The sequence below is a fragment of the Canis lupus genome, chromosome 14 (assembly GCF_011100685.1).
Source record: "Canis lupus familiaris isolate Mischka breed German Shepherd chromosome 14, alternate assembly UU_Cfam_GSD_1.0, whole genome shotgun sequence".
In the NCBI taxonomy this organism is placed as follows: Eukaryota; Metazoa; Chordata; class Mammalia; order Carnivora; family Canidae; genus Canis; species Canis lupus.
The window spans coordinates 21,714,069-21,786,157 of NC_049235.1; the positions used below are offsets into that span (position 1 = coordinate 21,714,069).

Below are 72,089 nucleotides of genomic sequence, written 5' to 3' on the forward strand. Positions count from 1 at the left end.
TGGCCTTCCTAAACACAAAAAATTAAGTGTCTGGACAATGTTATTTAAAAGCTTTAAATTCACAGGGTAAACTGTAACTGGAAAACTGATTGCTATTATATGATGCCCATATCAGGATGAAGACTTTGGTCCTAGAAATTCTATAAAAGTTTATTTATTTTTAGAAAACCAAAATGCTCCTTTGTCTCTTAGTTGGTGACATGGCTCATGCCTGCTCTCAGGTCAGTGCCCTCATGGGTGAAAGCTTACTGTAAAAAAAAAAAAAAAAAGAAAGCTTACTGTAATGCCAGGTAAGACAAATAGAAACTCAATGTCTTTTCAAGTGTAAGTCCCTGAAAGTTGTTGAGGATTTTTGCATCTGTGTTCATCAATAGTTCTCTTTTTTTGGAGTGTCTTTATCTGATTTTGGTATCAGGGTAATGCTGGACTCAGAGAATGAATTAGAAAGCTTACCTGCCTCTTCTATTTTTTGGAATAGTTTGAGAAGAATAGGTATTCACTTTTCTTTAAATGTTTGGTAGAATTCACCTGTGAAGCTGTCTGGTTCTGGACTTTTGTTTGTTGAGAGTTTTTTAATTACTTAATTAAATTTCATTGCTGGTAATTGGTCTGTCAAATTTTCTGTCTATTTCTTCCTGATTCAGGCTGGGAAGGTTATATGTTTCCATGATTTATCCATTTCTTCTAACTTGTTCAATTTTTTGGTGTGTAATTTTTCATAATATTCTATTATAATCATATATATTTCTGTAGTGTTGGTTGTTATTTCTCCTCTTTCATTTCTGATTTTGTTTTTTTGGCTTTCTTTTTTTTTTCTTCAAAGATTTTACTTATTTATTAATGAGAGACAGAGAGAGAGAGAGACAGACAGACAGACATACAGAGACAGAGACAGAGACATAGAGGGAGAAGCAGGCTCCACGCAGGGAGCCGGGCGTGGGACTCCATCCCAGGTCTCCAGGATCATGCCCTGAGCCAAAGGCAGATGCTCAACTGCTGAGCCACCCAGGTGTCCCTCATTTCTGACTTTAAGTCCTCTCCCTGTTTTTGTTTTGTTTTTATTTTGTTTTTGTAAGTCTGACTAAAGGTTTATAAATTTTGTTGATCTTCTCAAAAAACCAGCTCCTGGTTTCATTGATCTTTTCTTCTCTTTTTAAAAAGATTTTATTTATTTATTTATGAGAGACACACAGAGAGAGGCAGAGACACAGAGAGAGGGAGAAGCAGCCTCACTGTGGGGAGCCTGATATGTGACTTGATGTCAGGACCCCGGGATCACAACCTGAGCCGAAGGCAGAGGCTCAACCACTGAGTCACCCAGGTGCCCCTCATTGATCTTTTCTATTGTGTTTTTTGGTATCTATTTCATTTATTTCTGCTCTAATCTCTGATTTCCTGCCTTTCCCTAGTTTTGGATTTAGTCACTCTTTTTCTAACTCCTTCAGGTGTAAGATCAGGTTGTTTATTTGAAATTTTTCTTGCTTCTTGAGGTAGAGCTGTATTGCTATAAACTTCCCTCTTAGAACAGCATTTGCTATATCCCAAAATTTTGGACCATTGTGCTTTCATTTTAATTTGTCGCCGTGTACTTTTGATTTCCTCTTTAATTTCTTGGTTGACCATTGTTTAGTATAATGTTGTTTAACTTCTGTATATTTGTGTTTTCTCCAGATTTTTTCTTGTGGTTGATTTCTAATTTCATAGCATTGTGATCGGAAAAGATACATGGTATGGTTTCAGTATTTTTCAATTCGTTTTGTGGCCTAATATGTGATCTATTTTAGAGAATGTTCCATGGGCACTTTAAAAGAATACATATTGTGTTGTTTTAGGATGAAATGTTCTGAATATATCTGTTAAATCCATCTGGTCTAATGTATCATTCAAAGTCACTGTTTCCTTCTTGATTTTCTGGTTGGATGATCTATCCATTGATGTAAGTGGGGTATTAAAGTTGCCTGCTATTATTGTATTATTATGCATTAGTTCCTTTATGTTTGTTAACAGTTTTATGTTTTTGCGTGCTCTCATATCGGGTGCATAAGTATTTTCAATTGTTAGAACATCTTTTGGATTGTTCCCTTTATGATTATATAGTGTCCTTCTTTGTCTCTTATTATAGTCTTTCTTTTAAAGTCTATTTTGGGGGCAGCCCAAGTGGCTTAGTGGTTTAGCGCCGCCTCCAGCCCAGGGCCTGATCCTGGGGACCCGAAATCTAGTCCCACGTTGGGCTCCCTGCAGGGAGCCTGCTTCTCCCTCTGCCTGTGTCTCTGCCTCTCTCTCTGTGTCTCTTGTGAATAAATAAAAAATAAATAAATAAAGTCTATTTTGTATGATGTAAGTATTGCTGCCCCAGGTTTCTTTTCACTTCTACTTGCATGATAAGTGCTTTTCCATCCCTTCACCTTCAATCTGCATGAGTCTTTAGGTTGGAAATTAGTCTCTTATAGGCAGCATATAGATAGATTTTGCTTCATTCTCTTTTGATTGAGCATTTAGTCCATTACATTCATTCAAAGTAATTATTGATGAGTACGTATTTATTGCCATTTTGTTACTTGCTGTATGGTTGTTTTTGTAGTTCTTCTCTCTTCCTATCTTCTCTTGTTCTCCTTTCATAGTTTTTGGCTTTATTTAGTGACTTAGATTCCTTTCTCTTTATTTTTTCATTTCTTTTCCACTTTTTTTGGTTTGTGGTTACCATTCATTTTTTATATAACATCTTATGGATATAGCACTCTATATTAAGTTGATGGTCACTTAAGTTTGAACCTATTATAAAAGCACTACATTTTTACTTCTTTGCCCCCTGAACATTTTCAATATCTCGTATTATACTTTATACCCTTATATTTTGTGAACTCCCTCACTGATTGTTATAGACATACTTCATTTTACTGCTTTTGCGCTTCCTTTCCTTTCCTACTTTTCTTACTCCTGCTTATGATCTTTCATTTCCACTCAGAGTCCCTTTTAACATTTCTTGTGAGACTGGTTTAGTGGTGAATTCCTTTAACTTTGAGAAACAATTTATCTCACCTATTCTGAATGATAGACTTGCTAAATAGAGTATTCTTGGTTGCAGGATTTTTTTTTTTCTTTTAGCATTTTGAATATATCATGCCACTCTCTCCTGGCCTGCAAAATTTCTGTGAAAAATCAGTTGATAACCTTAAGGGGTTTCCTTTGTATATAATTGCTTTCTTTTCTATTGCTACTTTTAAAATTCTTTATCACTACCTTTTGCTATTTTATTTACTGTGTGTCTTGGTGTAGACCTCCTTGGGTTAATTTTGTTGGGGGCTCTCTGTGCCTACTAAGTCTAGATCTCTGTTTCCTTCCCCAGATTAGGAAAGTTTTCAGCTATTATTTCTTCAAATAAATTTCTGTCCCCTTTTATCTCTCTTCTCCTGGGATCCCTATAATGCAAATATTGTTATGCTTGAATTCCCTTAATCTATTTTCATTTTAAAAATTTCTTTCTCCTGTTCAACTTGTTTGCTTTCCATTACTCTATCTTCCTAGGTTGCTGATCCATTTTTCGGCATTGTCTACTATTTATTCCATTAGGGGTATTTTTTTTTTAAATTTCAGTTATTGATTCTTCATCTCTGGTTCTTTTTTATGTTTTATATATCTCTTTGTTGAGGGTCTTACTGAGATCTTTCACTCTTTTCTCAAGTCCAATGAGTATATTTATGACCACTACTTGAAATTCTCTATCAAGCATATTACTATCTCCATTTCATTTAACTCTCTTGTGATTTTTGTCCTGTTCTTTGATTTGGGACATATTCTTCTGTCTCCTGATTTTGTCTAACTTTCTGGGTCTATCTCTATGTGTTAGGTAAGTTAGCTATGTCTCTTGCTCTTGAAGGTACTGGTTTTATGAAATAGAAGTCCTATAGTGCCCTGCAGTGCAATCTCCCCTGTTCACCAGAATTTTGCACTTCATGGGTATCTCCTGTGTGTGTTGCATGTGCCCTACTGCTGCAGCTGAGCTGTTTCCCTTCAATTCAGTACCATCTGCAATGGCTCTTTACCTATTGTGAGCATTGTTTGATTGCTGTGCTGTTAATGGGCCAGTCCGGGGCTGCCTTGGGATTGAGTTGAGTCAGACCAAGCATTTCACAGAACTGCAGTTGCACTGGGGGCACCTGGGTGACTCAGCAGTTGAGCATCTGCCTTTGGTTCAGGTCATGATCACAGGGTCCTATGATTGAGTCCCACATCAGGCTCCCTATGGGGAGCCTGCTTCTCCCTCTGCCTATGTCTCTGCCTCTCTCTGTGTGTCTCACATGAATAAATAAATCTTAAAAAAAAAAAAAAAAAAAGAACTGCAGATGTGCTGAACTGTAGGGACTGTGTTGTCCCCTGAGAAGATTTTGTAAGTGGGCAGGGCCTGGAGTCAGACCAGACACCTGCCCCAGCCTACTGTTGAAATTGCAGTCAAAGTGGTATCTTCTCTCCCCAGTAAAGGAGTCACTTTGGATTGGTGCTGGTCCCCGTCATGACTGCTTGCACACTGCCAGGCTTGTGGAACCACTTTGGATTGGCTTCTGCCAAGAGTGTATTGGAGGGTATGAGTCCACAAGAGAACACAGGGGTGTGATGCCCTGTGTTAGCAAGATTTGAGCAGGGCTGCTGTAGGAGGGGACCTATAACCATTTTGGAGAACACTTTCTGAGGTTGAATTGGAGGGGGTGGGTCTATAGAACAGTAAGGGGCAGGGCATGCTGTTAGCAAGCTAGGTTGAGAGTTTTGGCACTGTGTCAGTTCCCACAGGTGTTCATATATCTAGGCTGGGAGGTTGGGGAGGGAAATGGTGCCCTCCAGCTTTTTTTTTTCTTGAAGAGGTCTCTCAGTATTCCTGCCTTTCCAACACAGAGTCTGGGAATAGTAAACGAATCTCCCTTCCATATACCCCAGGTGTTTTTCAAACTGCTGCTTCCTTTATGCTGTATCTCAGCATGCTGTTTGATATACTCTCTCTTTAAGGGCAGGAATTCAGTTTACTATCATCTTCAGGCTCTCCCAGAGCCAAATCTGCTGATTTTTAAAGTTGTAGGTGTTAAGCCCCACTGATCGTTAGAATTCTTGATGTTAAGTCTGTTTTTTAATCCTTCAAACATTATGGAGATTCATCTTCCCAGTACAGGTCTCCCTGGCATGGGGTGCCTGGTGTGGGATCTACTCATCTTCCTTCTCTGTGCCTGTGGTGTCCCTCCCTCCCATAGATATTCTCACAAATCAGCTTGCTTTCCAACCATGTCTCTGCCCTTTCTACTCTTCCTGATATGGCTTCTTCTCTAATTTAGCCGTGGAGAGTCTATTCTGCCAGTTTTCAAGTCATTTTCTGGGTTATTTACACTGATGTGGGCATCATCTAAGTGTATCTGTGGGGCAAGGTGAGTTTAGGATCCTCCTACTCTGTTATCTTCCTCAGAAGTCCTAGAATCCATAGTTTTGTATAAAAGACATGATTTTTCACTGAATTCTAGTAACTGGAACAATTATTCAGGTGTCATTCTTCAAGTGTGCACCTTCAAGTGTGTGGTACCCAACAGTACTGCAGTATGCTAATCATAATCCTATTTCCAGATCTTCCTCCTATGCTTTTCTCTCTGCCTAGAATACTAGTCCCCTTCTACTCCTACACTCTTTGAGGAAGGCATAACTAGTGCCACACAGTACACAGTTCTACAGTCCTCCCTCAGCATCCCAGCTTACTGAAGTTAGATAGGGCTGTGAACTCATTCAGATCAATGGTCTGTTAACAGTGGAGGAAAACATTGCATAACCTTCCCCCTTGCTCTTCCATTTTGGTGGAGAACATGACAGCCATGTGTAGAGATGGGGGGATGGGGGGTCCATGTGATGGACCTCAATCACCAAGAGTATAGTCGTCCCTGAGAAAAGACTTTGTATAAGCAAGGAATAAACTTATAAGTGTTACAACACTATGATTTGGGGGCTACTTGCTACCACAGCTTAAGCCTTGCCCATACTGAATAATATACACCACTTATACCCCAATTCCATCCTAATCTTACTCTGTACATCCTTGGCCTCTACCTCCCCACCCACCTGCCTGAGAGGTTTCTTGTCAATCTTTAGTTCATGACTCATCTGTTCCTTAGAGAAGCCTAATGACCACCCTTTCTTAAGGTCTCACCCTTGTTATCCTCTATTATTGAGCCCTGTTTTTTCTTTAAAATTATTCCCCTCATAATTTGTACTTACATATTTACATTAACATGTCCACTTATTTTTTTTCTTGTCTCCACCACTAGACTATAACACACAAGGAATCTATAAGATTATCTAGATTTTACTTACAAAATAATTTAAACAGGATTTAGAACATCACTAGATCTTAGAAGTGTATTTTTAAAAAATAAATGAACACCATTCCATCACAAGAACTACATATAAGTTTGTTGTTTCATAATATGGACAATAGCATTAGAAAGACAAATTCCACTGGACTAGGTGCTAGGCTAGAAGTTTGTACAGAGACTTGACTACAAAATTTTATACACAGCAGAAACTCAAGGGCATAAAAATTTTTTTCAAAAAGATTTTATTTATTTATTCACGAGAAACACAGATAGAAAGGGGCGGGGGGTTGGGAGCAGAGACACAGGCAGAGGGAGAAACAAGCTCCATGCAGGAAGCCTGATGTGGGACTTGATCCCCAGACTCCAGGATCACGCTCTGGGCCAAAGGCAGGCGCCAAAATGCTGAGCCACCCAGGTGTCCTGGCATAAAAAATTCACATCTAAGATAGGCAATGTCTTGGACAAGTACTGAAAACCTGAATTGCTGTTATACTCTCCTACTCTGGTAATCCTGCCCACAAGCCCTAGTGGTCTTTCACAGTAGGAGGGAGTGGGGACAGGGTCATTTGGAAGGCTCTGAATCTGATAGGAGCTAGGACCTTATTTAAGCAAAAATAGCAAATATAAATACCTAAGTCCTATAGCAATTTACCATTCTGTATTTATCCAGCACCCAACTGTCTCCACACATACCCACCTTCCTAATAGCATTTCCCCTTGGGATAATTCAAGTAGTGTGTAGACTTAGTGGGAGGGCACCAAGTGCCACTTCTCACTACCATTTTCCATTTCAATAGAGGGAGTCTGTTTCCTCCTTCATTCCTTGCTTCATTAGCTCCCTGGTACACTCTAGGACCAGGCAATCAAACACCACTCCTAGGACTGTAAATCTCAGTGAGTGAGCAATGCAAAGGAAGAGGGCCCAGATGGAGGCCAAATCCATTGTGGTGGCACTCTAGGCCCAGGAACCAGGCAGTTCCTGAGTTGTAACTTTGGTTAAATAAGGTCCTGATGCCAGAGATGCCTTAGCTCTTGTCAATTTCTCATAGTCCTACAGCCTCAAATATCCTGCCAGTGAATTCTCCTTCAAGATATTTGGGGTTGACCTTTTTGCAGGCAACCAAGAACTCAGACCAAGGCTATCTAAATTGTACTTTTGCAAGAGAATCAAGCAAAAGAAAGTGTGGTGACTGAAATCCAGCCTGTGCTCCAATTGCCAAGCTTGTGGGGCTACATTCTGAAGGGGTGGCATTTTCCAATTTCCTTAGAGGCATTTATAGGTGGGCAGTGGCCCTGCCCCTAACTGATACATCCCATTTTTCAGTTGTAAAACAGAGGCCTACAGATTGAGTCATTGACATATAAACTATTACATTCATGCAATGATACCACATTGGGCTATTCTGCTGCCTCTCTACCTATATATTGAACACCTATTTGTTCCTGCAGGGAAAATGTGAAAGGACAAGGAAATATTTATACAGTTCATCCTTCTGTAATTGGGCCTACCATAGTCCCAGGTACCTGTAATTTGCATTCAAGTATTAATTGGCTTGGAATTTTAATTTAAAATGTATTTACAAATATCTAACATTCTCTGCTATACTAGCTTTTAAATTAATCTTTCATATTCATTACCACTGGCAGAAAAACAACTCAAAGAACTCCAGAACTTTCCAAGTATCTTTAGTTTCCTATAAACTAAATTTTTCCGATTTTATAGAAGTACTGTGGAAAGATCTCAAATTACATTGTCCAAAGCTCTTATTCTGATCTCTTCAACTTTCCCATGATAGTTTTTACATTTCCCATATGTCACTTCCCCCCAACTTAGTTCACAAATTTATCTGGAGAATTTTGGGGCTAGTATGTATAACATGCCTGGTATGCAAATGGCATTTATTGTTAACATGGAAATTAAAGCACTCATCAGTTCTTCCATTAGAAATCTGACAGTTATGCTTTTCCTTTTACCATATTAAATCCTCTAGCCTTCTTTTCATGTTACTTTAAAATGATCAAAATCTTGTTCCTACTTCTCCTTCCCATAAAAGAAAATTAGATTTGTTTTCAGGCTTTAATACTGATAAGATAAAGTGAACCAGCTGTTTTCATTACTGTCCAGTCATCCCATCAGTCACTGAAAAGAATCACTAAAAGCAATCAGTGAACAAGGTCAACAGCACTTCACAGAGGGTCAGTGCAGCGGTACTTCAGATCAAAATGAAGCCTGGGAAAAAGATGGCAGTGCTTCACGTCCTAAGAGGCCCAGTATGGCTTCTTAGGAAGTTGCCTCTAAGCAGGAAGGGAAAAGGTGATAGAGTGAAGAGAATTATATTTATTATATAACAGGTCTCCTGGTACCAAGCTTGTTCATGTAACAAAGAGCTAAAAGTTTCATTTTGGGGTTAGGGTCATCATCTCTCAGTACAGTGACTCAGATTTTGGCCTTTGAGACAAAGAGCCTAAACTTTCATAGGTCCTGTTCTTCTCTAGCAGTTTATCACATCCAAAAAAGAATTGCAGAATTTTTCACAAACATAGGTAACAACTGGTTAACTGGTTTTAAGTGACAGAAACCAACTTTGCCTAACATAAAAGAGATGTTAATGGAAGTAAGAGTTAAGAGAATCAAAGACAATGTTGAAGTGCCAAGTTTGAAGAAAAAGGAATCCAAGATGCCCTGGTGGGGAGAGAAGAGCCTCAGAAGGAATGAATCCTGACAGTTTTTCCCATTTTTTAATCTCTCTGCTTCAGATAGAAAGTCTGAGAGAAGAGTTTAATTAGCCTAGAATTGGCCATATGCTTTCATCCTTTTCACCTGGGCTAAATTTTTGGCTTCATGAAGATTGGAGGGTGGGTGATGGGGAGATGGTGGTGTTAACTACCCATAAGGAAATCTGGGTATTGTTATCAACATAAGGGGCAATGTACTGTGGGTGGCCAAGTGAAACCAATGTCCACTATGGTGTTAAAACAAACTGTTTTAGCCCAAAGGCCAGCAACCATCTATTCAACTTATAACACTGCATAGAGCATATGTAGATTTTCTATGTAAGCTAACAGTAAATACACAGTGCCTGATGTATGGTAGCTACTCACTAAACTTTTTTTGGAATTTCTTCTTCAGTGTATTCTCATCCCTTCCTTTATAACATTTATATTTGCTAATATTTAATAATTATTCTTTATTCCAGATTGATGAAGTAGAACCCCCAAAAGATAAAGTTCAATGCAGTAGAAAGAGTACTGGAGTAGAAGCTTTTCTTGCTTCTGCCCAATGTGACCTTGGGGACAGGTCATAACAGCTTTGGGTTTATTTCTTCAATTGCAAACTAAAGTGGTAGAGGCTCTTTAAGAATCTGTCCAATTCTGTAAGTCTAACATCATGATCACAAATACATAGATGACAAAGACTCAGCAAATTTAGAAAAAAAAATGTTTATAATTTTCACAGTATGTAGTGGCTCTACCCTGAATCTGGACAGAAAGCAAAACCTAACTTACTTGGTAGTACTTAGGACAAATTGCCAATATCATAGAAAATCTAGATCACTGTTATCAAACTTTAAAAGAAAGGCAGCAAAATCGATTTTTCAAATGAAATCCTACATTGAATCCCAATGTCTAACACAAGTAAAGGTCAGAAAGCTCCAAATGAAACAAAGAGGGGTATGTGGGCCCCCATTATCACACCTTCATCCACAGCTTCTAGGAACACTATTAGACATCAAATTCCTGACTGGATATCCTAGACAGTTCTAAAATGAGATTACCAATATCATTCATGCAAGAGAAATTAAGAAAAAAGCTTTCCAAGGAAGAGGAAAAGTATATATGCTCTCTTTCAATGGCATCAAAAAAGAAACAACTGTTAGTCTATCAACAATTTTAATTTGAAAACCAAAATCTAACAGCAGTTAATCGCCTATGCCACTGTCAACTAGCAATATATAGACTGAGACTATTGTATCAGTGAAAACTTAGCTTCCAAAATGTTTTACTAGACTTAACAAGCTAAGTTATAAAATATGAAGAATTTTAATTCTCCAATGTATAGATCAATAGCATTTAAAACTTCGCTTATAATTTTTATACATTGTAGCAAGACATCTTTATCCTATGTTTTTCCTACAGTCCTGCTTCAGTGGAAAGATATATGTCTCCAAAGCCAAAGTTAACCTAGCATCTGCCTATCTATATATCTGTTTATATCTCTATATAGATATAAATACACTGTTCTTAATCACCAAAGGGGAAATTACTGAAAAACATTCAATGACATAAACACATATTTTCATCTTTTTGATTAATAACAGTGACCTTCATAGCCTTAGCAAAGAAAAGCAACTGCTCGTCTCATAAAATCTGTTCCTCTACTTGGAAATATCATCAAAATCACTAAGAGTGTCCTATCAACTTAGACCACAAATTTCTTCCTCTTTTTTTAAAAGATTTTATTTATTCATAGAGACACACAGAGAATGAGAAGGCAGAGACACAGGCAGAGGGAGAAGCAGGCTCCATGCAGGGAGCCTGACGTGGGACTAGATCCAGGGTCTCCAGGATCACGCCCTGGGCTGCAGGCGGTGCTAAACCGCTGCGCCACCAGGGCTGCCCAGACCACAAGTTTCTATACATACAATGCAATGAGTCTTTGAGTATGAGATCAAAGTTTAAACATCCTTATTAAAGTTATCTTTAGGGGAAGCCCGGGTGGCTTGGCGGTTTAGCTCTGCCTTTGGCCCAGGGCCTGATCCTGGAGACCCAGGATCGAGTCCCACGTCAGGCTCCCTGCATGGAGCCTGCTTCTCCCTCTGCCTGTATCTCTGCCTCTCTCTCTTTCTGTGTCTCTCATGAATAAAGAAATTAAAAAATAATAATAATTATATAAAAATAATAAAGTTATATTTATTTACTTAACACTAATGTAGATTAGAGCACATCATTTTACCTTGAGTAAAGGATTACTCTTGAAAACATAAACAAGATTCATATGATTAATGTACTGAAGTTATTGACCAATGAGGTTATATTTTGGTCAAAACAAAAAGTTATGAAGATTTTTCTGCAAGATATTCGCTGCAGATAAGAACAAAAATATATTTCAGTCATTGGTGATCCTACTGACGTCTCCTGGCAGGATACAAAGTTTGAATTGTCTAGGTACAACCAATGAGATGACATGTCCTATTACATGGATTTGTGTCTTACAACCAAGAAGGGAGGCAAAAGTCATCTCTCACTGTTAAAAAAAAAAAAAAAAAAAAAGGGATCCCTGGGTGGCGCAGCGGTTTGGCGCCTGCCTTTGGCCCAGGGCGCGATCCTGGAGACCCGGGATCGAATCCCACGTCAGGCTCCCGGTGCATGGGGCCTGCTTCTCCCTCTGCCTGTGTCTCTGCCTCTCTCTCTCTCTCTGACTATCATAAATTTAAAAAAAAAAAAAAAAAATTAAAAAAAAAAAAAAAAAAGTCCTTCCTGTTTCCTGGTCTATGCTGATTCTGCCAACCCTCCCAAAGGCCTGACTTGTGAGGATGAGGAGGCAGCAAGCCTTCTAGGTACCAAACTGGTGGAAAAGCCCCTGATGCATTCAAAAAATTGAGTATAACTTTCTGCTTAGTGAATTATCTTTCATTTACTTTTCAGAAGTGACCAAAATAAGACATTACTGAAAATCAAGTGATGTAAGCTGAGATAGGCAGAAGCCGATCATATTGGACTTTATGAGTTTAGTTTTATGCTGTTTTAAGAAGCCCTTGATGGCATTTAAAGAAAGGGATGACACGGTCTAAAATTTAACAAGATCTCTGTTTTTTAAAGGAAAGATTATAGGGCAGAAAAAGTAAAAGTAGGGAGACTAGTTAGGTGATTATTGCAGTAAATCCTAGTAAATGATGATGGTTTAGATTAAGATACTAGTAAGTGGGAGTAGATAGATTCTGAATTTATCAGCGGTTTCTGGATATAAGTAACCAAATACTGAACCTAAGATGTCTAAAATAAAACAATTTACATGCTTATTTTACAGGAAGCTTAGTGTCAGAGCAGTCTCAATGATATATATTATCAAAGAATCATATTCTCCCAGACTAATAATCTTTGCTTTATGTGGCTATTTCAAAAGCTCGTATTCTTCGTCTGATGCCCCTAGCCAATTGTTTCCTGGCCCATATTTATTTAAGCCTGCCCAACCATCATCCATTCATTTGTATGATAGATGCAGTTATGATTGACTAAAGACTAAGAAAAGTCCACCCTGAACTGGGAATGGGTTTGACTTGCCTTGAGTTATATAGCTTATGTGAAAAGAGGATGGATACCTGAGGGGGAGAAAAATGATGATTTGTTAGAAAAGAGTAAGGGGGAAATAGATGCTGGGTAGCAAGCAGTGATATCAACTACATGGGGTATGCTTTGAAGGTGGAGTTGACAAGACTGGTCAATAGATCAAATACTAGGAGAGAGGATTCCAAGAATAGGTCTTATTATAGTGTTGGCTTCAGCAATCAGAAAGAAGGTGAAGTATTTACTGAGATGGGAAAGACTGGATGAAAGATCAGTCTAAGAATAATTATCAAGTCTTCTGTTTCTACTCAGTTAACTTTAAGATACCCATTAGATATTGGAGAGGTGATCAAGCTGTTAGTGGATATGAAAGTTTAGAATTTCAAGGAGAGGCCAAGACTGAAAACAGAGCATGAAATCATACATATGGAGGGTTTTTTGTTTTTTAAGCAACTGAGACTGGATGAAATTACTACAGAGAATGTAGTATGGATAGAGCAAGAAGTGGATGCAGGACAGAATCTAGACCCATGACAAGATTTAGAGGTGGAATACAACCAGAGCCATTAAAGCAGCTATAAAACTCAAGTCTAACTCCCCAGCGTCATATGTGTGGGTAGATGGAAAGTAGTGCAAATGTTAGCTCTCTGCCAAAAGTATGGAAGATGTTCCCTCTCTCAACTTGGTAGGAACAGAAAGGATATGGCTATCTTTTAAAAGTACAGAGCAGATCATAATATGTCATAAACACGCATTACTCATACACCATACAATCTTTCAAAAGAGTGTTGGCTCATTATCATAGTTCTCTAAACATTTAGTGGAAATAGGAAGAAGAGACTTAGCACCCAGTGGCAACAATTCTAATCCAAGGCCTACGATTTGAATTCAACACTATTTCAAATGGAATTAAGTGATTATGGAAAATGACAAAGAAAAAAAGAACCACCCTGGATTCTAGTCTTTATCTGACACCTGTTAGCTATGCAACCTTGGCCTCTTTCACCTCCTCATTTTCTGAGGTGGTTTTCTGTTTATGATAGGCCCTTCCAGCCTGCTTTGGCAGGGCTGTCGTGAAAATCAAAATTTAAAGAAATCTATTAACTGTAAAATCCCATAAAAATAATTTTCTTCAGCTGCTTACTAGTCTCACTTTCTACCACTGATGGCTTCATCATCCTAATACCAAATACCAGTTTTCAGGTACTCAATCCTTAACAGAAAAGAACACCAAAACTAAAGTTTGAAATTTCATTAAGAACAAAACACTAGATAACTAGTGAAAACCCAGGAAAGCCTCTGCCCAATTCTGATAAGGTTTTAAGATTATACCCTGCACCAATTTAAAGTCCTATGAGGGGGATCCCTGGGTGGCACAGTGGTTTAGCGCCTGCCTTTGGCCCAGGGCACGATCCTGGAGACCTGGGATCGAATCCCATATCGGGCTCCTGGTGCATGGAGCCTGCTTCTCCCTCTGCCTATGTCTCTGCGCCTCTCTCTTCTCTCTCTCTATCATAAATAAATAAAAATTAAAAGAAAAAAATAAAAAATAAAAATAAAGTCCTATGAGGTAGCCATCCTTCTGGGTAATGATCTGACACTGTACAAGTGACCACTGATACAACATCTAAAGATAATCACTGACCAGAGTAAGGAGAACATATACGTCAAAATATTTCTTCACATGCCACAACAGTAGCAGGCCTGCTTGTGCTGCACTACAGGATCATAAAAATAGGAGCTGCTTTTACACTTTCCAGAGATCTTTGTTATTTCTTAGTCTATCTGCTTATCCAGCAGTTCTGTCATGTAGGCAAGGCAGATTTATGCTTGGTCTAAGGAAAAAACTTACTTATGTTCAAAATCATTTTGAGGCATAACTGAAATTATATTTTAGGCACCTAACTTTATTTTGGTGTCAATATATGTCACATAAATTTTACACTTTGTTCAACAGTTCTAATTCTCCTAAATAACACATTCAATTTTGAAAATATTTCTAATAAAAGCTATACATTAGCTTCATTCTAAGTCTTATCAGGAAGAATCCTTTACCAACTAAATTATATCTCACTCACAAAAGTAGGTGTGGCAACAATAATCACTTTGCAGAATATTAATTATACTAAATGCATCTGTTACGTAGTACCTGAGAATATGCCTATGTTAACAAGTATCTTGATCCTACCTCACCAATTCTGACAGAAGACATATTCTTAGAACTGTGATCAAACCACTTGATTTTAAGTACTAGTACTACTCTGTCAACTATTAATACTATTATTAATGGCTAGGAACTAATTACAGCAATTGAAAATGATTAATATTTTAAAACACAGGTTTTTAAAGGGTCATCTTAGAGATGTCAGCAAGTGTTTCCTGAGCTTTCAAAAATACAGATGAAATTAAGGTTAAATGTAACTTAGGAGAAGTAACCTTATAAATAAGTTCAGCATTAAATTGATGTGGTTAAACAAAAGTACTGAATTGGGGATCAGATGAATTTACTATCTCTATATACTAAAGTCCGAGAAAATCACAAATAGTCTGAGAAAATTAATGACAGGCAGCAAAAGATCAAGACTTCTGATCCAAACCAAGATTAGATCAAAACATTTATTTTTTTTGTTACAAAAACAAAAATAAATCCAAACAGGTAATGAAATAAACATTTTTTAAGTGTTCCATCCTGGGTTCTCTGTCCTAGAATTTAATAAACAGTTCAAGTTTAGATTGCTTCAACACTTCTTCTGGATGCTATGAGGTCTCCATCTTATAACCATGTTTCTCTAGTTCAGCTCTATAATAAAACACAAAAGAACAACATCACTGGACATTCTTTATGATAAATTAAAGAAACAGAGTGTTTTTTATAAATAATACAATAAATAATACAATGAGCTAAGCCTAGGCACCCATTTAAAATACTATCAGGTAGCTTTACTTTACTCCCTTAAAAGAAAATCTGTATAAGAAAAAAACTGAATGTGAATCAACATAATGCTAATAAAATTCTGCTTTCCCATAAGTTAACTTACATTTCATACTCCTTAATTTTCTGATAAATCTATTTAACAAAGAAATACGAGAGATTTACTACTATCTTCCAAATATCTTTGAAATACATACAAATGTCCTGTTCATAATAAATATTTATTTTTTTCATAATAAATATTTAAGCAAATTTTAAGAATTACCAACCACACGGCCAAGAACACAAGATATTTGATATCAAGCTTTTTAGGAATTTTAAAATCATCATAATAGGTATTATTGCTATTTACACAAAGAATAGAAGACTGCTTTATACTGACATATATCTATTGCTCTAACCAAGACAAAAATTATTAACCAAATGTAAAGGTGCATGGGAATTATTTTGCATTAACTATATGTAGACAAAAGAAATGTTATAAAATACTAAAAATTTTACTTTAAAAATTGTAAATATGGATAAAAAACTCAAAAATTTAAAAATACACACACTTTAAAAGATATTTTTATAATTTTATTTATTCAACCTAAAGTTTCAATCATACTCTAGCATATTAATTGTTGATCTGCTTTGTATAAAACAGATGCACAAAAAAAGTTAGCCTTGTAATCAATTTCAGCTACTTACACTACCACTCCAAGTATCATCAGTAACTTCTTTGCCACAATTCAATTTTATAGAAGTTCACAACAAAATTATTTCAGGGCCAAAATATGATAAAACACTGTATAAATGTAAAGTAGGATTAATGTGCCCTACACCATTACATCCCGTAAGATAAACTGACATTTGTTCTCAAGTATAATTTAGCTTGGACATTATCACACTATTCAATGTAAACACAACACAAAAAACACATGTAGGTGGGACGCCTGGGTGGCTCAGCAGTTGAGCGTCTGCCTTTGGCTCAGGTCATGATCCCGGGATCTGGGATTGAGTCCCACATCCGGTTCCTGCGAAGAGCCTGCTTCTCTCTCTGCCTATGTCTCTGCCTCTCTCTCTCTCTCATGAATAAATAAACCTTTAAACAAACAAACAAAAAACACATGTAGGAATACTGTATATTTATTATTCACTTAACCAAATGTCTCTAAAATTTTTATAGTTCTTTATAATACAAATACTGATCCAAGATCCATAAATAACATTAAAGTCAGAGATTATTCATATAAAATATTTTTTCTTCTGGTCAAGTGTAGAGGACAGTATAGACTGTTGGTAAATCATCCATTTAGGAGTCAAAAGATCAGCACAAATTTCTGATACTACTCCTTTTGCTAAATTTAACCAAAATGCTTCCTTTACCCACTCCCCTACCCCCTGCCCTTTGCCCAGGGATTAAAAATTATGTCTGTCCTTCATGTTTTCTACTTAAAATGGAAATAATTTTAAAAGTTTCTTTTTTTTAAAGATTTTATTTATTTATTTGTTTGTTTATTTATTTATTTGAGACAGAGAGACAGGCAGGGGGACCCCAGGATCACACCCTGAGCTGAAGGCAAAGGCTCAACCACTGAGCCATCCCGGCATCCCAAAAGTTTCTTAAATAATAATTTTCTGTTGCCTTTAACAGAACCAATGTTCTGTTATTCACTTTCTCTTATTTTACAACAACAACAAATCCCCAAAATTCAGCCTACAATTTAGTTAACAAGTATACCAAATCAGTCCAGGTTTGCACCTGCCTTACTGAGAGGAGGTGGTGACTAACTACATTTACACATTGTTAACAAACTCAAAGGAGATTATGATATGCTTTCCTATTAGCTAAATTTTTAGAGAAGATGAAAAGTTTTTTGCTAGAATTTAGTATAAAAATCAATCAAAAGGACAATAAATTGAGGCCACTAAGTACAAAACACAAAACAATACAAATACCCTAGTGTCATCAGCTTGTTGAATGAAAAAAATCTAACAAAGAGATGTGAGAAGAAAAGAAATCCAGCACTATTGGAACAGTAGCATAGGACATACAGAGCAAATGTACACTGCTTGAACAAAACAGCAGCTTTCCTTTTTCAACAAAAGAAGAATATGACAAATAGCCACTGGTAGGTTTGAGAACCCCTCTTATCCAAGAAAGTACTCTGCTATAGGACAGTGGCTAAATTTAACACAGTAAATCAAGAACAATATTGGCTTCTTGGATTTTTTAATGTAACATGTGAAGTAAGGTCAGCAGAATTAATTCCTATTGAACATGTCAACATGTCCAAAACTCCAAGAAGAATTAAGTTACTCTGTTTTTGCTGCTTCTGATATATTTCTCTATAATGACTTGTAGTTACTTGGGAGACACAGGTGGCCTTTTTCTTTCTACTTCTACTTTTTAGGAGTAATTACACTGAAAGAGAAAAACACTGGAGAGTGGAAGGCTAAGTCCTTGCTAAGACATGTAGCTGTTCACAGGCAGTCCGGAGTTGGAACCCAGGGAATCAGTGATTCTAGAAAATGTACTGCTTCTCCAAAGTGAGATGTATTAGGACTCATATACAATATCAGAACACAGTGAAACATGTTCTTTATTTACCGTGGTTTATAATATCATATTAGGGACCTCTATATGTTTTCCAAAACTAGAAAGAACATCTTTGCAAGAGACTTGTTAATCATAATTTTTTTAAAGCAAAGATAAAAAATATTATCTGAGGCTGAAATGTCCAATATAGAAGTTGCATGTAGCTATTTATTAAAATAAAATAAAATAAAATTCCATTCACCAGCTGCACTAGCTACATTTCATGTGCTCAAGAGCCATATGCGGCTAGGGGCTTCTGTACTGGATAGGGTAGTTTATAGAACATTTCCACTAATACAGTAAGTTCTATTTTATAGCACTGGTGATATATCAACCCACATGCGGAAAAACAACTCATGATTCACACAGGGAAATAAAAAGAAAAATCTTATTCACTAATAAAAGTATCAAAATTTATATTCTTATGGAAATCCACAAGCCTAAAGGCAGAACACAAGAGAGAACATAAGAACATCATGTAGGTGTATTATAAAAACAATAAGCCACAAATAACATGCTCTACTTTCAAGCCAGAATAAGGGCAAGATGCAGTAGCGGCAAAAAATCCAATTATCAATGTATTTACTACTAAAAGTCCCCTGGTTAGATCACTGTATTTAATAATGTCTTAATGTAATTTTTAAGAGAAAAGTGCTATTTTCTGATTTTGAAAGACAAAAAAGAAAAATATTTTGGAGAAATTTGACTTTTGTGAATAGCAAAGGAAGAAAACTCATTTAGCTTCAACTTGAAAAATTTCAAGGTAAGAGAAAAAAAAAACTGACAGATGATTAAGAAGTCAGAATGGGTATCAGCAGAGGCAGAAGACCTGAAAATACTCTAACAACATAATATGAGCCTAGTGAGGGAAGCAAGGGGGGGATGCCTACTTAAAAACAAGGTAGCAAAGTGTTCTCTGATGTTCAGTTTTAAAAGAACATAAATCAAAAATAAATGCAAAAAGAAAAGTGGCAAGAATTTATACACACAGAATTTAATCACAGAATGGACTGAGAAAGAAAAGAACAAAAAAGGTTCTGAGAGCCATACATGAATAAAGAAGAATGAGAACAGATTCAATGCTTAGAAGAGATGTAGTATTAACAGATTTAGAGAAAAAGCAGAATTGTTGTTTAACAGCCTTGGTTCCTATCTTGTTCATTAAAGTGCAACAGGAAAAACATCGTTAATACAAAATTGAAAACTAAGACAGGTGAGATAACTCTAAACTGTATTAAAGTAGTTTAAAATCTCTAGGTTCTGAATAATTACATCTCAGAGAACTGAAAGAATGAAAGATACAGTCAAAAAACAGAGTCAGCCATTTTGAGAAATCATGGAGAACTGTAAAAATACCAGAATAACAGTGAAAGGTAAATTGTGCCATTTTCAAAAAGGGGAGAAAGGTGATAGATAAAATTGTTATTAGTCTCCAGCAAAATACTAAAATGTCTTTAGAATGTAGGGTTTTTGAGCCTGTGAAAAATGCAGTGTAGAACAAAAGGTACTGCATCATCATTAAATTTATTATAAATCATCTTTTTTAAACAAATGTACTAGACCAGAAAGTGAGAACTGCAGTAGAACCACTAGGTCTTGATTTGAGCAAAGTATGACAGTTTACTTAGATAACTCCGGAGCCAAGACAGATATATATGGGTTGAATCAAAATAAAATTAGGGAGGAAAGAATTGTCTCTTTAACAAATGGTACTGGTATAACTGGATATCCATTTGCAAAAGAATGAAGTTAGACTCTTATCGCAAACCATGTACAAAAATTAATTCAAAATGGATCTTAGACCTAAATGTCGGGAACTAAAATTCCAAAATTGTTAGATAAAAACATAGGGATAAATTTTCTTTGAATCTGGCAGTAATTTCTTTAAAAAGTAGATAAACTTGACTTCATCTGAATTAAAAACTTATGTGCAAGGATACCCAGCTGGCTCAATGGTTGAGCATCTTCCTTCAACTCAGGGCGTGATATGGGGGTCCAGGGATGGAGTACGGCATCAGGCTCCCTGTAGGGAGCCTGCTTCTCCCTCTATGTCTCTGCCTCTCTATGTCTCTCATGAGTAAATAGTTAAAAAAAAAAAAAAGAAAAGAAAGAAAAAGAAACACCAAAAAACTTATGTGCAAAAACACTGTGACCAAAATGAAAAGACAGTGAACAGAATGGGAGAAAATATCTGTACACAATAGGTCTGCTGAGGGATTAGTACTTAGAATATATAAAGAATTCTGACAACTCAACAACAAAAAGACAATCAACCCAACTTAAAAATGGGCAAAGGACTTGACTAGATTATTTCTCCAAAGAAGATATACAAATTGTCAACAAATATATGAAAAAAAGGCTCATCATTAGTCATAAGGGAAATGAAAATCAAAACCACACTGAGATATCAGTCCACATCCCTTAGGATTATACTAAAAAAAAAAAAGTTTTGATGAGAATGTAGACAACTTAGAACCTTCATACACGATTGGTAGTAATGTAAAACTGTAAAGCTGCCGTGGAAAAAGAGTATGGCAGTTCCTCAAAAAGTTAAACAGAATTATATGATCCACAAATTCCACTCCTGGGATTACATTCCTCCAAACTGGAAATAAGTATTCAAACAAAAACTTGTACATAAATGCTCACAGTAATAACACAGTTCACAGTATCCAAAAACAACCCAAAGCCCATCTACTGATGAATGGATATACAAACTGTAGCATATCATACAATGTTATTCAGCCATTAAGAGGAATGAAGTACTGATACATGCTATGGCATGGATGGAAGGTGAGAACATTATACTAACTATATGAAGCTAGACATACAAGATCACTTATTGTATGATTCCATTTTTATGACATATCTAAAACAGGCGAATCTATAGACAGAAAGCAGGGACTAGAAAAAGAGGAATGCAGAGTGATTGCTCAATAGATATGCTGTTTCCTTTTGGGGTGATGGAAATGCTTTGGAATTACATAGACATGATGGCTGCACAACACTATGAATATACAAACTGCCACTGAATTGAACACTTTAAAATGATTAATTTTATGATACATGAATTTTACTTCAATCAACCATATTAGGTAAATTTGTACAGGAATATGAAAAGGTACTCCCATCACCCCAATCTCCATTCCAGTTTAAGAATCACCAATCTTTTGGATGCTAGCACTCTGGTTCTAATTTCTGCTGAGATATTCAACATTGGTGGAAAATTAATGTTGACAGAATTAAACCCACATAAATAAAAAATTGCAAATATGCTTCTATTTAACTACCTTTGTAAAGAAACTAGAAAGAATAAAAGTCCTATGCAATTACACAAAGCATTCATGTTTAGAAACATAGATGAACGTAATAGTTTTTCTTTTCCATAATTCAAAAACATATTTTAAAGATTAATTATCTTTTAAAGAGGTCAATTATCATATGTAAGTTACATATTCCGTCCTTACAATTAATACTAAGCTATATAAAATCTGACGTAAAGCTTACCGTAACTGATTGGAGAAGTCATCCTCTACATTGTCATCATCCCAATTATCCTCCCAGACATGTGCATCTTCATCTTCATCTAAACCAGCCCAGTCTAAAAACAGAAACAGATGCTATCTAAATACTTCTCACATGTTATTTCCATAAATACAGAAACTTCAGAAAGTTTGCCATTCAAGACTCACAATTCAAAACATTTAATACTGTATCTGTAAGAAATGGTAACCTTCCTTTTTAAATTTCAATTTATGCTGTCTTGTTCTCTCAATTCTTGAATTTGCAGATAATCTAAAACAGAAGTTAGTTTTAAAAATTCTATTTGTCATGAAAATTTATTATAATTTCTGGAGGATATTTACTTTCCTGATTTTTCCTTGGGCTAATTTTTATAAGGTGTATTTCACAATCTTCCAAAACAGCACCAACAACACAAAAGTAAATTGAAGAGCAGGAAGATACCAGCCTGGAATTCAAAACTGCTAAACATATAAAAGGGTAACTCATACATAAATAAAAAAATGGACCAAATTATTAGCCATTACTAACAATTGCCTATTATCAATGTAAAATTTTTATTTTTAAAGGACAAATATAAATATGTACAAAGAGGAATGCTGTAGTGTTTAGTTTTCTCAATTTCCTTTTTTCTTCTTTCCCTTTTGGTGGTGGGGGAGGGGTTAGATTTTAGCTTTTGTTTACAATATTTAGAAAACATATGTAAACTAACATCTCCTTCCCTATTACCTCAAACATTCACATTACCATTTCTTACCTATATAATGGCAATATTCTTCTATCAAGTTCTTCTTGCTTCTACTTTCTGGATCCTGATAAAAATCTAGCCTCTAGGGTGAGAATGTCACCCTATGTATTCTTTTTTTCAAATAACATCAAAGCATCCCAGAAGAGAGTTTATGCATACTCTGCTGTCCTACTTAAGATGGACCACCTGCTGTAATTTTGACATAGCTTTGTTTTCTTACAAAAAATCTGTATGATTTTGCGTAATGTATTTGTTTTAAGACAAATATTTTTAATTATTTAAATTTAAATCCACTGGGATGATGACTCACTCATGTTAGTCATGTGGCTTAAAGTACTCTCTCATACACATTTCCTCCTTGAAAAAAAAACCGTGACAAGCAATCCACAAGATCTTCATTTTCATTCAGCCCTAACTTCACTTCATGTTTTGAAATTTCCTAAAATTTTCTAGTCATCAAACATGCTGTTTCTCATCTTTTTGTCTTTCTGCCTTCTTTTGAACCTACTACTGGACCTGATGCCTACTTAGTTAAAATACCATTCCTCATTAAAAGGAACTATGGCTCACTGAAGAAACAACTGATCTCAGATCTAGAATAAGAAAGTTAATAGGTAAATGTGGGATTCCTTTTTATAATGCCCGAAAACATGTCAAAAATACAAAAACTAGCCTAAAAGTGTTTCCATTGGCCAAATCTGGAACAATTTAAGAATCACAAAGAATGACAGATTGAATTAAATGAAAAAAATCCATGAGTCCATAGCAATATGTTGGGGGAGAGGACGCTGGGGAGGGGATGCTCTTTACAATTCCCACGGAAATAAATGCAAAAGAATGACAGAATTAGAAAATCACCATTTTGCAATCCTCAGTGCAATTTAGGCAAGGATCAATGGATACTAAAACTAGTGAGTGAAAAATAGCTGGGACTACAGAGTAGATTACATACTTATTACAACAGGGAAAAAAATGGAGAGATCTGATAATCACAATCTTAACCAAAGATTAAATTTAACATCACCAAAAAATTGTGACAAATTGTAATATGTCTCTTGATGTAATGCAATGAGAAATAAACATCACCTATCTAGTACTCTCATTAAAAATGCTAACCCTTAATCTAACCATGAGAGAACTATCAGGCAAATCCAGAATGTGAAACTCTTTATAACTAATATCTTCAAGTAAGTTAATGTCATGAAAAACAAACAAAAAAAAGGGACTGTTTTACATTTTTAAAGCCAAGAGTGATAAAACAACCAATATAATGTGTAGGTAAACTAATGGTATGTATGCCAATGGATTGCGGAGAAAAACTGACGAGATATTTTTCTGGAACAGTCAGTAATGTCTGTGGTTATGGACTGTATATCTGGATATCATATTAATATTAATTTTCTGAAACATGATTGTAAAATTGTTTTAGAGAACCACGCCCCCCTTTAAGACATGCATGCTAAAATATTTAAGAATTGTGTTACTTTGTCAACAGTTTACTTGCAGGTGGTTTTCAAATAGATTTGATATATATCGTATATACTTCTGTCATATACGATAGAAATAAAATAAACATGACAAAATGTTAGCAACTGAAAAACCTTAGATATTTGTCTTTTTTTAATTGAAGTACAAGTGACACAGAACGTTAGTTTCAGATATACAATATGATTCATTAATTGTATATTTTTCAAAATGATAACCACGATAAGTTTAGATAACATCCATTACCATATAGTCACTAAATTTTTTCTTGTGATGAGTACTTTTAAGATTTACTCTCTTAGCAACTTTTAAATATGCAATACAGTATTACTAACTATAGTTGCCATGCTATATGCATTACATTTCTATGACTTATTTTGTAACTGGAAGTTGTACTTTTTGACCCATCATCCATTTTGTTCACTCCGGACCTTGTCCTCTTTTTTTTTTTTTTTTTTTTTTTTGTCCTCTTTTTAAAAACTTTTCTATAGGGCTGAAAGTTTCAAAATTAAAAGGTGGGAAAAGTAGTTTAAAAAAATCATTTTGTAAATCATCTCTGGAAGCCTTCCCTATGCCCATCTCCCCCTCTTTACCTTCAGAGATTTTGTGTCTAAATTATAGCACTTACAACCATAATTATCAATTTATATGTCTATGTCCATCACTTATGTCTGAGCTCCTTAAAAGTAACAACTCTGATTTACCTTTTTATTCTTAAACCACAAACAGGACCTAGCATCATGCACACCAAATGGCTACGAATGATGAAACAGAACTCTAAATCAGACCTTGTATATTGTTGAATGACCTCTTTCCCTCCCAAAACAGTAAAGTTATACTCTCTCTTATGTCCTAGCCATAAGCGTCACCTTAGTAATTACTTATTAGAATCGTGGCTAAGAACATTTCAACTTGAAAAATAACAAAAGGTGTGATATTAGGTTTCCCTTATAATGTACATATAAATTAAAACTATTCAACAATCTTTCATAACATGGGTATATTATTCATTACGTTATGTACCTAACAAAATTTTTAAATGCAGTACATGTCATCATCATGATTTAAGAACAGAATAAAGTACATCTATTTATCTGGTCGCCCAAGACAGAAACTTAGGAGGAATCTTAGCTACGCTTTCTCCTTTAACTACCACAATCACTCATTATGTCCCTTCCATTCCAAGTGCCAATTATCTCCAGAATAAGTCTCCACTCCTCTATTCTTACTGTCACATATTAATTTAGGATTATTCCCTTCATAAATATTACTGTAGTCTTTCTGTTCCCCCACCCCAGTCTTATACAGTTTATATCCATCCTCCACTGATGTCTAAAATATCACCACCATTCCTACCCATTACTTTTCAAAACCTTCAGGTAGGAACCAGATTTTACTAAATCTTCAAGTCTGATACCCAGAGCTGAGTGCTGGGAACACAGTTGACACTCAATAAAACACTGGGTAAATGGAACTATACTTTCTATTAATACTATTAGATAGTTCCAGAGTTATAGGTTACATTCCCTCCAGTCTTATTGTAACCTATAGCTCTGGAGCTACCTAATAGTATTAACAGACAGCTTAGGATTTTATGATTCTTATGTTGCGCTAATTACACTAAGCCTTCCAGTATAAAAAATTGGCATAAAACTATATAATTACACTACAATGTAGCAAGACATGGCTTTAATACTTTAAGTTTTTATAAAATGGCTAAGATGAAATACTGTTTAAAGTTACAAAATTTCAGAAAAAGCTTTGGAGATCACTAACATTATACCCTTGTTTGAAAACCAGCTCCATTATCACTACTATACAACAAAGAAGGTGCAAATATTTGCACTGAGCCTAGAAACAGGAATTGTCAAGTATTAGTTTTACTGTGCTTTAAGCAGTCTTCATAAAGGTATCTAATAGAGTATAATGTTCCAACAAAATAATCTGAATACATTAAGACTAGATAATATGCTCTTGAGTAAAGGGGTGTGACATAACTCAAGTCACAACTAAACTGTTTTAAAAGTTCTAAGACATAAAGCCTCCTATCATCAGCCTGCAACGGTTCTAACTAACCAGCTTCCTGAACTGTTAACTAGGTTGTTTCTACCTACACTACTCCCTAGTAAACAATACTGTGTCTAGAACTATAAAATAAAATACTTCACATTTCTCTGATAATCTTGTAGGCCTACCCTTTCAAGAAGAGCAAACCACCCTCCACCAGGAACTTTTAATCTTACTATGATCTGAATCAAAATGCTGATTTCAATACTGTATTACTTGTTATCATTCAAATGTCTTCAAGCTGGCTTGTAACTGAAGAATTTTTAACTTAATGGACTAAAAAACAAAAACAAAAAACAAAAAGAAATCCACACCTGCTAATTTGTATCCAACAGCCTCAGAGACTCACCAAAAAGAAAGTAACAAACTCAGTAACTTGTTTTGTAGGAGCTCCCAATTCCTAACTCTAAGTAGGATCGAAAAAATCAAAATTCTTAACATGAAAAATACTAGTTTATCCTGTATGTTGGCAAATCAAACTCCAATAAAAAAAATATACAAAAAATACTAGTTTAAACAGTGTCTTTTAAAAATTTTAAGAATGGTACAAGTTTTGGTTTATCAAGTTGAATTCTGATGATCATTTAGCATACAGATTAAGTGTCTCTCTCTCCTTTTAAAACTGTCTCATGGGGATCCCTGGGTGGTGCAGCGGTTTAGTGCCTGCCTTTGGCCCAGGGCGCGATCCTGGAGATCCGGGATCGAATCCCACGTCAGGCTCCCGGTGCATGGAGCCTGCTTCTCCCTCTGCCTGTGTCTCTGCCTCTCTCTCTCTCACTGTGTGCCTATCATAAATAAATAAAAATTAAAAAAAAATAAAAAAAAATAAAACTGTCTCATGCTATTTTAATGGCAAGGAAAGGAAAATGAAGAAGTAAAAATAAAGTTGAAAGTAAAGACTGGCTCATGAGAGTGGGGCAGGACCATACTGAGAGCAAAATTTTAGGTAGAACACACAAAAAGATTCATCATGATAGTTCTGTATTTCTTTAAAAGTATTAGAGGGTACTTCATAATTACAACACTATTGAGTAGACAAAGATACAAAAATGGAAAAGTTGGTTAAATTCTTCATAAATAATCATATGAATTTCAGTATATTACTCTTTAACCTTAACGCCTTATTTTAGGAGAAAGATCCACTGAAGAACTCTGTATGACATACTATCCTTCCAATTATCACAGGTGAAGAATCTAAGACAATATATAACCTTTTGAATTACAACTTATTAAGCATCTTAAATTATTTAACAAGAACACCAATGAAAAAACATGTGTTCATTCACACTGACAAATGGGAATCCATAATCTATTTTTGGTAGAAACTTTAAAGATTTATTTTTACATTTGATTTATTTATTTGAGAGAGAGAGACAGATGGCAGGGGCAGAGGGAGAGGGAGATGTAGACTCCCTGTGAGCAGGGAGCCCAATATGGGGCTTGATCCCAGGACCCTGAGATCATGATCTAAGCTGAAGGCAGACAGACACTCAGCTAACTAAGCCACCCAGACGCCCCTAGACTTATTAATAAAGAATGTACTGAACATAGTATATTAGTAAAAGTTTAAGTGATAAGGTATAATACACCTAAGTATTATTTGCCAACACTTATAAATCCTCCATACTGTACATGTTACAATACATGCAAATTACAATGTATGTATACTCATAATAAATGGATGTGAAAATTAAAAAGCCATGATTGTTATAATCGCTGATATCTGGCATTTCTTGTAATATATCCCTGATTTGTGTTTTAATTTTCAATTATAACTCTATACTGATAACTATGCAATTTTATTTAATCACCCCTTTTTAAAGCTTTAAACCCAAAATTAGTTTTTGAAAAGGGCAAAATAAAAAAATCAAAGGATACCTGATTCACGTCTAATGCTTTTCTTCAATACATAGATGACTTTATAAAAGTATACACGTTATCTTCAACACTAAATGCACTGCCAGGATTGTGATTAATCATTTAAATAACCACAGCTGTGTTTACTTCAGTGTGCAGGCCTCCAGATGTGTACTGGTAAAAAAAATTACCATATTTTAAGAAGTCAGTATTGGAAATAACCAATAACAGATGCCTAATACATAAGTTTCTAGGAATTCTAAATTATTTAAGACTTGGCCCCCAAATTTGGATTTGCCCACATATGCCAGAGAATTACATCTGTAACTGGCCTTAAATTTCACAAATCTGAACTATCAAAGATCCCACATACTTTAAGTAGCACCTTGATACTTAAGGATGGAAAGGGGTTTCCTCTCAACTTATTATCTGTGAAATTACTTATTCTCCCCACTCTCCAATACACATTCCAAAATTTCTTAAATGTATGATGTACACTACTTTGAAGAAAAATAAAGAAAAAATTCCACTTATACCATATAAGGTTGCAAATGCCCTATTTTATACCAATGTGGAGCATCAAATTTTCATTCATTCCTTAATAGTAAAGCAAATCCGCATATAAAAAAAATAATCTTCAACAAAGTTTCTTCAAATAAAAAATGTGCCTCTATATGCAGAACATTATATGAAGAAAAGTATTTTAAAGAAAAGATTAAAGTTTGAAAATTTTTTAATTGTACATGTCCCATCACAGTTAAGTGTAAAATAAAACAGTAATGGTTGCAATCATCATCATTATGCTCATGAATATGATAATAAAGCCACACCAGATCTAGCCATTTTGAGATATATATGTGTTCCTGCTTCAACTATATAAAGTAGATTAAACCTTTTAAAAATGTAATTTCTATAGGTTACCATGATACAAAAACAACTAGACCCTACAGATCTCATATCTATTCAGTGGCTAAAAATCAGCTCCTAGCATAGCATCATATTACCATATTTTCTCCAACAAGGCCCAAAAATTTCATCAAGGAACTTCAGACCAAACAACCAAAAGCAAGTCATAAATGATGTTACCATACTACTGGAGAGCTTTCAGATATTTATGCTCAGCAGTCTGAAACAAAGGCTCAAAAACACTTACATAACCATTTATAATTGTTCTTATATTTTAAAAGAAGAAAATTCAAACATGATTCCTTTCATCAATAATTTAAGAATACAAGCCTCTAGGAGAATGGTTCCACAATAAAGTCATGCTGACTTTCTCTTTGTTAGTGCCAAGCGTTTTTCTCTATACTTTTAGAAAATTCCCAAAAGCCATTAATCTCATCATTTGTAAGCCCTCATGCCCTACACTTGTCTCAATTCCCTCATTCTGATCCTCCAAATGACTGAGTTAAGATGGGAACCCCACCAACCTGTCTTCCACTAGACATTCAAGTGCAAAATCACAACCTATTTCTTCTTATTCCCAACAGTCCTTATCAAACTAGCTGCCAAAGTTTTGTTATTTTTGCATCACTCTCTTCACTTCTTTCCTAATAACAACCTTCCTCAGGCCCTTAGTCCGCAGCTAAGCTATTTCAACAATTTGCTAATCGGCTTCCCTGACTGTCTCTTTTCTACCTTTCCAAATTAATTCTGCTGGGTTGGTTTTTCCTAAACTGCCTACTGCTTAAAGGAAGCTCACACCTACCAAACCAAAAAACTCCACTGCTTATGTATCAAAGGATAGAGTCCAAACTGGACATTTGGCTTAAAGCTTTCCGATATTAAGCCCAAACTACCTGCACTTATAAACACTATTTCACAGCCAAATAAAAACACATTATTTTGAAATGTGTTTCTTTCTTTTGAAAACCCTTTTCTACGTTTCTATCTTTTTAAGGCTCTGTTCAAATGTTACTATCTCAGTTGTATACAACTGGAAATAATATCCCCTTTTTTTTTCTTCTTTTTTTTCCCTTTCTTTTCAACTGCTGTTACACCTTATTACCATTTGTCTAATTCCCAACCCTCCTTACCCCCGCCCACCACTGGAAAGAAACTCAATGAAATCTTACCCAGATGCCCAAAAGATAAGCAAAAACAAAGTTGCTCTGGTTTAATGGAGTGAAGAAGGAAGGGCTTGGAGCTCCACCTCCACAAGATAAACACCTTCAAAATACTAAAAAGCTCAAACTTACTGCGAAAATCACTATGCCCTGCCTCTCTGGTATTTCTAAATTCAAAGACAAGTATCTACCTAAGGAGTAAAATCTGTCTCAGTGCAGCCTCTACTTAACTGTGACCTAGTGAATTACTGAAATTTTTGGAGTCCCAAGCATAAAATCTTCATAAGGCTACTATATGGATGAGACTATGTATCTAAAGCACTTACAGCTGATAAATGGCAGCTTACATCATTCTCTCTCCACCATTCAGTGCCAGATTTATAGGAAGCACTCAACAAATATATACTGAATGAATAAATAATTTATTATGCACTAATCACTTCACAGGAACTCGAGGGGGTAAAGAAAGTAAGAAGAAAAACATGTCCCAGAAAAAAGACAATACTATTTCTACCAAACATTACATACACAACACAGGAAAAAAAATATACTTGGTGAATTTTTAATATTTCAGAAGGGTATAAACATAGTTTTTGAAACTTTGAAACTTTTATTTTCCTCTCAATGTTTTCAACAATTTATCACATCTTTCAATGAGTAATGTTTAACAACAAACCAGTATTAATATTACATACTGAAGTCATAATTACTTACTGCTTGTTTATTCTATAGAATCAGTGAAACAGCTAATCCAAATAGTTTTTCAAAGTAATTTTTACTGTTTAATATCCTGGACTACACCTCTCACTATCCCCTCCCAAGCACCAGTATCCTGATTTAGGGCTTTTTCACTCCACTGTATTTCTTTATACTTCTTGTACATCTATCTCTGTGCATCCTTAAATAATATGTGCTGTTGTTTTGTGTATCTTTATATTTTATGTGAATAATACATTATTTTTAAAGCACTTTTGGAAAAAAAGTGACAGTATTATTTAAAAGTTTTTAATACTAGAAAAAAATCAATTTTTAAATAATCAACAAACTTAACAACCTTAATTTTGGATATACCTAAAATTACAAATAAAATACTTGCCAGAAACTGAAATTCTAAGTATATACCAAATAACCAAAATCCAGTTCCCTAAGAAGTTTAGAAAGAAGAAACTGGACTAATGTTTATTGAATACCACTTACTGCCAAACTCTGTGCTATGCATTTTACATGTACTACTGGTATGAACTGAATGTGTCCCTCCCTCCACCACAAAATACTTATGATGAAGCTCTAACCCCCAATGTAATGGTATTTGGAGCTGGGGTCTTTGGAAGGTAATTAGAGTTGTATAAGGTCATGAGGGTAGAGTCCTCATGATGTGATTAGTGCCATTACAGGAAAAGACACCAAAGAGCTCACTCATTCTCTCTATACCTTATCGGGACATAATGAGAAGGCAGCAGTCTGCAAACCAGAGTTCTCACCAATAACTGAAGCAGCCAACACCTTGATCTTGGACTTCCCAGCCTCCAACTGTGAGAAAACAAATTTCCATTGTTTAAGCCACTCACAGTCTACAGTATTCTGCTATGGCAATTCAAATATCTCAACACATTCATGTAAAACTTACATGACTCTATTCAAATTACATATGAAGAAACTGAGGATTTAGCCTAAGATGGTAACAGTTCAAGGAAAAACATAATGGTCAATCTCACTCAAATCAATCCCAAAATCATAATGATGACATTCCGTTCTTCATCCATCAGTTTCACAATGACTAAAAAGCTTAATATGAAGTATAGGCAACCTTATGAGGGAAGAGGTAAACTACAGATAGAAATTTTAATTGGTTTAACCCTTCTCGAAGGCAATTTAAAGCTATATGTCAAAACTGAAAATGCACCTAGTACCAGATGAGGTGTCAGAGCCCAAGCAAAGCCAAGAGGGCATTCCTATAGAAGCAGAGCATAGCATGACTGGTGTGTCAGACCTGAATAGGGTGAAGAAGTTATCCTGTGCTGAAGTAAGGAGAGAGGGTGGCCTGGCAAAGAATGTTGAAGCCCAAGTGACATAAAGAAGGCAACTACGGGTGGAGGGGGTAACAAAGATTGGCTAGGGGGTAGGATGACCAAATAGACAATATATTTAAGACAATGAAAGTCAGGTTTCTCACTGTTGGGGAAGGGAGTTACAAATATGGAAAGGAAAAAAGCTAGAATGAACCCTGCGGTGCTGAACTGTGATTGGAGATACTGTGTGAACTCATGATTTTATAAACACACACATAGAAATGCAAAAGAGTAGAAGTGTTTACACACATTTGTATATTTCCTAGTTCCTTTTACTAAGAGGGTCCCCAAAGCAAATAGCACAACTGGAGTTAGGATCTTGCCTTCTGAATATCATTCTCCACTAAAAAAAAAGCTCCTTGGAGAAATAGCTGATTCCAGAATTAGAGAGAGAAGGGAAAGACCAAGATCAACTTATAATATCTTTTTGTGTCAGAATGCTTGGAAATGCACAAAGAATGACGACGGTGTGTCAAAAGGTCACAGAAGACAGTATAAGGGGGCTCCCCATGTTCAAATATAGGACAATTAGAGGATCAAAATGAGTAATATCAACATATTATAACCCATTAAACGAGAATCCATGAGTCTATATGGGCCAAATGAATAAACTGAAAGTTTGACAACGAATGGAATATTGTTATTTCCATAGTTTCACAAAATGCCTATTAATTAAAAAGGGAAAATGAGTAATCTGATGTTGGAAAAGTCTCACAGACACTACCTTAATAAAGTGATCAAAGTGAACATCATTGTAATGGAACAAATGTGAATCACGTTCCACCTGACAGGATGCAATGAGAACACAGAATCACAACTATGATACTCTTGCCAAGGTGTAAAACCTAAATCTAATCATGTGAAAACAGGACAAATCCAAGTTGAGGAATAATCTGCAAAGTAACTGGCCTGTAAACTTCAAGAGTGTCAAAATTATGAAAGTCAAAGACAAACTGAGAACTGCTCTAGAATGAAAAATACTATAATATGGTCCTCTGTATTTTAAAAATATATATAAACACACAATATATACATAAATTTTGGAAGGATACCAAAATAACCAATTAACAGTGGCGACCCCTGGAGTATGACAAATGTTTTGAGGGAAAGGCAGGGAGAAACAGTGCTTTTCCTTTTTACTTTATGTGCTTTTATAGGTTTAAATTTTTACTACAAGCAGTTACTTGTATAATTATCGTATATATAATACAATAAAAGTATTTTAAAGAAATTAAGTAACTAACATGAATTGAAAAGCTACAAGTTGATGAAAGATGAATTGTAAACATAGGTCTGATCTTAGATTCACTGTGCTTTTTCCATCCCAGGGTTCAAGAACTTTCTTCTTGCATAGAATTACCATGAATGGACACTCAACAAGCACTCTGTCATTCATCATATTTATCTTTATTTTTAGTAATACAACTTCTTCATTTCTTGTTACGAATGTAACTAATTTAAATGTGATAGTGTTATTTACATGTCTACTATATTACATTTAATAATTGAAAATAGCAGAGCCCTTGTGGGCACTGGTTAACTGACTAGTACATTATTGACACAGTTTCAGTTATATCTACCTTTATATTTAAGATTCTAAAAAAAAGATTCTAAGAAATCCTATTGATGGTTTAGTCCAGTTGGTATCCAATCATTGTAAATATTTCTCTGTGGCATTTTTCACAGAATGATTCTTCTTGTGCAGTACAGGTCTATGCATAACAAGCATTTAAAATCCTTGGCTTTTACCCCTTAATGTTGGTCATCATTTCACATTTGCACCTGTGAGGTGAATATGACATTCAAAAATACCTCCCTGGATAAGAACCATTATAAATTGTCCTACTTTGTTAGGTGAGAGTACCTCAGTTATTCCAGAGGGGACCAGCAGTTTGTTTGTTGTCTGTCTCAACAGACAGATTTCCATCAGTAACAGTCTCTTCTGCAGCAATTTCTCAAGGAGGGTGGGGAGGTACATAGGTAGTACACTGCCTTTTATCAGATAATAAAGTAGCTTCACTGATCATAGAAAAATTATAGAATACTTAGTATAACAGAAATTTCTTATAAATACCATTACTTCTAAAGGCAAATTCAATTTCCTTTTAAATACTCTAAAGACTTTTTTCCCTACCAAAAAAACAAAAGCAAAAAGCAAAAAACGAACAAACAAACAAACAAAAAAACCCATCTCAATTCTGGCACAGAAAGAATTAAAGAACCTAAAAGCCCACTTGTTCTTCCCATTTTTACTCTCACCCACTTCTAATTGTCAAAGGAAGGTGAGTAATGAAAATATTTTAAATATCCTTTCAATATCTGATATGAAAAATTGTTTGACGTTCCAAATAAATTATAAAGTATTTCAGTTTTAGACCCTGCTCTATTACCAACCTAGCTGTGTGAGCTTGACAAGTTTTACCTTCAGATTTTAAGTTGCTTTCCAGGTCTAACCATATCAAAGCCTCCACAATTATAATCAATCATATCCAGTATGTTGAATGTCCTCCTCGTAAAGCCTATTCTCAGTTTAAATACTCAAAAAAGCTGCAGAATGCATTTCACAAAGATCCTAAATATGATTTTTAAACAGTTCTTAATGACCAGATTATACATCTATCAGTTAGAGTAACTGTGAGGAACTACCAATGTAACACAGATCCACAGACTAAATAATGACAAGTTTGTTTTTTTTAAAGAAGCATTTGTTCCTTTAGACATTCAGAGAATCACCCCCACCACCACCGTTATAGGTCACACTGAGTAACTATTCAGAAGAAACAAAGAAGGGGATCCCTGGGTGGCTCAGTGGTTTGGCGCCTGCCTTTGGTCCAGGGTGTGATCCTGGAGTCCCGGGGACTGAGTCTCACATCGGGCTCCTGGCATAGAGCCTGCTTCTCCCTCTGCCTGTGTCTCTGCCTCTCGCGCTCGCTCTATCATGAATAAATAAATAAAATCTTTAAAAAAAAAAAAAAAAAGAAGAAGAAGAAGCAAAGAAGCTCCAGGAAAGCACATTTTCATACAGAAATTCCCCCTCCTTAAAATGACTGGATGACATCCTTGCAAACAAGTTCTTATCTGGAATGAGATGTAGCAACAACACTCCCAAAAAAGATGGACAATCCGTTAGTCAAACCAGGGATACAGAACTTCAGGAATGGCTTTCATGTAGCAGTCTCTTGTAACGGCAAGCTACCCTTAGACAATGGGTATCATCCACTTTCTGGAGCAGAGAGGCAACAAGGCCACTGAAAATCAGACCTCCTATAGATAGAAAAGATGATTAGAGGTCATTTTAAGTTGTATCTGTTAGTGAGTTTGTCATTGGCACATTTACTGTAAGGACAATCACAAGAAAGAGAATTTCCTAAGAAGGCAGAGAATTAGGAAAGTAATTCAGGGCATAATCATTGAACTGAAAACCCACATACTAAAAAATTCAAAATAGGCCATTTAGTTATTCTCCAACTTTAATGTGCATACAAATCTTTTAAGAATCTTGGTAAAGTCCAAACTAATTCAGAAGGTCTAGGTTGAGACACTGCATTTCTAATAAGCTGCCAGCTAATGCCAAAACTGCTGGTCCACGGATCACACTGAGCATCAGTGAGACTAAACTATGACTACCCAAAGGAAGAAATGTATAGTTTCAAGAGAGAATAATTCAGTAATTCCTTGGTGATATTTTTCCAGGTTTTTTTCTTTTAGTTTTGTTTTTTATAAGAGCAGTTTTTATTAGTAAATACTGATTGGTTTCACCTATTGGGCTAATTTTGTGCCCCGCAAAATCTCAATTCAAATTAACACAAAACGAAAACCTGCCTAAGTTATAAACCACAGAAGAAACACAGAAACCTGAACCAAACAATGGCATTTTAATGTTATTTTTCATTCTAAATGGAAAAATTCCTAAATGAATTAGATTCTACACATTCAAACCTGAAGACAACAAATATTCTTTAGTGGTGAGTTACCAACAAGTGGTGAATTACTAATTCTAATAAATTGGTTCTGCTGTAAGAGGGTTTTGTCTTCAAAAAAGAAAAAAAAATTCTCAGGGCACCTGGGTGGCTCAGTTGGTTAATCCACCAACTCTTTGATTTTGATCAGCTCAGGTCATGATCTTAGGGTTGCTGAGCATGGAGCCTACTTAAGATTTTCTCTCCCTCTTCTCCTCCCCTCTAGAAAAATCCTCTGCTTTTCCTATTTAATGAGATTTTTTACTATATAACAAGACTCTGAACAGACTGCTGCTCACAACATAAGCTTAGAGTAAGAACTACATATTCTGCAAAAACTGATGAAATGGAAGTTGCTGAGAAAAATCATGTGTATCATTAGGTACACAATTATTTCTAGAGCTTTCTAAACAGTCAGTTCTCAACTACTTACTTTAAATACAGGTTCATTCGTTCATCAAGCATTTATTAACCAGCTACTACGTATGTGCCAGGCACTTTGCTAAAGGTTACAACTAGAGTTTATATTGGGGAGTCACAGAGACCTTTCAGATCCTGGCTTCACTACTTAATAGCAAGCTTTTTAAATCTAAGCATCGGTTTCCTGATGGCTGTGGTGACAGCCTATATGATGTAAATAAAGTGCTTAACATTGTACTTTGTATGTGATAAAGCTATTTGAAATATGAAGTTTGAGTAAAAAGTTGATCCTACCCTCAATAAACCAGTTCTCTACTATACAGTTCAATGTTAGATTATGAACCAATTTAACAGTGAGGTAAAGAACATGTCTGGGGGCGCCTGGGTGGCTCAGTTAAGCATCTGCCTTCAGCTCAGGTCATGACTTCAGGGTCCTGGGATCCAGCCCCCGCCGGGCTCCCTGTTCAGCCGGGGGCCTTCTTTTCCTGCTCACTGCCGCCAGCTCATTTTCTCTCTCAAATAAAACAAATAAAATATTTTAAAAAGAGAGAGGGAGAAAACACGTGTGGACAGATTAAACCCACTGAAATGTCCTCTGGGTTAGCTTATGAGTCTGTGTCCTATGCACACTAATGTCTTCTGCCACTAAGCAAAATAACAGAGTACACACCATAAGTAAAAAGAACAGATGCTCAAGCTATGTGGTTTTTATGCACAACAGGATCACCAGGGGGTACAACTTATGACAATGTTAGTGAAGCAGTAATTGCTCAACAACAGATTTGTACACCATTAACCACAATTCTCTTCCTACCACCTTCAGAAAGCCTACCCCATAGTAGCCTCTTCTTACAAGACAAATATTTATCCTACACATTACAATTACCCAATAAAGCAAATAATTCTGGAAACCTACCTGGCAACAACGATCTAAGAAATAAACAGAGGCAGTACATTATTTCTAAAAAAAAAAAAAAAAAAAAAGGTATCCATCATGGCTGGCCAGCTATGTGCCACTGGACAAGTTTCTTAATAGTTCCAAACGTCGATACGTCGATGTCTTTATCTGAAAAACGGTAATACCAGTACCTATTTGCTAGAACTGGAAAATGAATTAATACAAGCAAAGTACTTAGACAAGTAATCGCCCAATAAATGCTACTTATTTGCCATCAGTTACAATGAGAAAACGAAGCTCCTCTTGGTAACTATGAAACTAATAAAAATGTAGAGACGTTTTAGCGTCTCACAAATACTTAACTTTGTTAGTTTGAAGCGGTCAAAAATGAAAAACAAGGATAAGGTAATAACGTGTTATTTATTAACCACCAACACCGAGCCTCCCATTCTGCCTAACAGGCTTCATTTGTAAAGTCCTCAAAGTGAGCAACTCTGGCCTAACCAGAAACAGCAATTCAGTTCTAGATGGCTTAGGGGCAGAGGAAGGCTGGCCCACTACAAGAAAACAACGGAAAAAAAAAAAGGGGTGGGGGGATTTATAGAGGCAAGAACGAGGCGCCGGGTAACCCAGCGGGAGAGTGAAAGGGCCCGGCGCGCTGGACGCGGGGCCAGAGGCCCAGGACGCCGTGGCTCCTCCCAATGAGGAAGCGGGAGGCGCTCGGCCGCACTGAGGAGGCGCCCCGGGCACGCCGAGCCCCAGGCCTGTCGCAAGGAGGGTCGCGCCTGTGGAGCCTCGAGGACCGGCCGCAGGGGTCCAGGCTTCCCGCCGGCGCCGACTCCACCCCGGAGGCCTGAGTCACCGTCCGCGCGGCCCACAGGCCCCACAGGCCCCAGAGGTTACCTTCGGCAGGGAACTCCTCGAACTCGTCGTCTTCCTCCAGGAGACCCAGATCTACCGGCTGCTTCTTCTCTGACATGGCGACGCTCCGCGCCAAAAGCCTGTCAGGCCGAGAGGAAAGTTGGAACTCTTGACTTCTCCTCGCCTGAGCCACCAGCGCCCCGGCTGCCTCCGAGGCCGGCACTTACCATAGAGACGCGGTAGGAGAGCAACGGGAGCAGCGCGGGGAATGCTGGGATGCTGGAGGTCCGCCCGGCGCTTCCTGCGGGTGTAGCAATCCATCAGAGGTTAGAGGTGAAGCGTTTTGTGCCTTTATTCTTTTACCTGGACTCAATGAGTTGGCAAATTTGGCATCCGGGTAGGTTTTCCCTTATTGGAAAAAACTCTTAGAGTGTAGGAAAATGGAACACCTTTACTTAGTTTAAATCTGAGGGATAAAATGCCTGCTAAAATTCCTGAAGGGCCTTTTAATATAGAGTAGTCCCATCTTTAAAGATATTTTTATTATTTATTTATTTATTTATTTATTTATTTATTTATTTATTTATTTATTTATCATAGGCAGCAAGCCAGATTTTTTAAATAATTTGTGTATTCTTATCATTTATTATATGCTCACATTTAAAAAAATATACACAATATTTGATATGCATATTTGTAGACATGGAAAGGAAGATAGCTAGATATTTAAAATATTCAAGACGTATTCTAATGTATTAACAGTTACTGTCTCTGGGAAATGCAATTTTTCTTCTTACTTCAAGCTGCTTGCTGAATTATATCTCTACAACAAATATGAGTATTTGTAAATAAACAATCTTGTGAGTATTGTGTGAATTTTAGAACATCAAATCTCTATACTACCACAATTAAAATAAAAATTTCAAAGATTTTAGCAACATAAACAATAGCAAGCCAGATTTTTAAAGACTTTATTTATTTATTTACTTATTTATTTATCATAGGCAGCAAGCCAGATTTTTTTTAAAGATTTTTATTTATTAGTCCCATCTTTAAACCAATTCCGTAAGCATGATATTAAATATCTCCACATCACAGAAAATTCAGGTTCACAAAGAAATAGCCAAAATCAGTCAAGTAGTGCTAGACAATCCAAATGCAGGTTTGTTTACCTGAGGTGAATCTCCAAACTTTAACCATTATTCGTTGTTCCTGCAGCTTGTAATTACGCTGTGGTGAATACCCTGTTAAACAGTGTGTTTCTGTGTGTGTAATAACGAGTTTACAGGTTATTATAAAGTCACACTTTGTAAAACCCGATGTACTTCACATGTAATGGTGTTCAAATATATCATTTTGAATTTTTCAGATATTATTAAATATCATTTTTAATGTGGAGGTGAACTTACAAAACTGTCGCACGTGTATGTAATATTATAGATGGATATTATGTAATATATAATTGGGCGTTATAAATTTTGATACATGTTTATCTATTCAAATCCTATTCCTTCATTCAATAACATTAGTTACAGTATCTGTTCATACCACCCATGAGGCACTGTATTGGAGATCAAGCATGTATACACAAAGTCCTTCTCTTCCAGGAGTTCAGATTCCACTCAGAGACATGTAATCAGATAAATCACATTGGTACAAAGTAATACATTTGAATTTCTATTTTAAAAGGAAATTATCTGAGAAATGAACACAGTGTATGTGTGTAAAGAGAATAGAGCAAGTAAATATAGCACACATTTGGACCAGAATTTGGGAACCTCAATTAGATAAAAACTTTAAAAAATAATGATATGGCCCTTATAATACTTAGAGAGAAGCATTGAAATCAAAACTATGCCTTTACTTACATATCATATCTGCAATTGGTTGATTATGTTTAACTTCACAAGATGTCAAGCTAGCAGCAGATTTTATAGTTGATGATTCAGTTTGTCTCTAGCAAATCTTTTTTTTCCTCTATATCCCACTTGGGATCTATATAGTTTTAGTTATGACACAAATACCTGAATCCTTAAGTTTGCTGTAGAGTGACCATTCAATAAGTAGGCAGAATGGATTCTACAAGATTGACCTTTCTGTATCTGTCTCTATCCGGGAGGAAATGGTAAGGGACTGCTAAATGGCTGATATCTGGAGGAAGGACTGATTTCAAAGTCACTCATTTTAACCTCAGGAAGGTACAGCTAATTAGCCAGCCATGAAGAACTGAGAAGACAGGTCCACACATCAAGTCTCTAGGATGTCCTTTCAGGGTGTGTAAAAAGCTTTGGCTCCACAGTCACTCTACTTGACTCAGGCTCTGCTACTTACCAGCTGAGGGGCCCTAGAAAATTACTTTCCCTCTTGGGCCTCAGTTTACTCATCTCTGAAGTAGGAGTAATCAGTTACCTTCTCCACAAAGCTGTTGGAAGGATTAAATGAATTAAATGAACTATTTCATATAAAACACTCAGAAGGATGCCTGGCATATGGTGAATAGGCAATAAATAGTTTGAAGTAGAAAGAGAATGATAATGTTGATTCATACTCTCTAGCAATTCATAGAACTCCTTGAGGTTAGAAAAAATAATTAATTCCAACAGCATCCATATTTGTCGTCAAGAAGTACTCAATGGCGGGGGGCGAGGGGCGCCTGGGTGGCTCAGATAGTTAAGCATCTGCCTTCAGCTCAGGTTGCGATCTCCCCATCCTAGGATCAAGCCCCACCCCAGGCTCCTGGCTCAGCAGGGAGTTTGCTTCTCCCTCTCCCTCTGCCTCTCCTCCTGCTCATGCTCTGTCTCTCTGTCTCAAATGAATAAATGAAAAAAATCTTTAAAAATAAAAAGAAGTACTGAATGTTTGCTGTGCCATATCTTTCTAACCTCCAGAACACAACCATTTACTGGAGCTTCTCTCTGAGTCTCCAAACGACTGGTGCTAGATGAAATTAAATCTGTAAGCACACCTTCAGGACCCTCCCCTCCCTACCAGGACACAACATTTAGGCAGTTACCAACATCATCATCAAAATTTCACATATATTGTGATAAATGTAGGTGTAACTCTGTTAGGAGAAAATGGAAATTTAAAAGGGTGAGGAAAACTAAACCATATGCAATTTGCAGCAATGGAAATAGAGCAGGGGAAATATAGAATGGATGAGATTTAGAAAGTCAACTTTGGGATATCTTTTATAGAACATCTTCTATTTCATATAAATACATAGTCCATGTTCAAATTTTCATTATTTCTGGGCCTTTAAAATTTATTCTTTCTCCCCTAAAAAAGATCTTGAAGGTCTTTAAGAAAAGTCTGTGAGATCAGACTCTGAACACCTGCAGCTAGCTCTAAATCCTGCTGTGATCTATTTTTTTAAAATGTATGTGGTAAGAGCGCTTAATATACCTACCCTCTTACATTTTTTAATGCATTATATTGTTAACTAAAGGCATGATGCTGTACTGCAGATCTCTAAAACTTACCCATTTTGTATAACTGAAACTCTATACCCATCGAACAGCAATTTTCCATTTCCCTCTTCTCCCAGCCCCTGGCAATCACCATTTTATTTTCTGGTTTTATGAATTTGAGTATGACAGATGTCATATAAGTGGAATCATGCAATATTTGTTCTTCTGTGACTGGCTTATCTTATTTATCATAATGTCCTCCAGGTTCATCCATGTTGTTGAATATGGCAGAGTTTCCCTTTTTTTTAAGGCTGAGTAATATTCCATCCTTTTATCACTCAATGGAAATTTAGGTTATTTTTGTATCTTGGCTGTTGTGAACAATGCTGCAATAAACATGGGAGTGCAGATATTTTTTTGAGATCCTAATTTTAGTTCTTTTGAATAAATTCCCAGAAGGGGAAATTCTAGATCATTTAGTAGTTCTATTTGTAATTTTTGGAGAAATCTATATACTATTTTCTATAGTAGGTACACCATTTTACATTCCCCAAAACAGTATTTAAGGGTTATAGTTTCTGCACATCCTTGTCAATACATGTATTGTTACCTTTTTATTAATATTATTATTATTCCTACTATTATAGGCCTCCTGACAGGTAGATATGAGGTGGTGATATCTCATTGTGGTTTTTATTTGCATTTCCTTGATGATTCATAATGTTGAGTATTTTTTCACATACCTACTGGTCATTGGTATGTTTTATTTGGAGAAGTATCTATTGAAGTCCTTTGCCCTTTTTGAAAGAGAGTGTGTACACTCATGAGTTTGGGGGAGGGACGGAGGAGAGAATCTTAAGCAAGATCCACACCTAGTGTAAAGCCCCCATTATGGGGGGCTCAGTTTCAAGACCCTCAGATCATGACCTGAGCCAAAATCAAGAGTCAGAGGCTTAACTGCCTGAGCCACCCAGGCACTCCTACCCCTTTGCCCATGTTTTAGTTGGGTTATTTGGTTTTTTACTATTGAATTGTAGAAGTTCCATGTATATTTTGGAGATTAACTCCTTATTAGTTACATATAATTTGCACATATTTTCTCCCATTCTGTAAGTTGTCTTTTCACTCTGTGGATTAATTTTTTTTGCTGTGCAGCATTTTTTAGTTTGATATAGTCCCACTTGTCTATTTTTGCTTTTATGGGTTGTGCGTTTGGTGTCATATGCAAGAAATTACTGCCTAGACCAATGTCATGAAGCTCTTGCCTGTTTTCTTCTAGGAGTTTTGCAACTTCAGGTGTTACATTTAAATCTTCCTTATTAAGTTGATTTTGGGGTATGATGTATGTTTGCCTTGTGGGGATAAAAACAAAATGAAATATAAACATTTTCTTCTAAAGACATAAAACTTGAAAATATGTCATTCTTGAAATAAAGGGATATTTTTCTTTTTCTTTTCTCAAAATTATTTAACATTGTTAAAGGATTTTGCTCTAAACCACATGATGTGCAGATGCCACTTGCAAACACAGTCCATCCCCTCTTAGAGTTTACATCCTAGTGTGTTTTTTAGCTTCCATCAGTCTACCTGGAATAAAACTATAATTTGCTTGGAGCAAATAGTTGAGACTGGCTTTGTTTCTAAACTTTAATATGCATTCAACCCTGGTGATCTTGTTAAAATGCAGCTTCTGAATCAGCTAATCTACCTAGGGCCTGAAATTCTACATTTTTAATAAGCTTTCATATTGCTGATCTACATTACATTTTAAGAAGCAAAACTAGATGAAATGGAAAACAAAATACCTGATTTTCTGAACATAGATCAAATTAACAATACTGTATGACTAGTCTATAACTTGTAACTCCCTTAACAGTGTAGGGTAGAAAAGACTTTCCCTTTGTTCTCCTTGGTTCAATAACTGGGTCTATAAAATAAATTGACAACAGGCAGATTAACAGGAAAAGGGAAACGAATTTATTAATTTCTAATATTATGCCCACCAGGTCATCACAGGAAAAAAGTAAATGCCAAAAAAAGTGGTGAGATTTGAGAGCTTATATGCCATCCTTAACAGAGGAAGGAGGGCATATAGGCAATTTAGGAGAGAGTAAATTATTTTAGGAAAGATGAATGGGCTGTTAGAAGAATAGGTGGAAGATAAGATAGGATAAGTTTTGACAAAGTTTGTCTGGGTGTGGAGTTGACTTCTAGACCCCTCCCAGTGGGAGGAGCCAATCCCAGGAAGGGGATTTAAGACCATTGAATTCCTTTTGAAGGCTCAGTCTTTAGGCAGAAATGGGAAGTTCAGAGAAAGCCTCTCTTGTATCTGTTGTTTTTCAAGTGCTTTCACCTCATGCTACTTTGGCATAGTAGCATGTTTTGGGATGGCGAGTCCAGAACTCCTTCATCAATTAGGCAAAATTAAAATGCTTCCTTCCTGCTATTGGAATTTGACCTCTGAAATGCCCTTGCTTCTTAAACTTTAGGAGGCTTATCTCTTAGAGGCATGTATATCTGTGAACAACGCACACTACCATGTTCATTAACATTATCAGTACTCTATATCCAATGATTGGTTCTGGACTTTGGAAAGAATTACAATCCCAATAAAAGGAGATTTCTTGGTTCTTTTAATATGACAAATGCTTGCATAAATAAAAATGTGAAAAATTATAGTTGTAAAATAACTCTAAAATATCTAAATCTCATTGTAGAACAATTAATAATGAATAAAGAAATGGTTATATAAAATCCAAAGACTAGTAATAATAAGTACTTAATCTACCACAAAGGAAAAGCTCAGCCAAAATACCCATCTTGCACCAAAATACATGTTCAAAAATCGATATTTGCATGCCCAAGACTTGTTTGAAAAGGCGATTATGGTCTCACAAGTAAATCATAAGAATTTTAAAAATTTTGTAAATGCTGTATTTATATGACAGACAAGAACCACTCTGAAGGAATCATTATGGTTTGGGAAATGATATGCAATTTCAAAATCATCTAAATCATTTCAATTGCCTGTATTTACATTTATATAATGGGTATTTATAATGGTGATTATTTTAGAACTTACCTTGTTTTCCAGGATCTCACATTGGTTTCTATGGGAACAAGAATGGCTTTGAAGAGGAGCATTTTAAGAACTCTTTTTACATTCAGTGACTGCTAACTGAACTGCAAATTCTGTTTGTTAACGTTTTTAACTCTTAAATTTTAACACAGAAATAAAAGTTGGGCATTCTAGCTTCATAAATCATTTTAAATAGTAAAAACTATTTTTATGAAACATCTGGCACATTGAAACATTAGAAAATAAAATAACTAGCTTTAGGAGCTAATAATCTGTTAATTCATTAGTGATTAATCCACACTAGCTATGTGCTTGCTCTTGGAAAATTGTGTAAAGAAAACATCATCTGATATATTGTTTCAATACATTTTCTCTGCTATTGATGGGTGTATATATGTTTTCTTACTTTTGTAAAAATCCCTTTAAAAAGCAGTATAAAATGTTCTGCATTTAAAGTTTCCCCCTGCCAATGCCTCACCCATCCTGTGCTATTATTTACCCTGGTACAATGTTATACCTTTACCGTGTTCTCACACCAGCTGGAACTTATTTTTAGTATTTTTTGAAACAAGCTCATAAGTCTTCAAGTTTCATTTTTTTCTTTTTCTTGGAATAGATTTTTAAATCATAAAAAGCCCAAGGTGTAACTTAGGTATTACATTTGTGCAGTTTACTATATTTAATATTTCCTCACATTTCATGTTTTCCCATAAACTTTATTTTTTTAATTCCCTGGAGAAATGATATTTCAGTATATTTTTATTTAATCCCTCTCAAAGTAATTAAAACCCACTAAAAATAAGAGAAGCTTATTTCAGAAAAGAGTGCTAAAACTAAATTTTTGTAATGCCCAAACTATAAAAGATGCCGGTTGAAAGCACATGGCATCCCATAACCAGCTTATGTAATAGCTACTCCAGTTATTGCTGACATATAATCTGTGTCTTAAATCCAAAAAGTGCAGGTTGATGGCAGAGTGCCAGGCAGGGTGGAATAAGCGAGTGTTTTTTACCTTCTTGGATTGGTGGATTTCTGCTGTTCACAGTGTTGCCCTAGACTTGGTCAGGATTGCTAGAGACTAGAAACAGTTTGAGAAGTCAAGCTGCTGGCATTGTGTGACCAAGAGACTATCCTGTAAGGTACTGACTTGGTATAAACTCCAATAAACTGTTTGTTTTTTTTTCTTTCATAAAAGTATTTTTCATTCAGATTTGATTTTATGAAATAAATGAGAGATTATTACACTTTTAAAAAAGGGAAGATAAATAAGTGGGAAACATGTAACCAAATGTTTTGGGAAAATGATTAATTGATTGACTCTTCTGTTTTTTAAAAGTTGATTTTCAAGTGAAGCAGAAAGCAAGCTGAAAAGTAAAAGCAAGTATTATGTTAATCTTCAGAAGAGAAATATATATAAAGTATCTGAATCTGAAAGTGAGGAAAATAGTCGTTAGGGCTACTCAAAATAGGATCCATGGATCAGTGCCTATCTGGGAAAAGATAAATACAAACAGTGACTCTTAAAGCACTTTGACATTGCCATTTCATCCAATCCTGTGATTTTATATCTTACAAAAATCAGCCCATGGCATTTGGGAATTTTTAAAATTTAGTACAGTTAGTTTGAGTTGTACTGATTCAGCATAAGTTATTATAAATCAGAAAAAAAAAGTGCCATTTCAACTTCATGTTATTGAAAATAATTTATCCTATGTGATTCTGTCTGAAAGCTAGGAAGTGAAAGTTTTTTTTATCTCTGAAAGATCTCTTTCTAGTCCTAAAATAACATCTTTATTTTCATAAGATTATAGCAAAGGAGGCTGAAGCCGATATTTTCTCCTTTTGCAGATATAAAAACAAAAGTACCAAGGGCTTAAGTGAGATGTCTGGTATTACACAATTACTATCAAAATTTTAAAGTCAAGGTAAGAAGAGCATTGTACAGAACTTGTTTAATATTCTAATGAATAAAATAAAAACAGCCTAGCTTGATTATGGCAGCAAATGTGATATATTTGCAATTTCATATAGTAGATGGCAGTGATTTGTCTTAAGATTTCAGAAGGAAAAGCATTGTCTTACAGCCATTCAATGGATTACTAGTGAAACTACACAATACTAAAAATCAAGGTGAGGGGTTTGAAAGAATTCACTAAGCAAAACCAAAATTGAAGAGAATAAAGAAAGGTAGGAACACATGTATAGTTTGGCTAAAGAACTGTTAAGAGAAGAAATATCAGTCCACACTTCTTGAAAGATGTAAAATCCCATAGGAGAAAAGGCTTGCTACCTTGGACTACAAATAGAAATCAAATGAAAATATAAAAGGGAGAGTTTAGAGGTACACTGGGAATTTGTGTTAGTTGCTGAGAGTATTAAGTTAGTTGAGTGGGCGCCTAAAGGAATCTCTGAGGACATTTAAAACCTCATTGAACAAAGCCGTGGACATTGTATTATGGAGAGCAAGACTTCAATGGCAAGGGGGATGGACTGGATCAACCATGAGGTCTTTTCCAGCTCTAATTTCTCGTATTCCATAGCTCTGTGAAGAATAGTTGCTAAATTGCTTGATCAACCCAGACAAACAAAACTCACACAAGAATAAAACCCCAGACAAAACAATAAAGTTAGCCAAAATTGAAACACGCCCCTCCAAAAAAGAAAAACAAAAACCCTAAATCTTGCATCATATACCAAAGACAATAAATTCAGATTCTGGCAACCTGCCCAGAGAAATGAATTCCAGAGACAGGACCCTTCAGTGAGCAAACCCAACCAAAAGGTTGGGAGAGTTCAACTTCTCAGTTAGGCTTGCAAAAACTCCCAGCTGATCTTAATACTAGAGCAGGCTTAAAAAGTGAAAAGGGAAAGAAATCTATTAAAGAATCTGGTCTCTGAGTGAACTATTCATTCAACAAGGATTTATGGAGTGCCTGCTATACACCAGCCACTACTCTAAGATAGGGTACTTCAGTGAACAAAACAGACAAGATCTCTATTATTGTGATACTCACATTCTACTATGAGGAGCAATAAACAGCACAGGATGATATAAGTTAAGGGGTGGTAAGTGCTAAGTAGGGTAAAAAGCAGGGGGTGGAATCTGGGCAAGTGACTATTTAATAGTGCAACCAGGGAAGAACTCAAGGAGGAGAGACATCTGAGCAAGACTGGAAGTGAAAGGAGGTAGCCAGGTGGATTTGGGGGAAGAACATTCAGCATATAGCAGGAAGGTTGGAGCAAATCTGGTGTGTCTGAGGAAGAGGAGGGAGACTAGTGTGGTTGGAGAGGAATGAGCATAAGGAAAAGTATGGAGTGAGTCAAGGAAGCCTTCTAGGTTGTCCAACTCCATTTGAGTTAACTACCCACATTTTGCATCTAGGATTCTAGAAACTAATTTATGCCAGGTAGCAACTTTCCTGGGAAACCACTCCACCCACATGTCAACAGTGTTTCTGCAGATTACTTCAGTCTATAAGCTTTACTCATGTCAGCATTATCCAGGGATGTGGGCCCTTAGTGTAAAAATATGTCCTATAGTTACTGCTACTGAGAATGAGGAAGACTCATCAGCATTGAAATTTTGGATATTTGCTTGCATTTCTTCTTAGATCGGCAATAAAAAATCCAAACAAAATTGTATTTGTGATCTTTGTATTATATTCGCACATATATGAAATATGTCTTCTGTCACAGAAAATAAAATCCTGATATCAGCAATTCTATTATGGGCTCATGGTCTTGAAACTTAGTCTTTATTAGGGGCTTGAATTGGCTCATGCTGTTGAAACTTAGTCTTGGGATCCCTGGGTGGCGCAGCGGTTTGGCGCCTGCCTTTGGCCCAGGGCGTGATCCTGGAGACCCGGGATCGAATCCCATATCAGGCTCCCGATGCATGGAGCCTGCTTCTCCCTCTGCCTGTGTCTCTGCCTCTCTCTCTCTCTCTCTCTATCATAAGTAAATAAATAAAAATTAAAAAAAAGAAAAAAAAAAACCTTTAAAAAAAAAAAGAAACTTAGTCTTTATCAGGGGCTTGATGAATATTTAAATGTAAGGAGAAACATTAAGAAATCGGTTTAGAAAAAAATGGGTCTGTTTATGAGAAGTAGAGACATTATGAAAGGAATTATTAAATGTTTTCAGATATTTGAAAAAATTGTAATAAAATTAAAAATTAAGCTAGAAAAGCACTCTCACTGTTCATTCATTAATTGAAAAAATTGTGCTGAGTTCCTGCTGTGTGCCTGGCAAGTTTTCTAGACCCTATGGATACAAAAGAGTACGATTACAATACAGGAAAGCCCGCAGTCTACTATGTTACTCCATTAAGATTCTTCTCAGGCAGTTCACCAGGTCATCCTTGTGTAACAATCTGCAATTGAGGACATATGTTGGAGGCTCATCTGCAACCCAGTATCATTTTTTTTTTTTAAGATTTTATTTATTTGCTCATGAGAGACACAGAGAGAGAGAGAGAGAGGCAGAGGGAGAAGCAGGCTCCATGCAGGGACCCCGACGTGGGACTCGATCCCGAGTCTCCAGGATCACACCCTGGGCTGAAGGTGGCGCTAAACCGCTGAGCCACCAGGGCTGCCCCCCAGTATCACCTTTTAAGGTGGGATATGTCAGGAAAGGATGCTTCATGACTTGTCCCCGTCTGGTCATTCCCTTAGGAACTTTAGATAAGGAAAAGAGCACAGCATTTGAATAAGACCTTTGTTGTCCAATACACCAGCCACCAGCCACCAGCCACGGGTGACTACTGGCAATTGATATGTGGCTAGTCCAAATTGAGATGTGTTCTAAATATAAAATACACTGGATTTTGATGGCCCAGTTTGAAAAAGAGAATGCAAACTAAACATTTTTTATGTTGATGATATGTTGAAACGCTAATATTTTTAACACATTGGATTAAATAAAATATTTTATTTCTTTTTACTTTTTATATGTGGCTACTAGAAAATTTAAACTTCTATCTGTGGCTCTATTTCTCCAAGTGGGGGAATCTATATTTGTTCCCTGTATCAGCTCAGAACTATTGCATAAAAATAACTGATTCTTATTGAGTACTCAGCTCGTTGACAAACTCTATTCCAAGCAAATTAGTTGTATTAAAACATTTAATCCTCATAATAATTCTATGAGGAATGATTTCTCTAGATGAATAATTTGAGGCACCAAAAAGTCAGGAAACTTACCAAAGACTACATATCTAGTGACCAGGGGAGCAGTAAAGCTTTAAAGCTGTAACTAGCCCAGTGACTCTCACACCTGAGTGTTCATCGAAATCACCTGCAGAGCTTGTTAAAACACAGAATACTGAGCTCCCTCTCCAGAAGTCCTGACTCTTTTGATCTGAGGTTTAACCTAAGAATGGTCATACCTAACAAGTTTCCAGGTGAAGCTGATGCTACTGATTTGCAAACCACATTTTGAGAACCATTAGCCTAATTCAATGCACTTATACCACCAACCTCCAATGTTAATAAAGTCCTCAGCCTTTTTGAACCATAGTTTCTTTATCTTAAACTGTGGGTATTTCACATACCTACTTCACAAATCAGAAAGTTTGCCATTTTGAAGAGTATAACTCCAGAGTTTTAGTATATGTACAGTTTTGCAACAATCGTTGCTATCTAATTCCAAAATATTTCCATCACTCCGAAAAGGAAACCCAATACCTATTAGCACTTATTCTGTTTTTCCTCTCCCCCAGGCCCTGGCAATCACTAATCGACTTTCCTTCTCTATGTATTTGCCTACTCTGGACATTTCATGCAAATGAAGTCATATAATATATGGTCTTTTGTGTCTGATTTCTTCCCCTTACCATAATGATTTCAAGGTTTATCCATGTTATAACATGAATCGGTACTTCATTTTATGGTCAAATAATATAAAACCGTATGGATGCACCAGATTTTGTTTATCCATTCATCAATTGATGCACATTTGGGTTGTTCTACTTTTTGGCTATTAGAATTTGTGTGGATTTGTTTTCATTTTTTCATATGTTATAACTAGGAGTGGATCCAGTAGGGGTAGAATTGCTGACTCATATGGTAATTCTATATCTAACTTTTTGGAAGAACTATCAAATCAAACTTTGGTTTCAAAGCATTGTACCATTTTACATTACCACTGGCAATGTGTGAGGGCTCCAGTTTTTCCATGACCTTGCCAATACTTGTCATTGCCTGTCATTTTGATTATAGGCATCCTAGGTGTGAAGTAGTGTCTCATTATGGCTTTGTTTTGCATTTTTCTAATGACTAATGATGTTGTTCATTTTTTCAAGTGCTTATTGGACATTTGTCTATCTTCTTTGGCGAAATGTCTGTTCAGTCCTTTGCCCATTTTTAAATTGGGTTGTCTTTTTTATTGTTGTGGTATAAGAATTATTTATGTACTCTAGGTACGTGTTCCTTATTAGATATATATGATTTACAATTTCTTCCATGTGGGTTGTCTTTTCACTTTTTGTGATGGTGTCCATTGAAGCAAAAAGTTTTTAACCTTGTAATTTATATATTTTAAAAGTAGAAACTATATATATTTAGGTGTACAACTTGATGATTTGGTATACATATACACTGTGAAATGATTACTACAATTAAACTGAATAATATATCATTTCCTCACATAGTTACCATTAAAAAGCCTTTAATCTTGATGAAATCCAATTTATTTGTTTTTTATCACTTGTGCTTTTAGGTCACATCTAGAAACCATTACTTAATCCAAGGTCATGAAAGATTTAGGTCAATGATCCATTTTCAGTTATTTTTGTATATGGTGTGAAAAAGGGCCCAATTTTATCCTTTTCCATATAGATATCTAGTTATCCCAGCACCATTTGTTGATCATAGGATCCTTTTAAATTTTAGTTAAAAATACTTCAAAGGTTGCATTAAGTATTTTTATTAATATTAATTACAATACTATTTTTCCTCTCTGGGTGCTTCCCTACTATCTTATCAAAGCTTTGTAAACACTGTATTTAGAACAAAACAAACGTCCTCTGAGTTAAAATTTCAAGTCAGTAATGACTGACCATAAAATAGGCTTGTTCAATTGCACTCCTTCATTCACTCTTATGTATTAAAGTACCAACATCCCTACCATTATGTCAATCTATATTAATTCTCCTATTCACACATATAGGATGAGAAACAAAGGAATGTTTTCCTATATGATTCCCCTTTGTGATTTTATAATAGCATTTCACTCTTGTTTGTGCTTATAGTACTTATTTAACTGATTACAAATTTGAAATGTGGTGAGTTATTGCTATATGCAATTGTAGTAATTAGATGTACAAAGTAGACCTAAATAAGATGAATGCTAGGGAAAAAAATTTAGAAAGGAGAAAAAAAGGCAAGTCCAATTTTGAGACTGACAGCAATTGATATACATAGATATTTCTTCTCCATAGGAAGTCAGCTAAATAAACATAAAACACATTGTCCAAAAGTCATAAGCGGTTTGCAGTGAGGGTGAAGATACAGAATTATAAAGGTGTGGGTGCATGTGGCACCCAGAAAGATGAAAATTATAAAGTAAGACTTTTTTGGTGTGTCCCTAAACTAAGGGCTCTCAGATGAGTGACAGGAATATTTAGGCTCCTGGGCAGATAGAAGTCCGTGGTGCCATAATTGTAAGGGAAGTTTCATCAAGCTGTTTCAGCTTGAAAACATTTCTCTTTGCTTTGTTCCTTGCCTCCATAATCTTAAGCCTATGCCTGTTTTTGGTTCATTTCTGAGGCCAATATCTGGAGAAAAAAATGTCTTAGTGTAAATACTTTGCATTATAAATTAATAAAGATTTCTAGTGACTTTATGGAACATAAGCCAAAACTGTTAGATGAGGTTCTGGATCTATGGACTGAGGAAAAAATCCTAGACTAGCATTGAGTCCAAGTAACATTGCTGAGTAGAATATGATAAAGTAATGTAAGTATCTCAGTATGTTTAAGGGAGGAGTAATTCTTTAAATACCTATTTCTATGAAAATGCCCACTGAATTTGGTAACATTCAGCTGAAAGTTCTTGATAAAGAAACATTACCCCCAAATAAGAATCCGATTAACATTTTTCCTTATTGTATCTTGTGAACTTCACTCTTATCAACAAGAACTAAAAACCAAAGGGTGTTATCTCACAACTTCAGACTAGGGACTATGACTGGAAGACTTTGCTATAATAGTTTTTACAACTTCCTCTATGCTTATTACATTCCTTTCCGGTGTCCTCATTCCTGTATAGTACTTAAGTCTATAAAGCAGAAATGGTGTGCATGTCCATACACTTAAGAAGAAAGTACTAGAGCGTACTGATCCACTCATAGCCAATCTTGGAGATGAGAAGAAACAGGAATCTATAGGGATAGATGCAGTGGCATAGTATCAAAGAGAAAAGGAATGCAAGCTATGGAATTCAAGTCTTACAACTTTAAAGTCATGTAGTGAATTTATGTTTCATAAAATTCTTGTCAGTAGCTACCATGAGTCATAAGCTTTAATCACCCTGAGTTCCAGGGACCTACATGAGTGAAGAAAAGGAGCAGTTGGAAATTACCTTAGGCCAGAGACTGGACCCAGCAGGTTCCACAGAAGAATAGCTTGCCTGTCTCCTGTTGGTCCTACCAGGTGAGATTCTCTTGAATTAGGCAATGATAGCACAAACCATAAGAACAACAGACACCACAGAAGTGATGACCATACCCCACCCTGGCTGCCTAGTTTCTAGTATAGACCTAATCAGGTCTCTTTTCAGAACCTGCAGTCACCTTTTCTGTCTTGTGACTTCTGATTACATGTGGGTTGTTTCTACACTCACACCTGTGACTAAATTGAATAGCTGATTGCCTCACTCTGTTTCACATTACCTGACAAGATCAAGGAATAGTGTGTCAACTCCAAGGGTTCAGGGATGGTGAGCAGAGGCGAAGCAAGCACAGATAGTGAAAGACAACATCTCGGATCTTATTTTTAGGATATTAGAAAAGCAAGCTGTAGTTAGCTTAATTCTGAATTCTGGGGCTCATTCCAAGCAAAGTAAAATTCCCCACATCCTGGGCAGAGCAAGTCTGTACATGTGGTGGCCTTGATGTCTTCTCCCTAGGCAATCACTTCTCTTACCTTAGAACAGCACAGTCAGGTTGCCAAGTACTTTTCCCCTCACATCGAGGGGCTGATTCATGAAACAGTGACTTGCTGGGTTATACCATGTCCTGGATTTAAAAAACTGAGCGGGAACCAGGGTGTGGACTGTCTATGCAATTCTGTCCCCAGCCTGTGTCAGCATGTCTTGGTATTTAAGCAAAGTTTAAGTGCATGCTGATTTGTGTGAAGAAAATTCAACAAAGGAATAAAATCATAGGCATCATCATTGACAGAAAAGTCAAATATTCTGATTACTTGGTGAAATGGATTAAAATTGATTTTAAAAAGCTCTGATATTGTAACATTAGCCATAAAGTAATTCTTTTTATAAACTATCTATTTCATTTCATTAAACTTTATAAGCCTCCCACGAGGTAAAAATGTATTTTATAAACAAAAATGACTTTTTAAAGATCATAATCAATCAATAATGAAGCTAAAGAAAAATAGCTCTGGATTTCTTAATCTCTGTTCATTATGGCAGAATGGGAAAAGAAACTTATTACACTTCCATGATAAACACATTTCCTGTGAATCTTTTAAAATGCTATTATTTTCTGTGTGCTTGTGATATAAAAACAAAGCATAAGAACTGGAGAAGGAGAATGTACATTTTAAGGAATTTATTCAAAACAAAATCCTATTTACATTCTCTTTCATTTTATTTTTCTAATAAACTTAATTTTTTTAAAACTTTATTTTTTAGAACAGTTTTACATTTATTGAAAAACTATCAGGAGAGAATGGAGATTCTCATATAATCCACAACTAGTTTGCCCTGTCATTAGTATGTTACCTTCTTATGGTATATTTGTCACAATTAATGAACCAATATCAATACAATTATTTTTAATTAAAGTCTGTGCTCCACTTATATTTTCTTTTCTTTCTTTCTTTTTTTCTTTTTTTTTCTTTCTTTCTTTCTTTTTTTTTTTTTTTTTTGACTGGCAGCGGCTTTATTTGGGAAAAGACACTTGAATTGGCTTTCGGTTGGGGGCATGGACAAGAAGGGGTACCCAGGGAAGTAGACTCCCCCTAAGGGTAGGCTGGGGACCGGGGCTGAGCCTCAGGCGGGTCTCTCCTACGCGAGGCCCCCCTGCACAGCTCCTTCCCCCAAAGGCTTCAAGGGGCCACAAGAGCAAGGAGGCTGGGAGGGCCGCGGTGGCTGTTCACTTGGGCAGGACGTCAGACGACGCAGACACCAGCTTCCCATCGCGAGTCTCGATCTTCTCCACAACCATGGCCTTGGAGGAGCTGCTGCGGCTGAAGGAACCGCCGGGCCAAAGCTGGACTGGAAGGGGCTCTGGCCGTAGCTGGGGCGGGGGCTTGTGAGGCCCCGTAGGCCAAGCTCAGGCCCCGGGGTAGCCGCTGGTCGTCTTCCTATGGATGCTCGTGTTCTGCATCCCAGGCTCCAGCCGGCTCTCCTCGCCCCCGCAGCGTGGGTCGGTGGCGATCTCCCATCTCGAGGTCCGGGGCCAGCCTCACGTTCAGGAGCTCCCGGTGCTCGCGCAGCTGCCGGGCCATGTCCCGCTCGTCCCGCTGCAGGGCGGCCTCCGGCTCCGGCTCGGCCACCTGGGCATTGGCGTCCTTGACGGCAGCTCCCCGCGCGGCTCGGCGTCGGCCACGGCGGCCTCCGGGGCAGCCCTCTGGTTTCTGAGGGCCTCGATCTCAGCCCGGAGGCGGCGGATGCTCCGGTTCATCTCGGAAATAGTCTTCGGGCGACGGAGGTCATCCCGGTGCTTCCCGGCCAAGGTCTGCAGCTCCTCGCACTTGATCCGGTGCATGGTCTCGGCCTGCGCCCGCCTGCGGTGCGCGATGTCCTCGTTCTGGGCCTTGACCTCGGCGGTGACGCCGTCCAGGTCCAGGGCGCGGCTGTTGCCCCTGGACGGCACCGCGGACGGGTCCGAGATCTGGGACTGCAGCTCACGGGTCTCCTCTTCATGCCGCTGCCCTGAGGATTGATCTCGTCGGTCAGCCCTTCCCGGCGGGGCTCCAGTTCTGTCTTGTGCATGTAAGCTTCATCCACATCCTTCTTGATGAGCACAAATTCATTCTCCAGGTCTCCACGCAATTTGATCTCATCCTCGTATTTGTTCTTGAAGCCCTCCACGAGCCCCTGCAGGTCGCCAACCTCCACTTCCAGCGTCAGCTTCTCCTGCCCCAGGGTGTCCAGCTGCCTCCGGAGGTCGTGGATGCAGCTCCCAAACATGTTGTCTGTGTTGCTCCGAGCGGTTTTCTGCTGCTGCAGGAGGCCCCACTTGGCCTCCAGGATTTTGTTCTGCTGCTCCAGGTGTCTGACCTTGTCGATGAAGGAGGCAAACTTGTAGTTGAGGCTCTTGATTTGCTCCTTCTCCTGGGTGTGCACCACCTGGATGTTGGGGTCCACCTCCATCTTCAGGGGGCTCCGCAGGCTCTGGTTCACTGAGACGGCCGTGATGCCTTCCCCCCCCCCCCCCCCCCCCCACGGCCCCGGGCCCGCCGTAGCCCCCGACCACACTCATGCTGCTGTTCAGGCCACCCCGGAAGCTGCCGCCGCAGCTGCCCACCCGGAGAAGGCGGAGGAGCTGATGCGGGAGCTGGGCCCGCTCGTGTAGGAGCGGCTGCTGAAGGCCCGGGGGCTGGAGGTGGACACCTTGTAGGACTTCTGGGTCACCCTGATGGACATGGTGGAGGCTGGAGTGGAGGCGAGGAGGCAGAACCTGACAGAGGTTGCAGGAGCGCGAGGAGCCGCTTCTAGGTCCACTTATAGTTTTTACCAATGTACTTTTTCTGTTCCAGGATATCATCTAAGAGGTCACATTACACTTACTCTTCATGTCTCCTTAGGGTTCTATTGACAGTGACAATTTCTTAGACTTCCTTGGTTTTTGATGACTTTGACAGTTTTGAAGAATACTTAGGTATTTTGGTTTCAACTATATCTATATCTATATTAGGTATCTTGTAAAATGTCCTTCTATTGAGATTTTTTCTATATTTTTTCTCTTGATAAGATGGAAGTTACAATCTTTAGAAGCAAGACCACAGACATAAAGTGCCAATTTAATCCCATGATTTATCACTGTTGATCACCTTGACCACCTGGCCGAGGTAGTTTTATTAGGTTACATGCTCTTTTGAAATTTCATTTAATCATAGAGAATGTTCTCTTCATTAAAAATTATTAACCTTAAATGTAATTTATCCAAGTAGCAATAGAACTAAAACTAGCTTTCACAGATCAGGTTACAATACATAAGAGATGACATTGCATATTTAGGAGGGTGACAGGAGGAGGAATTACACAACAGAAAAACTGGTTTAGTGAGTCTTAAAGTTTATCATGTGCAGGATTCCTATGGAGCTGGTTGATACAATCAGTTCACTAGCATATTTTACTTTGCAAAACATGTTGCAATTGCTCTTTGGTTATCTTCCCCACCCCCCCACCCCCCCCATTCCTAATGAGGAAGCAAAGTAAGGCTTCCTTCATTCACTTTCAACAAATGAAGGAAGGGCTTTGGAATCAGAGATTTGTGTTTGATTTTGAACTTAGCCACTTTCTACTGTGTGTCTTTAGAAAACTTTTGAGAGTACCTTGTCCATAAAAGGGGGCAGTAGCCATATGTGTAAGAAGACAAAATGAATAAATGTGAAATAGGTTGAGCAAGGAGGCATGATTACTATAAGGTGGAGAATATCAATTCCATAGCTCTTATACATCCATAAGCATGTTTGTTCTTAATGCCCATATGGTTTATGGCACAGCAGAAAATATGAAGCAGATATTTTGCTAAGGCCTCATGGTGTGGTAGAGAGACTCAAATCTACTAAGTAATAGTGTTATCATCTCTGAAACAGGTGAATGACATTTTAAGAGCTCAGGATTTGGAGTCAAAAGACCTGGGTATCTATCCTGGGTCAGTCACTTCCTACTATGTGGCATTGTAAACATTACTTAACATCTCTTGGCTGTGTTGTAATTGTCTATAAGATGACTATAAGGTAAGGATTAAACAAAAGCCTGTAGCACATCAATGCATATTAATTTTATCTGAATTTTAATCAACTTTGGAAAAGCTGAAAGTCAACATACCTATGGAATAACTAGCAGAAAGCTGCAGCACATTCTTAGCTACACTTTCAGTAGAGGAATTGGGCTCTTAATGTCCTCGAAGGCCATTATTTTGACATTTTGTCTAAGGCTAGTTCTTAATTTGACTCAGTTATTTTAGGCAGGAATGTTTTCAAAAGACCTAAGTGATGTTATTAACAAATGGGTTACATCTTCTCTTCACAGAGTTAAGCCTCTAATTATACCTTGAGCTGATTTATTAGTACTACAGGCTTAAACATTTCCTAACTATTAAGACTGACTAGAGACTCAGGATAACTGTCCACATGCAAGCGATCTAAATGGCAAAAACACCACAGAGGAAGAGGTGATACATGGTGGGTGAGTCACAAGCAAAAGCTCAGAGAAAGGTATTAATTAGAGTAATAGGAAATTATAACAAGTAAAATATGGGTTAAGTATCAGTGAATTTCCCTTAAGGACATACTTCCTATGATAGGAGGGAAGAGTCTTCTAAAGAAGGTGATTAAAACCTCCAAGCCTAAGACCTTTAAAACGAGACTGAACAGAGTCCTTATGAACATACCAAAGAGAAGAATCTTGCACTGGTGGGATGGGGAGGCGGGGGCAGTTGGTAAGTGATCTAATAGTCTTTTGCACTGCGAAGGGCCTTGAGTCACTGATCTACCCAGTAATTGAACACATTGTAAACCACGAAATACGCAGTTCCCTCCCTTGAGTGTGGAGCTGTCATTCCTATAGGCACTATTTTCTTTTGGGGCAACCTTCCAGGATCACTGATATTACCATAAAAATTCTATGTCTGTCTTTGTTTTTAAGATTCAACACATATATATATTTTGACCATTCTTCCCAGCAAAGAAAATTTTACTTCTCCAGATATAAAGGATTAAGTATTAATTTCAGTTTCCTTAAAAGGAATATAAATTTTCATTAAATGCAAAACTGACTTTAACTTTTTGGAATTAATTATTTCATTTCTTTTTTTAATAGAACACTATTAGTTTAGCAACATCAAGTGAGTAAGAATGAGCTGCAAGTCTCAGGAATCCCACCAATGGATATGTATTTAAGGAATGAGGAGTTGTTAACTATCACTCTTCTAAGTCAATTAAGGAGAAAGAGCACATAGACTCATAGTCTTAGATTCAACAAATTTGTACCTGACCTGTCGTATCCACAACTGGGCTGCTCTGGATCCCAGGCAATGTTGGGCCATAGCACTCCTCCTAGACCCGTTCCAACTTAAACTTACACCCACTCATGAGCAGGCTAGGTGGCCACCAACGTGGAGTGATTTCAAGAGTGCTGGGAAGGTCCTCCTTATCTGCCTGCTTGGTGATATCTGCAACAAACATCATTCTTTAATTAGCATCAAGGTGTGACATTCTTCCCTCACCACACTTTATCATCCTCCTCTTCATCCTGTTCCTGTCTTACTTTCCACTTCTCCATATCTCCTCTCTTTCCTCTCAAGCTCCCCCAAACTAGTGGCACTGCTATGCTTTGTCCCCTATTTCATTTTATTTTATGTTGTTGAAGTTTGATTTACCAACATATAGTATATAACACCCAGTGCTCATCCCATCAAGTGCCCTCCTCAGTGCCCGTCACCTGTTACCCCACTCCCTCCGCCCCCGCCTCCCCTTCCACTACCCTTTTTTTTTCGGTTCCCAGAGTTAGGAGTCTTTCATGTTTTGTCACTCTCTCTAATTTTTCCCACTCATTTTCCCTCCGAAAGGGAAAATAATTCCTTTCACTATTTCTTATATTCCCTGTATGAGTGAAACCATATGATTGTCCTTCTTCGATTGACTTACTTCACTTCACTCACCCTTATTTCATTTTAATAGCCAAGATCTGTTAAATCCACTTCCAAATATCTCTAAAATAATTTACTTTTCTTCACTACTATAGTTTGATCCACACTCATCTCTCTCTTGGATTATTACAACAGTTTCTGAACTGGTCTTGCTTCTCTTCTTCTCTCCTTTTAATCCATGGTCCATAGAGCAGCCATGATGATCTTTTAAAACACTAATCTGTGTTAAAATATTTAAAACAGAGGAAGATGGGGATCCCTGGGTGACGCAGGGGTTTAGCGCCTGCCTTTGGCCCAGGGTGCGATCCTGGAGATCGGGGATCGAATCCCACGTCGGGCTCCCGGTGCATGGAGCCTGCTTCTCCCTCTGCCTATGTCTCTGCCTCTCTCTCTCTCTCTCTCTCTCTCTCTCTCTGTGACTATCATAAATAAATAAAAATTTTAAAAAAACAGAGGAAGATATGAAGAGAACACTTGTGCACTTGTGCATATGATCTGTCAATTTCACTTGTTGAATTCTGTATCCAAGGGAAACAAATACACTAACTCAGAAAAATACCTGCACCCACATATTCACTGCAGCATTATTTGCAATAGCCAAGACATGAATACAGATTAAATGTCCATCCATGGATGAATGGATAAAAAAAAGATATATGTGTATTATGTACTATTATTATTACATTATATACATAATATATTTATAGTATTTGTAGTTTATAGTGTTTATAATATATATATAATATTTATATATAATAATATATATAATTATAACAGAAATGTATAGCATATACGTTGTATATATGTATGGAATGCAGACCTAAGAAAGGAAATCCTACCATTTGCAATAGCATGATGGACCCTGAGGTCATTATACTAAGTGAAGTAAGTCAGAGAAAGACAAATACCATATGATTTCACTTATATGTGGAATTTTAAAAACGAACTCATAAATATTGAGAACAGATTGTTAATTGTGAGAGGCAAGCAGGTGGTAGTGAAATGGGTGAATGGGGATCAAAAGGTACAAACTGCCAAATAGAAAATAAATAGGACATAGAGATGTGATATACAGTTAACAATGCTATATTGTATATTTAAAAATTACTAAGAGTGTGGATGTTAAAAGTTGTCATCATAAGAAAAAAATTAAGAACTGGGCACCTGGGTGGCTTGGCTTAGTTGCTTTAGTTTCTGACTCCTGATTTCTCCCTCTCCCTCTGCCCTTCCTTCTGCTCATGAGTGCACATGCTCTCTCTCTCAAATGAATAAATCTTTTTTAAAAAATTGTAACTATGTATGGTGATGGATGTTAAGTAGATTTGTGGTGATCATACCATAATATATACAAATATTAAATCATTATATTGTACATATGAAACTAATATAAATTTATATTTTAATTATATCTCAATTGAAGAAAGCAAAACAAAACAAAAATCCAAACACTAATCTGATTATGTCATGTCCCTGCTTAAGCATGTTACTTACTTCTCTGCTGACCTCAATGAGTTTCATATCCTTACACATGGCTTATTTCCCTCCTCTCTCTTTCTCACATTCAATACCCCAGCCACACAGAATTATGGGCAGCACTTTAAATATGCTAGTTCTTCCTCATCTTAGTTCCTTCAACCTTTAATGCTTTCTACTAATCCCTTTTCAACTGAATAACTCTCATTTACTATGTAGATTAAACTCTAGACAACTTGTTCTCCAAGTCTTTCCATAGTCCCCCAAGACAGGATTAAATGGCCCTCCTGTGCACTCTGTGCCCCCCTCTATGTTCACCTCTCTGCAGCTCTATCACACCTTAATATTTCCTTAGAGATTGTCCCAGAGACTGGGACTTTTTTTTTTAACTAATGTATTTATTGATTTTTATATTTATTGAAGTACAATAGACATACAATATTCTATTAGTTTCAGGGGCACATCATAGTGATTCAATTTTTATACATTATGAAATAATTGTCATAATAAGTCTAGTTACTATCTGTCACCATACAAAGTTATTATAATATTATTGACTATATTCCCTATGTTGTACATTACATCCCTATGACTGACTTATAACTGGAATTTTTTTTACCTCTTAATCCCGTTCACTTATTTTGCCCACTTCCCAAACCCTACTCCAGTTGGTAAACAAGAATTTTTGTCCTGTATCTACAAGGACAAAATTTTTGCATTTCTGGTTTGCTTTATTCATTTGTTTTGTTTTTTTAGAGTGTATGTATTAGTGAAATCATATGATAGTCTTTCTCTGATTTACTTGACTTACTCATAATATCCTCTAGATTCATCCATGTTGTTGCAAATAGCAAGATTTCATTCTTTTTTTATGGCTGAGTGATGTTCCACTGTGTGTGTATGTGTATATAGAGATATATGTATGTATGTGTGCATATGTAGACATATATAATGTATATATACATATCCATTCATTTGTTGAGGGACACAGCTAGGTTGCTTCCATATCTTGACTATTGTAGTAATGCTGCAATTAAGATGCACGGGTGCATATCTTTTCAAATGGGTGTTTTGGGGTTTTTTTGGATATATATTGTTTAATTAACAAAAATATAAAAAGATACCATGGAAAGTAGAGGGAAATACATGGGTATATCTAGATACCCACTGAACATTTATTTGTCTGTTAATTTAAGTGCTTGGAATACAAAAATGAATTTAAAAATATTTATGCTTAAGGAATTCACACCTGATAGCTACCTATACTTTATGCAATGTTCAATAAAATATTTGGGCAGATTGTAATAAAATAAAATAAAAATAAAAAAAAATAAAAAAAAAAAAAAAAATATCTGGAAGTAGAATGGCTGGGTCATATGGTATTTGTGTCTTTAGTTTTTGTGAGGATATCTCCAGCTTTGTTCTTTTTTTTTAAATCAAGATTGCTTTGGCTATTCAGGATTTTCTGTGGTTCCATATATATTTTAAGATTCTGTGTTCTAGTTTTATGAAACATATGCCATTGCTATTTTGATGGGGATTGCATTGAATCTGTAGATTGCTTTAGGTAATATGGACATTTTAACACTGTGAATTCTTCCATTCTGTGAGCATGGAATATTATGCTATTTATTTATATTGTCTTCAGTTTCTTTAATCAATGTCTTATAGTTTTCAGAGTATGAGTCTTTCACCTCCTTGGTTAAATTGATTCCTTGGTATTTTATTCTTTTTGATGCAAGCGTAAATGGGAGTCTTCCTAATGTCTCTAATAGTACATTATGAGTGTATAGAAATATAACTGATTTCTGTATGTTAATTTTGTGTCCTGTGACTTCACTGAGTTAATTCATTAGTTCTGATAAGTTTTGGTGGAGGCTTTTGGATTTTCTACATATAATATTTATGTCATCTGCAAATACAGTTTTGCTTCTTCCTTTTCAATTTGGGTGACTTTTATTTCTTTTTCTTGCCTAATTGTTGTGGCTAAGACTTCTTTTACTATGTTGAATAGAAGTGGTGAGAATAGGCATCCTTGTCTTGTTCCTCATCTTAGAGGAAGTTTTCAGCTTTTCATTTTCAAGCATGATGCTGGTTGTGGATTTGTCATAATCTTTATTATGTTGAGGTACATTCCTTCTGTATCCACTTTGTTGAGTTTTTATCATAAATGGGTGTTCAATTTTGTCACATGCTCTTTCTGCATCTATTGAAGTAATCAAATGATTTTATGCTTTATTTTATTAACATGATGTAGTATCATATTGATTATGTGCAGATGTTGAACCATCCTTGCATCCCTAGAATAAATCCCACTTGATGGTGATATATGATCCTTTTAATGTATTGTTCAATTTGGATGGCTAATGTTTTGTTGAGAATTTTTACATCTACATTCATCAGGGATTTTGGCCTGTAATTTTCTTTTTTTGTGGGGGTCTTTGTCTGGTTTTGGTATCGGGTAATGCTGCCCTCAAAGTGTTCCTTCCTCTTGAATTTTTTGCAATAATTGTGGAAGGATAGGTACTCTCTTTGTATGTTTGGTAGGATTCACCTATGAAGTGGTCTGGTCCTGGGTTTTTGTTTTTTAGGAGTTTTTAAATTACTGATTCAATTTTGTCACTTGTAATCAGTCTATTCAGGCTTTATATTTCTTTATTTTTTTTAAAGATTTTATTTATTTATTCATGAGAGACACAGAGATAGGCAGGGACAGGCAGAGGGAGAAGCAGGCTCCAGACAGGAAGCCTGATGTGGGACTCAATCCCAGGACTCCAGGATCATGCCCTGGGCCAAAGGCAGAGGCTCAACTACTGAGCCACCCAGGCGTCCCTTTATATTTCTTTATGATTCAGTCTTGGAAGGTTGAGTATTTCTAGAATTTGTCCATTTCTTCTACATTATCCAATTTGTTGTCATATAGGGGCTGGGTCTTTTTCCCTGTGTTATCCCCAGCATTTACTATAATGTCTGGAAATGCTTAGTAAATACTAACTAAAACCTTGTTGAATCAAGGGAGAAGTAACACATTGATTCAACAGCATAAAAGGCATACAAGTTAGGGGAAATTACCTAGGGAACTTTATGGAGAAGATGACATTAAGACTGGGGAGACAAGGTGGCATTTATGATGGGAGGAACTGTATGAAAACAAATGTACCTAGGTGAGAACAGGTAAAAGATTTTCATAAAATATTGAAGAATCTATCTTCATTAGAGTGGAGGATATGTGTTAAGAAAATGGAAAATGGCCAAATTATGAAGGGTTTTGATAGAGTTTTTAGATAGAGTATAGTTGGAAATGGAGGCCCATTCATGATTTTAGAGCAGAAGAATGACATAATAAAGGTGCTGTTTAAAGAAGATTAATCCAGGAAATGTATACAGAAACCATTGGACAAGAATGTTTCTATAATCATCAAAAGCAGCTAAGAGGTCAGTGTACTATAATAAATGAATAAGGGGATGAGGTAAGTTAAATTACTATTCCAAATATTTACTCTCTCTCTTCTACCTACATTTCTCACCCCTGGGCTTTGGACTTGACAATATGATCTATTTTGGCTGCTAGAATGTTAGTAGAACTCGAGAAGCAGTTGTATGATTGGACTATTTCAGCTGTTATCAGGAGAAGAAGATGTTTTAGTTGGCCTAAAGAGAGAGAGAGAGAGAGAGAGAGAGAGATGGAAAGCAGTTGCGCTCCACCTAACCCCAGGCAGCCCACAAACACATAATAAATACTAAATAATTGTTTTAAGCCATTGGGTTTTGGTGTATTTGTTATACAGCAATAGTAACTGATACAGGGCTTTAGGGGTGTAATAGTGGTATAGAAAGGAGGAATGAAATGATTATGACATACTTTTGAAGGATAAATTAATTGGGTGAAACACGTTCTGGCCATAATGAAATAAATTTAGATGTTAAAAAATGCAAAAGGATAGCTTTAAGAACCTTTTTTCTTTATTGAATAAATCAAGAATATCTGAATAAGAAAATCTGAAGTAAATGAATAACATTATTATTCTTAAAAAGCAGTTACTTAGGTATATTCTTTCTCTTCTGGGGGTTAGACTTATTTTTCTATTCAGCAAGTGTTTGCTTTGTGCATTTGCATTTGCAATGGCCCTTATTTGGTAAAATCTTTCTTTTGGAAAGTGTACCAGTCAGTTAATTATCTACTTAGGAGGGAGGATGATGTCATTGGAAACCATTTATTCTTGTGAATTTACATAAACGTAGAATGCAAATAAAATAACATTTTTTGAATAGTCCCCTGCACATTTTTACTTTGGGAGAAAATAAAAATTGACTGTCGATTTCTGGTAATTTTTTTTCTTTTGTAGACTATAGGTAATTTGGAGTGACTAATCCAGCTGTCTTTACTCAATTATCTGGCTTGCTTCTGGCAAGAAGCACATTAATGGAAGAAATCAGAGGGGACATTACAATTAGAAGAGCAAAGAAGAACCATATAATGCTTTGCTTATAAGAATTACCTATTGTTGTTGGGTAAATTGCATTGCAATATTTTAATTTGGAAGTCAAATCAGTCATCCTTGTCTAGGCATAATCCTCTGACTATGGAGGAAAGTGCTTCTTTGCCCTTCCACCAAACATCCTGCTGTAAATCCGCTTTTACCTGTGTCCCACTGTGTGGATTCATATTGCTGTGGGCAAGCAGCTTATGATTATTTCACATGCAGAAAAAGAAAGCAGGCAGGAAGGAAGATGGAGTGGGATTGGGGAGAAGAGAAGAGAAGGAAGGAGAAAAAGAGGAAAGTGAATGAAAATTCTCTACAGGGTTACTGGAGGCCAATAAATATGACTGAAGTATGTGTATTTATCATGGCTTGTCATACTTTCTTGACCTGGCTATGTTCTTTCTGAAAACTATACACTTTGGCACTAACCTGCCACCTCAAGTCTGTGAAATACCCTCTTCTATCATTGTAGAAATACAACTTTTTGAATAAAAAAATTCAGCCTTAACATATTTCTGGAAAGACATGTTTCCTTAGAAAATATTTTATAAGTGAGGGCTGAGATACAGTTGGGAGTACCCAGACAATACTTGGCTGGTTCTGTTAAGAGAGTAAAGTAGCTCTAGGGACTGGCTTTCCCCTAATCCACTTCTGGAGATGCCAAAAGAGAAAGAAAAAAGGTTGAGGAATCCTAGAACCTGACATTGAAATTGTGAGAAGCTCCTGGAAGATGGAAGGAGATTAGGTCCAGGTGTGAGGAGCATATCAACTCAAAAGCAAGGGGCTGTCTTATGCTCTGGATCAGAGTCAGATGGGGAAGAGCTCTATAGCTTGGGGAGAGTAATAAAAAGCAAACAAATGAACATAACCCATACTTGCAGGAGGCTAATCTTTAAGCATTTATCCCTCTCTCTCCCCTTTACCTTTTAATACTCCATGAGATAGGTGATTGTCATTCAGAGGTAGCTTTTGACAAAGACTATTGCCATAGGCCAAGGTATAGGAAGGCTTCAAATCCAGCTGCATAGTTGATGTTGGGAAGAACAAGTGGAATGAGTGATAGAGGGTGAGTTATAATACCAGAGACCTTGTTCCAAGAAGAGCATTCCCTCCCCAATTCCAAATACACTTGGATGAATACTAGACAGGGCCTAGGCTTAAGGCCTAGGCTTTTGCTGTTTTAGCTTGGAAACATTACTAGCCAAAGTAGGAGTTTTCTGAGGTGTAAGCACTATAAAAGAAGACAAACTGAACAACCTGTACTAGATGAAGCACCATTAATGTATCAGATAGAAGAAAAATATTTTTAAAGTGTAATAAAGATTTTCAAATAAGGGAGATTATTAGGAACACAAAATGGACACAAATCATTATAAGAATGAATCAGTGAAAGAAACTGGGCATCAAAACATGAGTCTTGAAATAAAGAACTCAATATACCTGCAAATAAATTAGTGAACTGGAAGATCAGCTGAAGAAGTCTCCTAGGAAGCAACAGGCAAGAAAATATAAAAGGAAAGATAAGAGATACAGACAATAGAAGTTAAAAAATGTTGAGATATATATAAAATAGTCTTGGGAAGAGGGAAAAAATAGTTGGAGGAAGAAAGTCTTGCCATTTGTGACAATATGGATAGACCTTTAGATTATTATGCTTAATGAAATAAGTCTGACAAAGTCAAACACTGTATGATATCATTTACATGTAGAATCTAAAAAAGCCAAACTCATGAAACAGAGAGTAGAAGGGTGGTTGCCAAGAGCTGGGAGTGACAGAAAGAAGGAAATATTGGTCAAAGGGTAAAAACTTCCAGTCATATGGTGAATAAGTTCTGGAATCTAATGTACTCTAATGTACTATCGTTAACAATACTGTATTGTATTCTTGAAGTTACTAAATGTGGATCTTAAATGTTTTCAGCACACACACAAAAAGGTAATTATGTGAAGTGATGAATGTCTTAACTAACCTTATTGTGGTAATCATTTCATAATACACGTGTATCAAATCATCATATCCATCTTAAACTTATACAATGTTACATGTCAATTATATCTCCATAAAGGTGGAAAAAAAGCCCAAAAACCAAACCAAATAAATGGAGGAAAGGAAATATCGGAGGATATAATAAACAAGAAACTTTCAGAACTGAAGATGTATATATAAGATCTTACATAGAAAAGGGCCATCAACTGGTAAATAGAGTAGATGAAAAAAAGAAATCATACCTATGCATAATATACTAACATCTAAGACCATCAACCAAAAATTCTACAAGCTTCCAAAATGGGGGTGGAGAGTGGGCACAGGGTATTATACCTATAAAGAAATAAGAATGAGGTTGCTATTATCAACATTAAATGAGTTAATGTATGCAAATTGTAACGGACACTCCCCTGCACACAGTAAGCATTCTGTAGGTGTTAACTATTATTATTATCAAATTTTTCCTAGATTGAAAAATAAAATAGAGTAATATCTGTGTTACCGATTAACACAAAGTATTAAAGGAAAAGTCCTTGAACTTGGGGTTTTATGATATTATGATATAAGGCTGAGAAAATTATAAGATTTCCATAAAACATACTCTTGGACAAATATTTCTAGTAGAAAAAAAATAGATCACTCTGATCCCAAATGCAACCCTTGTGGCCTCCCGTGGTGTGTGGTGTCCTCCTTTCCTCCTAATACACTGCTGTCGCATATGTCTCATGTCATGTGTCTTGTGTTTGGCCATCTCATACTATTTAAGGTAGGAAAATCCTTCTCTCACCATAGGGGTGACCAGAAGGCAATCAAAACAGATAATATGGGATATAGATTTAAATCTATTTATCAGAAAACAAGAAAGTATGAAAACACATGAGCTAAGAATTCAGCCAAGGGGAGAAAAAAAAAGAGTAAAGCACACTCTCTCAAGCACACATTCTAATGAAATAGAGAATAGCAACAATAAAACCTGGATAAAATACATACATTTTGAGAAAAAAAACATAAAATGTATAATTAGCCCAATAAGAAATAGGAAAGTTTAATAGACCAATACAATTACATTTTTTATGGCAATCAAAGCATTTTTACAATTTTACAGTTGAATTTTACTAAACTATTGAAGAAATATTAAACTTTATATGAGTTATCCCAGAAAATACAATAAAGGGAAAACTACTTAAGTAATTTTATAATACCAACAAAACCTTGATTTCAAACCCAGGTGAAAGCAGTATAAGAAAAAATATATATGTGTAGATCCACTTTATTTATGAGTATAGATGAGAAAATTCTAAATAAAATTATTAGCTAATGGAATCAAGCTGTGTATTTAAAAAAAACATGATCAGTAAGTTTTTCTCTGGAAAATACAAAGGTCTTTCAACTTAAGAAAATGTATATGTTAAGAGACTTAGAGAAAAAAATCTATGTTATTCAAATAGCTGTAGAAAAAGAATTTAATAAAGATGATTCTTAAAAACTGTTACTAACGGAAATTTTTTCCCTAGATAAAGCTTATTTACAAAAATTTATAGCCAACATTATACTAAATAGAGAAATTTTGAAGATTGACTGCAGTGGTTACCATTATTTGATATACTAGAAGTTCTGGCCAAATAATAATATTTGAAAAAAATAAGAGGTATAGGATTAAAATGGAATAAACAACTGTGGCTTTTTGTATCTATATTTAAAAAAAAACTCAAAGGGATTAGCAGACAAAAAAAATATTAGGAGTTTTTCGAGAGTTTGGCAAATTTGCCAAACAAAATCAGTTTAAAAATTTCAACCAACAAGGGGCATCTGGGTGGCTCAGCCGTTGAGCCTCTGCCTTTGGCTCAGGGTGTGATCCCGGGTCCGGATTGAGGCCCACACTGGAGCCCTTGCAGGGAGCCTATTTTTCTCTCTGCCTGTGTCTCTGCTTCTCTCTCTGTGTGTCTCTCATAAATTAAATAAATAAATAAATAAATAAATAAATAAATAAATAAATAAATAAAATCTTTTTAAAAAATTTTAACCAGCAATAAATAGCTTAAAAACATTAATAGGAGGGAGATACCATTTACCAGCACTAAGGTATATAATACACAAAAATACATGGAGAATTTTAGAACTCTATTAAGAATATATTTTATTTTATTTTAATTTATGATAGGCACACAGTGAGAGAGAGAGGCAGACATAGGCAGAGGGAGAAGCAGGCTCCATGCACCGGCAGTCCGACGTGGGATTCGATCCCGGGTCTCCAGGATCGCGCCCTGGGCCAAAGGCAGGAGCTAAACCCCTGCGCCACCCAGGGATCCCTCTATTAAGAATATAAAAGAAAATATTAGGAAGTAGATAAAGTGACAGCATCACATTTTTTTTCTTTAAATATTCACCTGAAAATATTAATAAAATTCTAGCAGTATGTTTTTAGGGATTTAACCAACTGATTATGAAATATATGAAAGAATAAAAGTACCCAAATTACTAGGACCATTTTTTAAAATATTTTATTTATTTATTCATGAGAGACACAGGGAGAGAGAGGCAGAGACACAGGCAGAGGGAGAAGCAGGCTCCATGCAGGGAGCCTGACGTGGGAGTGGATCCCAGATCTCCAGGATCACTCCCTGGGCCAAAGGCGACACTAAACTGCTAAGCCACCCGGGCTGCCCTAGGACCATTTTTAAAAGGAAAAGCAAAGTCATTTTTAAATGATTCACCTCAGACATTAAGAGGCACCACTGATTCTTAGCAATAGAAACAATATGGTATTGATACAAGAACAGAGAACTTATAAACAGACCCATGAATATATAAAAACTAGACTATGATTGAGGAAGCATTGCAAAGCAGTAGAGAAGACTACGTTTTAAATCTATGATTCTGACTGTGCTTGTTTACCATATAAAGAAGAATACAGTAGGGCATGAATAGATTAATAAAATCTTTAAAAAAAAGAATAGTTTTCTATTCACATCATACACTATGAACTGTAAAGCTTATATGTTAAACTATAAAACTAATAAATAGAATGGAAAGGAATGTTCTCTAATTTCATCTTGAGGAATGGCTTTTTGAACCAAGGAAGTATACACAATACTGCCCAAAATTGATGGCTATAACAATATAAAGTTTAGTAATTTCTATTCAATGAAGGGTACCATAGATGAGGTTAATAGAGAGGTCATTAGAAGAAAATGTTTGCTAGCTCTAAAGAGACTGCCTAGTAACTAAAACAAACAAACAAACAAACAAAAAAAAAAAACAGAGAAAAGGAACCATAGCTATAGAAGTGATACACAAAATGGAAGATAGCCAATGAATATGTGAAGAAATTCTCAACCTCATTAGTAATCAAGAGAAAAAAAAGAAAACTAAAACAACACGAGATACCATATTTTACTGATTTAAGAGGCAAAAACTAGAAATAGGATAGTATTAAGTATTGGTGAGATGTATGTGGAAACAGGAAAACCAGAGCACTACTGGTTGGAATGGAAACAGGAATAGCCATTCTGGAGAGTAGTCTGTCACTACTTATATTTAAATACATATCCATATGTATACACATATATAAAAGCATATATTTATTTATATACATTTAATATATATTCTCTATTTGCTGACCTGTCAATCCCATTCTGGGTTTATACCTCGGAAGATATACTCATAGATCCATAGAAGTTATATATAAGGATGTTCATGTGAAGTGGTATGTGATGAGTGACTTGGTAAGTTAAGTGACTTAAAGGCAACTTAAGTGCAATCACTAGGAAAATGCATAAATGAAATGTAGCGAATGTGCCTAAAATACTACGCAGCAGATAGAAACATACTCTCAGTGTATATACAGCAACATGGATAAATCTTAAAAACACAATGTTACATGACAAAAGCAGTGTACATATTGATACAGTTTTCAAAGACATGTACATATCCAGGGGCATATTAAGCAAATTTGAGTGAATATCTAGTGGTGAAAGAGTGGGCACTGGGGTTGAAAGGAAAAAAAAAATAAAAGAGAGAAGATCTGCATAGAGCCAGGAATCAAGAGTGTAATGAACACAGCTGTGCTTCTGAAATCTCAAAGGAAGAAAGTCCCAATGCCTTGTCTAATTATTGACACAAATTCTCGCATAATCTCAACTATAGAATGTAAACACACACAAACACAAATGTGCACAAACACATGCACACACACACAAACCCTGAAGGAGCCAAGCCAGACAAAAATGTCTTAAAGCCTTAATTGGAAGGCTTTATTTTGTGTCTAACAACTAGTCAAATCAATTAAGGCAGTTAAGATGGTTTGTACTTTTATTTTCCTCTTCTCCTTACACTGATTTTTCTGCCCAATCAACACCACACCCACATCAGTTACTCCCCACAGCTTTAATGAATTAATAATATTAAATACTGAAAAGGAACTTGCGAAGATAAGATAGAATTCAAATTAATGTAGTCAAAATATACCCATTCCATATACTGAATCTTCTTGGTGCAGGTTA

The 72,089-nt window shown here is 36.3% G+C and overlaps 1 long non-coding RNA gene, 1 other non-coding gene and 1 pseudogene across 2 annotated transcripts; 1 reads left to right on the forward strand and 2 right to left on the reverse strand.

The window, feature by feature from the left end:
- Positions 1–15,223: 15,223 nt before the first annotated feature.
- Positions 15,224–38,340, reverse strand: SEM1. The gene is made up of 3 exons (XR_005369407.1): positions 38,134–38,340; positions 21,647–21,740; positions 15,224–15,426 (listed from the first exon to the last, which is right to left on the reverse strand). It is a non-coding gene; the product is annotated as an SEM1 26S proteasome complex subunit (transcript).
- LOC119866696 lies at positions 37,695–48,305 on the forward strand. The gene is made up of 2 exons (XR_005369408.1): positions 37,695–38,488; positions 44,596–48,305. It is a non-coding gene; the product is annotated as an uncharacterized LOC119866696 (long non-coding RNA).
- A 6,493-nt stretch (positions 48,306–54,798) lies between these two features.
- LOC100688865 lies at positions 54,799–56,459 on the reverse strand (annotated as a pseudogene).
- Positions 56,460–72,089: the final 15,630 nt, after the last annotated feature.